At 49.4% G+C, this 62,497-nt stretch overlaps 3 protein-coding genes across 20 annotated transcripts in view; all 3 read right to left on the reverse strand.

The window, feature by feature from the left end:
• Positions 1-2,527, reverse strand: part of LOC309850741 (protein CD300H-like) — a 6,274-nt gene extending 3,747 nt beyond the window's left edge. For 2 of the 3 annotated variants that reach the window (XM_082705073.1, XM_082705074.1), the window contains exons 1-2: positions 2,069-2,527; positions 1,217-1,552 (exon numbers count right to left, since the gene is read on the reverse strand). In XM_082705073.1, coding sequence (XP_082561199.1) covers positions 1,217-1,552; positions 2,069-2,129 — 397 coding nt within the window. In that variant the 5' untranslated portion in view covers positions 2,130-2,527. The remainder of the gene's footprint in view (positions 1-1,216; positions 1,553-2,068) is intronic. The other variant, XM_082705072.1, reaches the window with a different exon arrangement.
• Positions 2,528-8,934: 6,407 nt separating this feature from the next.
• LOC309850740 (CMRF35-like molecule 6) lies at positions 8,935-46,554 on the reverse strand. Of its 11 annotated transcripts, XR_014304425.1 has the most exons (7): positions 28,149-28,617; positions 27,100-27,435; positions 25,348-25,471; positions 24,789-24,842; positions 22,512-22,766; positions 17,501-18,919; positions 16,723-17,201 (listed from the first exon to the last, which is right to left on the reverse strand). XR_014304425.1 is itself a non-coding variant. In XM_082705065.1 (6 exons), coding segments are annotated over exons 1-6 (831 nt in total). In that variant the 5' UTR covers positions 28,210-28,617; the 3' UTR covers positions 17,237-18,918. The 11 variants fall into 11 exon arrangements, 10 of the variants coding, with proteins under 10 accessions (XP_082561193.1, XP_082561192.1, XP_082561197.1 ...); XM_082705065.1 differs by lacking the exon at positions 16,723-17,201 and having other exon boundaries at positions 17,237-18,919; XM_082705064.1 differs by lacking the exon at positions 16,723-17,201 and having other exon boundaries at positions 17,237-18,919; positions 27,100-27,219; positions 28,149-28,570.
• Positions 40,721-60,703, reverse strand: LOC309850734 (uncharacterized protein). Of its 6 annotated transcripts, none has more exons than XM_082705043.1 (9): positions 59,101-60,703; positions 58,248-58,583; positions 52,301-52,658; positions 51,015-51,179; positions 50,103-50,361; positions 46,553-47,694; positions 45,272-45,613; positions 43,075-43,153; positions 40,721-41,327 (listed from the first exon to the last, which is right to left on the reverse strand). In XM_082705043.1, exons 1-6 carry the CDS (start codon positions 59,408-59,410, stop codon positions 47,578-47,580), a joined length of 1,545 nt encoding a protein of 514 aa, XP_082561169.1. In that variant the 5' UTR covers positions 59,411-60,703; the 3' UTR covers positions 40,721-41,327; positions 43,075-43,153; positions 45,272-45,613; positions 46,553-47,577. The 6 variants fall into 6 exon arrangements, with proteins under 6 accessions (XP_082561169.1, XP_082561164.1, XP_082561168.1 ...); XM_082705038.1 differs by lacking the exon at positions 46,553-47,694 and adding an exon at positions 56,645-56,791 and having other exon boundaries at positions 51,015-51,272; positions 59,101-59,706; XM_082705042.1 differs by lacking the exons at positions 40,721-41,327; positions 43,075-43,153; positions 45,272-45,613; positions 46,553-47,694 and adding an exon at positions 56,645-56,791 and having other exon boundaries at positions 48,484-50,361; positions 59,101-59,750.
• Between the last annotated feature and the right edge of the window lie 1,794 nt (positions 60,704-62,497).

The raw sequence follows: 62,497 nt of genomic DNA on the forward strand, positions 1-62,497 counted from the left end.
CACACTGAATGATGGGTCAGCCTCCGAACTCTAAGCCAGAACTGTGAACCTGGGTGGCCATCGGACAGAAGGATAGACAGAAAGAAAGACCTAGTGAGACAGACACACACCCAGGGCACCACACAGAAAGTCCCCTGTCCTGGAGCCAGCTGGACAATGGTCTTTCTCTTCCAGGCGGTGGTGTCTGTGGACACTCTACCCTTCGCTGTTAAATAGGAGCCCACAAGGGGCCTGGGAGGGCAGTGCCCTGTGTGACAGAGACGCCCTGCAGGAAGGACGCCGGAGGAGCCAAGGCCAACATCGGAGTAAGAACACAAGACCAAAACCTGAACACTCCGAAGGATGACCTCCATGTGGGTCTCAGGAAACAAAAACAGGGTTCTAGTAAAGAATTCTCTGCAGAACGTGGTAGTATATTTGTGGCCATCGGAGCTGAGAACTCATTTTTCTCATTTTTTTCACCTCCTTTGCCTGAGGGGAGCTTTCAGCAATTTCTCTGGGTTCCCTCCGGTGGGGACAAGATGACAGAGGGAAGGGGGAGGGTCAAGCTGGAGGGGCAGGGTGTTCCCCAAATGTTCACAGAAGCCCCACGTTAGGGTCTGGGGCTCCTTCTTGGGCCCCCGTTGAGGCTGGTGCAGATCCCCAGGATCACAGCTGTGAGGCTGGTGCTCAGGAACCATCCAGGACACGGTGATGCCCTGTTAGAGCCCCAGGGTCCTGGGCAGCCAGTAAGGGAGAGGAGCCTGTACCCTACGGGAAGCCTGTTCCCCATTGGGAAGACAGATAGAGGTCCAGGAAGAGGCTCAAGACACCTTCAGCATGGTCAGGACCCTTGGCAGGACAGGAAGGCAGACCTGTCCCCAGAGTAGGGCCATTCCCACTGCCCACGCTGGGAGAGCTTTAGGTGTGAGAGTGTGTCAGGACGGGGTGCACTGAGGTCAGCCAGAGGTGTGCATGTGCTTGTGTGAGTGTACAGACAACACAACGCCTGCACACAGATCTAGACACACATGGACACAGACACAGACACAACACGCATACACACATCTGTGGACACACACAGGCACACCCCTGGTGTGGGTGTGCTCACCCACTGCATCCTCACCCCGCTCTTCTATCCCACGTCCCCCCTGCTTTCACGCTGGGGCCAGGGTGATCAGACCATGTCTCAGGCAGCCCTGGTGCTGGTGTCGGGGGAGGGGTGTGCACAGCTCACCTGGTTCCACCGACACCAAAACTGGAAAGGTGCGGTCACGAAAATACCCTTGGACAACTGATGTATCAATCCCACACTTGTATGTCCCAGCATCATCCTCTGTGAGGTTCTCCAAGGTCACTGTGAAGGTGAGGTTTGCAGGATGGTCCCTGATGGACACACGGCCCTTCCTCACTTCTCTGTCTGCCCCTTCAGTCTTTAGCGTCCTCCTCACACATGGGCTCTTGCACCAGTACTTGTCATTCTCTCTGAATTCCTCCTCGTACTGACACTGCACTCTCACGGATCCCCCCACGGTGCTCATCACGGAGGTGGGGCCAAGCAGAGACCAACAACCTGGAAAACACAGCCAAGGGTGACCCTTCACCAGAGAGGCCTGGGTCAAGGGGGATCTGAGGTCAAGTTGACTGTTGAGACCCTGAGGGCCCTCAAGGTCTGGAGGAGGCCTTGGCAGGAGTGAGGGCCTCTCCTGAGACCAGAGGGAACAGCAGTAGTTCCCTACTCACGGCGTGGCACAAGGAGAGTGTGTCCCTGTTGTGTGTGTGTGTGTGTGTGTGTGTGTGTGATGCACGGAGACATCATTTCTGACTGTGACACTACAATAATGCTGGTCACTGGCCTCCCTGCTTGTCAGGGTCCCTCTTTCTCGCACACTGGACATGACTCACCCGCTTATGCACTGAATCCTCCTGGTCACTGCTGAGGAGTGCTGGTCCATCTGAGAATCTTCTCTGCTCTCTGTCCTCCCTCCCACATCCTCCTCCTCCCCTTGGGCTGCCTCACACCCCTGTCCCCCTGTCTCCCTCCCCCCCACTCAGGGCAGACTTCCCTGCCCAGCTCAGCCCCGCTCACCTGGGACCTGCAGAAGGAGCAGCACTGCAGGCAGCCACGGCCTCCCATCCCCTGGGGTCATGTCTGCAGCACAGACGTCACCCACAGCAATGCCAGGCTCCTGAAGGGAGATGATTTCAAGGCTCCTCACAGAGGGTCTTCTCTGGAGGGCCCACTTCTGTTTTCTGGGTTCTCTCTGCTTCCTCGTCCTGCCTTTGTTTGTTCTCACAAACTTCTTCCACGCTGACTCAAGCTGGTTGGGGTGCAGGAAGCTGTGGGACAGAAGCAGCACGAGCTGAGGCAGAGTCCTGGACCTGGTGCCCCGGATCCACTCAATCCCGATGACAAGACAGCTCCTAGTTCAGGACTGGACTGGGATGGCCGTCTCCTTCCGCAGCCAACATCTGCTCCTCTCACTGTCCACAGGCGCCCCACACAATGGAGCAAAACTATGAGCATTTCCTCAGGGGAATGTCTCCACCCCATGACATGTCATTTCCTTTTGGTCAGGGGAGATTATGTCCGGGGTGGAGCCCCTAACAGTCCATCCTCTCAGGCATCAGCGGTGACCACAGTGATGTTAGGAACTCCCAGCTTGCAGCTCCGAGCACCCACAATCCCCATGGGACCCCTGCTCTCCTTGGCCACACAAGTTGGAACTGTGACCTCTGATGCCTTCAAAAGTTCCATTTGGGTGCTGGGTTTCTAACCAGGGTACAAATCCACAGACTTTCTTCCTTCCTGTGTGTTTCCCTGTTCTGAAAAATGGACATGGAACCGCCATCACCAACCCCGTGCGCACCTCACTTTGACTCTTTCTTCTTTGCAAAGTCCACTCTACTGTGACTCTCAGAGTAGAGAACTGACAGTGGACAAGAGGGTCCAGAGACTGAAGGAGCTGATGGGACGTTGGGTCTATGTGAAGCTGAGCCTGGGCTTCTCTTCTCCATCCAGTGGCACAAAGGGCCATGGTGTAACGAGAGGGTGGTCTGACAAAGCACTGGCTGCCAGTGTCCCTTTTGGGTTCACATGGTGACCAGGGGCCTCTACAAGGTGCAGAGTTGGGGGACAGTCCTTGCCAGGAGGTGGGGAGGTGGGTCTGTCCTAACTCAGGGTGGCTAATTTTCTTGACATGATGGGATGAATTTACACTGGAAATGGTAGGGAGGCAAGTCATGGTGCAGGACCCAACATCTTGCCTGGGTTATGCCAACTCCTCAAACTTGTCAGAACAACCAGGTCCATCAAATTCCCCCTAAACATGCTCTGCACAGATCTGCTTTTCCTCCACACTATCTTATACTGATCTAAGGCCACAATATTCCCAGAGTTATTGCACTCAGATCCATTACCAAGGATTCGTCTCTATGCCCCTCCCCATTAATATTTCTTCTAGCATCTCCACCTCCCCATATCCTCTCTTCCTCCTAGCATTACAACAATCCTCTCTCCTCTCAGGATGGTGACATCCCTATTCCTCCCAGTCCCCTTGTGCCTTGTCCTCCCTCTGTTCCACTCATCAGCAAGAGAGCACATCAACAAAACTCAAGAGTAACCAGTACAACCTTTGTCCCGACACTACCCTTCCCCCAAGCCTTGCTTGGCTTTCATGGTCTGAGTGGCCCAGCCACTGCTGGGTTCTGCATTTCTATCTTGCTCCCCTTCTCCAATGTACCCAATGCTCTAGCCTCGGAGCCCATCCTTCCCCAGGGCCTTAGCATCTCTTTGTCCCTCTCCTTGGATCCTCTGCCCACCTCTTCTCACTGTTTCTTCCATCTTACTTTGTAGATTTCACCTTGGATGTACTCCCTTAGAAAGGCCTCCCCAATCACTCTTCCTATGGTCACCCTGTTGTCTCCATCACAAACCCATGTTTGATTCCTCCATAGTTCACCAAACCTTATTAGGAAGTTTCCGTGGGTGGTCTCTGTGCATCTCCCCCACTGGCATAGAACTCATATCATAGCAGCATTCTGGGTCTGCTTCATTCATCACAAAACGAGCCAGTGGCCAACTGCACTTGTGACAAATGGTCGGCTTCTGATAACTGTTCACAGGAGTGAATGAGTGATTGAATCAATGAATAAACACAAAATTGGCTACAGACATGGCCCTAGACAACTGTGGTCCAGCAAGACGCAATATCTATGGTGGTACAACAAATTGCCCCAGAACTTGGTGGCTGAAACAATAAATATTTATTATGTCACACTTCCTGAAAGTCACAAATCGAAGAGTGGCTTATCTGGGTGGCTGTGGCTCAGCGTGTCTCTTTCACAACGTTGCAGTCAAGATGTTGACCAGGCTAGACTCATTGGAAGGCTGGACTGGCCTGAAGGATCTACTTCAGGGATGACACATCCACTTGGGGGTTAGCAGGAGTCCTTAGCTCCTCACCCAGTACAACTGGTTGAGTATCTGCATGATGTGCATCCAGCTTCTTCCCCGGAGAGTGATCCAAGAAAGGGCAAGGCACAACATATTTACGATTTATCCTTGAAAATTGTGTACCATTGTTTCTGCCCTATCTGGGGACTACACACCCACCCTGACACAATATAGAGAGCCCCTGCCAAGGGATGTGGAGATCTGATCTGAGTGGAAGCTATGAAAGGATATGATTCCTAAACTATCAGATATCTGTGTATTTATATTTCTGCAATTTCCTGTTCCCCTGTGACACTCCAATAAAAGATTTTAAAAACCAAACATCAAAACATGAAAGTAAAACTCTGAAACTTTACTTGATTTGGGTGGAGGGTGTAGATGTTCATTGGTTTTCTGTCACATAGCAAAGAGTTTCCATAATCTTCCCGCTACTAGTTACCCTGCCTAAAGCTCAGACATTGATAATCTAACCAGAAGCGTATTTTGAGTGATGATATCAGGATGGAATGCAGATTCCTCTGGTTTGACTGCTCAAGTGCCTTTCCTGCAGACCATGATGCTGGCAGGCAGAGAGTGGCCAGCAACCAGCAAGAGGGAGAAGCACCATCTTCAGACCCAGGAGAGGGTCTGCAGAATGAGAGGGTTTGTCAGGCAGCTGCTGGCCATTGTAACACATACTGGGAAACTTGATAAGAACTCACGGTTTCTTCAGTCTTCTCAGCCCACCACCTTCTCTTCCATCTCTCCTTCATTTCCTGGTGCATCTTCCTTTTCTACAAACTTGAGTTTCTGCAGCTTCTGGCTGAGCTGAGAAGTTGGAAGACCCACCAGGTGCACAGAGCAATTACAACAGAAATTTGACTTTAGGTTTGAGTCCGAGGTGTGATGGTTCACGGTATGGGTTAACTGTCCACGGGCGGCTCAGATGGAAGATGATCTTGGGTGTGTCTAGAAGCATGTTTCTGGAGGAGATGAGCCTTTGAATCTGTGGACTCAGTGAGGTGGGTGCCCTCTCAGCAGACTTTTGCTTTGTGAAGTCCTCAGTGTCTGAAGAAAAGAGGGATATCAAAGTAGGGTTACAAACATTCTGAGTTATTTGAGAGTGGGAAGAGGAAAGTGCTTGGCTTGGGTCCCAATGTTAGCTAGGAGGATGAAGAGTTCCATGGCCTGCCTGCACATGGAGCCTCAGTGTCCCCAGTCTCTGACAGTGTCCCCATGGGCACCAGCTTATCTCTAGGACACTGGGATAGGTGCTTGAGCTGTGCCGACTGCCTTTAGACGTGCTCATGAATCAACTTTTGGACATGCAGGTGGTCATTGGGCATAATTAATTGGTCTAGAAAAATGATTCCTGAATCACAAAGTTATTTCACTCGTGGTTGGTTAAATAAGACACATGTAGAAATAGCAGGATGAACCTTTAAGTCAGTGCAACCCTGTGATTGTAGTGATAATTCAATTTAGACATAATGTTAAAGATGAGTTTTGAAGCTGTTAATGGGAGGCCAGCCAGAACCAAAGGGCAGGCTTCTCTCCCTGCACTGCAAGATAGATCCTCCCACCCCGACCTCCTGCCCATTTCTGCCCATCTTCTTGGTCCTGGCACCTCTGTCTCCTTGTTTCCCATCCCCTCAGCCACCTTTCCTTAGACCTCGCTGGCACGGATCCCAGGGAGTCCTTGAAAGAGCTGCTTCCCTCACTTCTGGACAATAAGCGGAAGCATTGCTAGATGTCACCATACCAAGTTCCATGTCAGCTGACCGTGGTCAGGAGGGGGCATTGGGTCTATCGACCTCTTCCAGGGAGTATGGATTCCAGAAGAGCCATGTAGGCACTGCTTCTCAATAAAGCTTGAGGGGCTGGGCTAGAGTCAGAGGTGTTTTCTTTCTTTCTTTCTTTCTTTCTTTCTTTCTTTCTTTCTTTCTTTCTTTCTTTCTTTTTTTTTAAAGATTTTAAGAACCTGAGATCATGATCTGAGCCGAAGACAGAGGCTTTAACCCACTGAGCCACCCTGGCACCCCGGTGTCCTGTCTCTGTGCCTGGTTGTGTACCCTCCCCGGGGCACAGGTGGTGAGGGTCCTGACTTATTTTAGTCTGAACCACCCTTTGGGCTCCAGACCCCTGCTTGCATCGCAAACTCTGACTGTAAATGTCTGGATCCACCTTAGTTGAGGCCAGGGAGACACAGCTCAGGCAGATGCGCAGGATGGGGCTTGGGGAGGGAAGCAGGCTGTGCGGCTGAGCCAGAGGAGGAAAGAAAGGTCATCAGGATACAGTGGGTCTAGTTCTACCCCCTGGGGTGGCCAGGATCAGAGTATTTGAATCATCCCAGGGGACTCAGCACCTGAGAAACAATCCTGTTAGAGGAGAATTATTATTAAGTCTTTGCGGATGGGAAGACCTGAAGTTTTGCAGATGGGAAGACCGGAAGTTCTGCAAATGGTCACTATCGCCCTCTTTTGGTGGCTTGAAGAACTGCCCCAAGTGTGCTCTGGGTGTTACCTTCATCCTTATCCTGGAGGTTGGGAACTAGAAATGCCTTTTGTGCAAAATATAAAAGACTCTTGAGCATAGGAAACAAACTGAGGTTTGCTAGAGGGTGTGGGTTGGGGGGAATGGGGTAACTGGGTGATGGACATTAAGGAGGGCACGTGATGTAGTGAGCGCTGGGTGTGATGGAGGACTAACGCCTACTAATTCTTAACCTTTGAAACTAGGAGTAAAATATATGTTAATTAACTGCATTTAAGTTAAAGAACTAAAGAAAAGAAATGTCTTTTGTACTCGAGTATCAAGGCCTGTCATGATCCCTCCAGATCCCTCCAGACAGAGGACCAGAGTTCACGGAAATTCTGGAGCCCCATGGAAGAAGGATATTTGGTTTTCAGTCAAATAGATGAGAACTCAGGTTTAGGGAGAATTGCTTTCTATATATATAAATTTTCTTTGATTTCAGACAACAGCATTTTGTCATTTTGGACATCCATATCCAGGACATATTTGGTTCTGCTTATACCTAAGGATTTCATTTTCTGTGGAGTAAGTGCACATGGAATGCATTTTCCATATGTTCACTTGTTTCCTTATGTTTCCATATGTTCACTTGTTAGTATATGGACATGTGATTGACTGCTGTGTGTTCATCTTGTATATCATGACCTGCTGAACTCACCTCTTAGTTCTATGAGGTTTTGTGATTGCTCGAGATTTTCTTTTTTTCTTTAAGACTTTATTTATTTATTTGACAGTAAGACAGCCCAAGTCGACGGAGAGGCAGGCAGAGTGAATGGGGAAGCAGACTCCCTGCTGAGCAGAGACCCCCCCCCCCCCATGTAGGGCTCGATCCTAAAACCCAGAGATCATGACCTGAGCTAAACATGGAGGCTTAACCCACTGAGCCACCCAGGCGCCCCTGCTTGAGATTTTCTACATAGACATTTATGTCATCTGCACACAGGGACAGCTTTCTTTTTCTTTTTTTTTTTTTTCATTTATTTATTTTTATTTTTTCACCACACCCAGTGCTCCATGCAATCCGTGCCCTCTATAATACCCACCACCTGGTACCCCGACCTCCCACCCCCCCACTACTTCAAACCCCTCAGATTGTTTTTCAGCTTTATTCTTCTTTTCCATCTTCTATCCCTTCAATTCTTTATCTGACCTACTACAATGGCCAAAATTTCCATGGCTGAGATGACTACATGGCGAGAGAGGGCATCTCTGCCTTGCTCAGGGTTGTACAGGGAAAACACAGTTTTTGATCACTAACTCTAATTCTTTTAGGTGATCTTCATGACGTCAAGAAAATTCCTTCTTTTTCCTTCTTAAAACTAAGAAATTCCTTCTTAAAAATACTTTTATTTTTATGAGTTTCTTTTTGATCATGAGTGGGTATTGGAGGTTGTCATAGGCTTTTCCAGTGTCATTTGATATGATTCTATGACTTTTTTCCTCGTTACTTTGGTATGGTGGAACGCAGTGATTCACTTTTCAACGTTGAACCAGCCTTCTCTACCTGGAACAAACCTCACTCCCTCGCGGTGCATAATTCTTTGCTGGATCCATCTGCTGGCCTTGCCTATCCATCTACCTGACCCCCAGATTCCTGCCCACTGGCCTCTCAGGACCCTCCCTTGCCCGGAACTTTGCCTTTGTTCAGACCTTCGACCTTCCCTCCCTCAACAGCCTGAGGCTCTCACCCAACAGAAGACAAATCCTGAGAGAATATGGACTCTGGGAAACAAAGGGAGGGTTTCAGAGGGGATGTGGGTGGGGGAATGCAGTAGCCCGGTGATGGGAATTAACGAGGGCACGTGTTGTGATGAGCACTGGGTGCTCTATGCAACCAATGAATCACTGAGCACTACATCGAAAACTAATGATGTGCTCTACAGTGGTTAACTGAACATCATCATCATCATCATCATCATAAAGAGTATACTCCTGTCCTCTGTCACCCCATTCATTGAACTCTCATCCATTCCTCTTCATAACACTTCTTCTTATAAACCATTATTCTTTATTTAGTTTTCAAAAACACCCATTTGAATAGAAAGGCCTTGTTTTGTTGACTGCTTTCTTCCCAGCCCCTACAAACAAGCTTGGTGCTACACAGGCTTTTGGTGAATATTTGGTGAGTGATTGTAGGAAGGAAGGAACGTTGAGTTGAGAGCCAGCACTGGGGGTTCTCAGGAGGACAAGGTCATGGAGAAGCAGGCCTTCCCTCACCTCGGGCTCTCTGGTCACCTGGGCTGTGCACCAGCAAGCTACGATCCTAGGGCGTCCCTCCCACATTCTTCCCAGCAAAACACCACACACATGGATTTGTGTGAGTGATGGATCCCATTGCTTCACTCAAGTATTGAATGATTTGTTTGTTACCAGTTTTTGGCAATAAGGGGAGAGGAGACAGGTCTGGGGCCAGAAGTTCTTCCTCTTCTGGTCTGCATGGTGTTGTCTCTGGACAGGATATCGATGGGCAAGGAGGGCTGCAGGTTGTCTTCATCAGGCTGACTCTGGTGCCCACAAATTGCCCACTGAGGCCTGTTGACCCACAGCACGGCACTGAGCATCATCAGAAACAGGGGCACCTTCAGCAGAACGAGGAGCAGGAAGTGGACGCTGCTGAGCAGGGACCTGTAGGAGGGACACGGTGACTGGCAGGAGTTTCTCCTGGACATGAGGCCCAGGCTCTGTCCCCACCTGCCTTTGTGCTCAGGTCATGTGGTTTCAGAAATCAATATCAGCCTCAAAGCTGGAAGGTCCGGCACCAAGGGCCCGTCTTGTGTCCTCCATTCAAGTCTTGACCTTGAGCATCAGGACACAGCAGACACTTGAGGGTGTGGTGGGGAGGAAAGGAGAGAACGGGAGAAGAGGGGACCCAGGAGGCTCTGGCTCCCCAAAACAGCCCTCTGAACCCACAACCCTCAACACTCCCTTGCTCCTGCGGGGGCAGATTTTGAGGGTGAAATGCTCCCTTATAAAAGCTCTCCTCTCTCAACATAGTCTGGACTCGGCTACAGTATGATCGCTGGAGAAGCTCTTCTGCTGAAAAAAGTGACCACCCCAAGCTCAGCTCATGGCCAGTCCCCTCACCTGTGGGTCCCATTAACTGTCCCCACACCAGCTCCTCACAAATGCTGTGTCCCCTCCCCACACGGGACCTTTCTAGAAGCTCTCTGCCTCAGCAGCCCCTCCCCTGGTTCTCAGCCTATGGTTTGGCGGATGTCCTCCCCAAGGTCACACTGGGACCCTCTTGCACACCCGCCTGGCACCCTGGCTCATATCCTCTTTGCCCATGTGAACTCCAGGCCAGCTCTGGACAGTCTTGGACCGGCCAGTGGTTTCCCCCCTCCAGCTCCCTCACCTCTTTGCCTGAGGACTCTCTTTAGCTGTAGGAGAGTTCGGCTTGCTGAGCAGAACAGGCGAGAAACGGCACAGAATCCATGTCCCCAGGAGGGACCCTCTGCCTGCCAGACTCTTTCTCCAGATGAGGGGCCTTCCCTCATCACTCTGTGAGAGTATAAGAAGCCTCTCTGCCTGCACTACTCTCTCTAGATAAGGGGACGTCCCTCATTTTCTGTGAGCAACAGGAAGCACCACCATCTTCCCCACATGAGGACAGATGGATGTTGATCACTGCCTCAGCTTTCAGGGCCAGTGGGACATCTGTGGGGTGCGTCCTACACAGCACATCCGAGGATACCCAGTGACGGAGCCCAGTTGCCCTGTGGTAGCTCCTCCATCAAAGCCCGCTTCATTGGCTTTACCCATCCCCTCGTTCCCTTTTTATGCTTCCCGGGATCACCATTCCATAGACTAATCGCACCTACGTCCTTGTCTCCCCATCTGATTTGAGGAAATCCAAACCCAAACAGGCTCTTTGTCATTTGGTTTCAATGAATCTGGATTCCTTTCGTCATGCCCACCGTCTTCCCGTGCACCCCCTCTTCCTATCCTTTAATGGGTAGTTGGCATTACTGGCTTTATCAGGCTGAAGCCACCTCCCTCTAGATGCCCTCTGAGGCCTGTTCCCATGGAGGACAGCACTGAGCATGCTCAGGACCAGGGGCACCTCCAGCAAGACCAGGAAGGAGAGGAAAGTAGATGCTGATCAGTAGGGACCTGTGGGGGACACGGTGACAGGCAGTGAGCCCCATCATTACAGAAATGCCCTGATGCCCTGCATTGTCCCTCTGTCCCTGTGTCCATGTCCTGAGGCCACAGCAGTCCGGAAGGAAATCAGGTCCAGTGGGTCCATGGCTGGGATCGCCCCATTATCAGACCACTTCTGTGACCCTCAGGCTTACAATTGCCCTTGAGACAAGATGTGGACATGGAGAGGGCCTGGCTATAGGAGTGACATGAGGAGACCCCAGGAAGCAGGCAGGACCTGGCCTGGGAAAAGTGTTCTATCTAATCCCTCCCCATGGGCAGTGACCCTGTGTATGGACTAGAAATCGGTGCTGGGTTCCTTGTCTAATGTCTGCTCTCCCATCCCCGGTACTTCCCACGAGGGAATGGAGTGTTTGCTTTAGTCCCAGGGTCCGTCTGTCACCTGTGTGGTCCCTCCAAACCTTAGCCTTGAGATTCAGTGTTTAGTGATGGAGGGAATGAATGACCCCACTCACCTCTTCTCTCCCTCTGTGGTCTGGTCTTCGATAGGATGACTCTCCAGTGAGGGCCTGGGAGGAGCAGGGAAGAGAGCTCAGGGCCCGCAGAGCTCCTGGCCTGGGCTAGAGCCTGAAGGCCCCCTTTGCACAACCCTGGCACTCGTCTTCCCTGTCCCCGGAGCCCGATTTCTGCAGATACCTGAGTGTCGGCTCCCCCAATCCTACAGGACTCCAGGGAAATGTCCTCTCACCGGCCAGGACTCCCTGATCATTGTGTATTGTGAGCGATCCCACCCCCATCACTCCCCACACATGCTCTCCCTGACCCATCTGTTCTCAGGTTGAGTCGTCCACGGTGTGAATTTCCCAGCTTTTGTCAGAGCAGGACTGTGTCTCGGTGGCCCAGGGCTATATCCGTAGCAGGGCGCCCAGCACTCGGTAGGACTTTCACCGTTAGGTGTGGAATTGGTAAATAAGTCTGGGACCAAGGCTACGACAGTAACACCCACACAACTCTGTCCTCCGTGTTCCCCAGAAATCACCCATGTGTCAAAGGTCTCCAGCTGCTAGTCCCTTACCCAGGGCGCTGGCTGGAACTGGCAGACTCCTGCAGGGGCGTGGTGCTCCATGGGAGGGCGGGCAGGGTCACGTAAAAATCTGGAAAGTTGGTGAGCCACGCAAAGCTGAGGGCTGCAGTGTGGCTGGGGGGATCACAGGTCAGGCCTGCTGTCCTCCCCCGGGCTCTCCCACTCTCTGGCAGCTGTGTGGCTCCGACTCACATAGTCCCGGTCACTCAGGACATCTGGACAGGTGTCTGGGCTCCACATCCGCTCACAGCCACACCCAGGCCTGCCTGGAACTCTGGCCTCCCCGGCCCCCTCTGCAGGTGCACCCTGGCCAGGTGGGCGATTTCAGAGGCAGAGCATCTCCCAGCAGGGCAAGGGACTGTGTGCGGAAGGAGCTCAGGGCTCTGGGCTCAGCCACCCCGCCCCTGGTTTCCCCTGGCAGAGGATGGGCTGAGCTTTCCTCTGTAGAGATTGATCCAGAGCTGGGGGTGGGGGCCGTGTCCTCAGGGAGGGCTGATGTCTGGAGTGAGGACCTTGAAACAGGGGCTCAGCAGAGTCCACACTGAATGATGGGTCCTGCACTCAGTGCACTCAGCCCCGGAACTCTCAGCCAGAACTGTGAACCTGGGTGGCCACGGGATGGAAGGATAGACAGAAAGAAAGATCTAGTGAGACAGACACACACCCAGGGCACCACACAGAAAGTCCCCTGTCCTGAAGCCAGCTGGACAATGGTCTTTCTCTTCCAGGCGGTGGTGTCTGTGGACACTCTGCCCTTCGCTGTTAAATAGGAGCTCACAAGGGGCCTGGGAGGGCAGTGTCCCGTGTGACAGAGACGCCCTGCAGGAAGGATGCCGGAGGAGCCAAGGCCAACATCGGAGTAAGAACACAGGACCAAACCTGAACACTCCGAAGGATGACCTCCATGTGGGTCTCAGGAAACAAAAACAGGGTTCTAGTAAAGAATTCTCTGCAGAACGTGGTAGTATATTTGTGGCCATCGGAGCTGAGAACTCATTTTTCTCATTTTTTTCACCTCCTTTGCCTGAGGGGAGCTTTCAGCAATTTCTCTGGGTTCCCTCCTGTGGGGACAAGATGACAGAGGGAAGGGGGAGGGTCAAGCTGGAGGGGCAGGGTGTTCCCTAAATGTTCACAGAAGCCCCACGTTAGGGTCTGGGGCTCCTTCTTGGGCCCCCGTTGAGGCTGGTGCAGATCCCCAGGATCACAGCTGTGAGGCTGGTGCTCAGGAACCATCCAGGACACGGTGATGCCCTGTTAGAGCCCCAGGGTCCTGGGCAGCCAGTAAGGGAGAGGAGCCTGTACCCTACGGGAAGCCTGTTCCCCATTGGGAAGACAGATAGAGGTCCAGGAAGAGGCTCAAGACACCTTCAGCATGGTCAGGACCCTTGGCAGGACAGGAAGGCACACCTGTCCCCAGAGTAGGGCCATTCCCACTGCCCACGCTGGGAGAGCTTTAGGTGTGAGAGTGTGTCAGGACGGGGTGCACTGAGGTCAGCCAGAGGTGTGCATGTGCTTGTGTGAGTGTACAGACAACACAACGCCTGCACACAGATCTAGACACACATGGACACAGACACAGACACAACACGCATACACACATCCGTGGACACACACAGGCACACCCCTGGTGTGGGTGTGCTCACCCACTGCATCCTCACCCCGCTCTTCTATCCCACGTCCCCCCTGCTTTCCCACTGGGGCCAGGGTGATCAGACCATGTCTCAGGCAGCCCTGGTGCTGGTGTCGGGGGAGGGGTGTGCACAGCTCACCTGGTTCCACCGACACCAAAACTGGAAAGGTGCGGTCACGAAAATACCCTTGGACAACTGATGTATCAATCCCACACTTGTATGTCCCAGCATCATCCTCTGTGAGGTTCTCCAAGGTCACTGTGAAGGTGAGGTTTGCAGGATGGTCCCTGATGGACACACGGCCCTTCCTCACTTCTCTGTCTGCCCCTTCAGTCTTTAGCGTCCTCCTCACACATGGGCTCTTGCACCAGTACTTGTCATTCTCTCTGAATTCCTCCTCGTACTGACACTGCACTCTCACGGATCCCCCCACGGTGCTCATCACGGAGGTGGGGCCAAGCAGAGACCAACAACCTGGAAAACACAGCCAAGGGTGACCCTTCACCAGAGAGGCCTGGGTCAAGGGGGATCTGAGGTCAAGTTGACTGTTGAGACCCTGAGGGCCCTCAAGGTCTGGAGGAGGCCTTGGCAGGAGTGAGGGCCTCTCCTGAGACCAGAGGGAACAGCAGTAGTTCCCTACTCACGGCGTGGCACAAGGAGAGTGTGTCCCTGTTGTGTGTGTGTGTGTGTGTGTGTGTGTGTGATGCACGGAGACATCATTTCTGACTGTGACACTACAATAATGCTGGTCACTGGCCTCCCTGCTTGTCAGGGTCCCTCTTTCTCGCACACTGGACATGACTCACCCGCTTATGCACTGAATCCTCCTGGTCACTGCTGAGGAGTGCTGGTCCATCTGAGAATCTTCTCTGCTCTCTGTCCTCCCTCCCACATCCTCCTCCTCCCCTTGGGCTGCCTCACACCCCTGTCCCCCTGTCTCCCTCCCCCCCACTCAGGGCAGACTTCCCTGCCCAGCTCAGCCCCGCTCACCTGGGACCTGCAGAAGGAGCAGCACTGCAGGCAGCCACGGCCTCCTGTCCCCTGGGGTCATGTCTGCAGCACAGACGTCACTCACAGAAATGCCAGACTCCTGGAGGGAGATGATTTCAAGGCTCCTCACAGAGGGTCTTCTCTGGAGGGCCCACTTCTGTTTTCTGGGTTCTCTCTGCTTCCTCGTCCTGCCTTTGTTTGTTCTCACAAACTTCTTCCACGCTGACTCAAGCTGGTTGGGGTGCAGGAAGCTGTGGGACAGAAGCAGCACGAGCTGAGGCAGAGTCCTGGACCTGGTGCCCCGGATCCACTCAATCCCGATGACAAGACAGCTCCTAGTTCAGGACTGGACTGGGATGGCCGTCTCCTTCCGCAGCCAACATCTGCTCCTCTCACTGTCCACAGGCGCCCCACACAATGGAGCAAAACTATGAGCATTTCCTCAGGGGAATGTCTCCACCCCATGACATGTCATTTCCTTTTGGTCAGGGGAGATTATGTCCGGGGTGGAGCCCCTAACAGTCCATCCTCTCAGGCATCAGCGGTGACCACAGTGATGTTAGGAACTCCCAGCTTGCAGCTCCGAGCACCCACAATCCCCATGGGACCCCTGCTCTCCTTGGCCACACAAGTTGGAACTGTGACCTCTGATGCCTTCAAAAGTTTCATTTGGGTGCTGGGTTTCTAACCAGGGTACAAATCCACAGATTTTCTTCCCTCCTGTGTGTTTCCCTGTTCTGAAAAATGGACATGGAACCACCATCACCAACCCCGTGCGCACCTCACTTTGACTCTTTCTTCTTTGCAAAGTCCACTCTACTGTGACTCTCAGAGTAGAGGACTGACAGTGGACAAGAGGGTCCAGAGACTGAAGGAGCTGATGGGACGTTGGGTCTATGTGAAGCTGAGCCTGGGCTTCTCTTCTCCATCCAGTGGCACAAAGGGCCATGGTGTAACGAGAGGGTGGTCTGACAAAGCACTGGCTGCCAGTGTCCCTTTTGGGTTCACATGGTGACCAGGGGCCTCTACAAGGTGCAGAGTTGGGGGAAAGTCCTTGCCAGGAGGTGGGGAGGTGGGTCTGTCCTAACTCAGGGTGGCTAATTCTCATGACATGATGGGTCTGGGGTGAATTTACGCTGGAAATGGTAGGGAGATGGGTCATGGTGCAGGACCCAACATCTTGCCTGGGTTATGAACTTGTCATGAACAAACTTGTCATGAACAACCAGGTCAATCAACTTTCCCCCTAAACATGCTCTACAGAGATCTGCTCCTCCACTACAGTATCTTATCCCAATCTAAGACCACAGTATTCCCAGAGTTATTGCACTCAGATCCATTACCAAGGATTCATCTCTATGTCCCTCCCCATTAATATTTCCTCTAGCATCTCCACCTGCCCATATCCTCTCTTCCTCCTGGCATTACAGCAATCCTCTCTTCTCTCAGGACAATGGTGACATACCTATTCCTCCCGGTCCCCTGGTGCCTTGTCCTCCCTCTGTTCCACTCATCAGCAAGAGAATACTTCAACAAAACTCAGAAGTAGCCAGTACACCCTTGGTCCCATCCCCTTCAGATGAAACCCCCTCTCCTTGTTTGGCTTACATGGCCTGAGTGGCCCAGCCACTGCTGGGTTCTGCATTTCTATCTTGCTCCCCTTCCCCAATGTGCCCAATGCTCTAGCCTCGGAGCCCATCCTTCCCCAGGGCCTTAGCATCTCTTTGTCCCTCTCCTTGGATCCTCTGCCCACATTTTCTCACTGCATCTTCCATCTTTCTTTATATATTTCACCTTGGATGTACTCCCTTAGAAAGGCCTCCCCGATCACTCTTCCTAGGATCACTCTTTAGTCTCAATCACCATCCCCTGTTTGTTTCCTCCATAGTTCATCAAACCTTGTCCGTAAGTTTCCTTGGGTGTACTCTGTGCATCTCCCCCACTGGGATAGAGAACATATTATAGCAGCATTCTGGGTCTGTTTCATTCATCACACAACGAGCCAGTGGCCAACTGCACTTTGTGACCAATGGTCGGCTTCTGATAACTGTTCAAAGAATGAGTGAATGAGTGATTGAGTGAATGAATAAACACAAAATTGGTTACAGACATGGCCCTAGACAACTGTGCTCCAACAAGATGCAATATCTATGGTGGTACAACAAATTCCCCCAGAACTCAGTGGCTGAAACAATAAATACTCATTATCTCACACTTCCTGAAAGTCACAAATCGAAGAGGGGCTTATCTGGGTGGTTGTGGTTCAGTGTGTCTCTTTCACAACATTGTGGTCAAGATGTTGACCAGGCTAGACTCATTGGAAGGCTGGAAGGGCCTGAAGGATCGGCTTCAGAGATGACACGTCCACTTGGGGGTTAGCAGGAGTTCTTAGCTCCTCCCCCAATACAACTGCTCAAGTGTCTGCATGATCATCCAGCTTCTCCTGCAGAGAGTGATCCAAAAAAGAGCAAGGCAGAATATATTTATGATTATATTTATGATTTATCCTTGGAGGTCATGTCCCATTGTTTCTGCCATATCTGGGGACCACACACCCACACTGACACAATATAGAGGACCCCTGCCAAGGGATGTGGAGATCTGGTCTGAGTGGAGGCTGTGAAAGGATATGATTCCTAAAATATCAGATATCTGTGTGTTTATCTTTGTGCAATTTGCTGTTCCTCTGTGACACTCCCGTAAAAGATTTTAAAAACCAAACATGAAAATACGAAAGTATACCTCTGAAACTTTGCTTCATTTGGGTGGGGAGTGTAGATGTTCATTGGTTTTCTGTCACATAGCAAAGAGTTTCCATAATCTTCCCCGCAACTAGTTACCCTGCCTAAAGCTCAGACACCAATAATCTAGCCAGAAGCACATTTTGAGTGATGATATCAGGATGGAATGCAGATTCCTCTGGTTTGACTGTCAAGTGCCTTTCCCTCAGACCATGATGCTGGCAGGCAGAGAGTGGCCAGCAACCAGCAAGAGGGAGAAGCACCATCTTCAGACCCAGGAGAGGGTCTGTAGAATGAGAAGGTTTGTTAGGCAGCTGGTGGCCATTGTAACACATCTTAAGAAACTTGACAAGGACTCAGGGTTTCTTCAGTCTTCTCAGCCCACCACCTTCTCTTCCATCTCTCCTTCATTTCCTGGTGCATCTCCCTTTTCTACAAACTTGAGTTTCTGCAGCTCCTGGCTGTGCTGAGAAGTTGGAAGACCCACCAGGTGCACAGAGCAATTACAACAGAAATTTGAGTTCAGGTTTGAGTCCGCGGTGTGATGGTTCACGGTATGGGTTAACTGTCCATGGGCTGCTGAGATGGAAGATGATCTTGGGTGTGTCTGGGAGCAGTCTCTGGAGGAGATGAGCATTTGAATCCATGGACTCAGTGAGGTAGGTGCCCTCTCTGGGGTGGGTGGGCCTCATCCCATCCAATCTGTTGAGGGTCTGAGTAGAAGTGGATGACCAGCAGAGAATGGAGGAATGCACCCTTTGCTGCCTGACGGCTTCAGCTGGGATGTCCATCTTTTCCCACCCTCTGTACTCTGGGCTCTCAGGCCCTTGAACTCAGAATGGATTTCACTACCACATCTCTTGGGTACTCCTTAACTCCCATCACAACGGGAGCCTATTCCTTTAAGGAACTCGTCGTAGGCAGGCTTCTCCTACTGGTTCCGTTTGTCCAGAGAACCCTCACTGATACACGTGTGTATTTGACCCTGTGGCAATCGACTTCTTCAACCCCAAGCCTGCACACGAGGACCTCTTTCAGGAAGATCCCTGAATGAGGACTCAACAGGAAGATCCAAAACCTCATCACTTCCTCTCCCTGCAGCGTGACCTGCCAGGACATCTCCTAGAGTTGATGGAATGTAGGTGTTTCAAGGGCTGCTACAGAGAAATACAGAGAAAACACTTAGGATGTCAGCACGCTGAGCATGGAAGAGCATGGGGACCACCCCCCGGTGAACTGGGCCTGCGTTTTGCGAGGGAAATAGTGATGAAGCAAAGGCCAAGTTAGAGGCAAATGTTACTGCCTTTCCTTGGGCTGGAATCAGAAGGATCTGCTTTACTCCTCTTTGGCTTTAGAGTCTCTGTGAGGTTCACAGACGTCTGGGAGACTTTTTTTTTTTTTTTGATGAAGATCTCAGCATCTGAAAAAAAAAGAGGGATGTCAAAGTAAGGTTACAAAAATTCTGGGCTATTTGAGAGTGGGGAGAGGTAAGAGTTTGGCTTGGGTCCCAATGTTAGCCAGGAGGATGAAGAGTTCCCCGGGCAGCCTACACCTGGAGCCTCAGTGTCCCCAGTCTCGGACAGTGTCCCCATGGGCACCAGCTTATGTCCAGAACACCGGGAGAGGTGCCTGCGCTGTGTGCCCACGGCTCATGGGCGTGCTGTGCTCATGGATCAACTTTTGGACATGCAAGTGGTCATAGGGCATAACTGATTGGTCTAGAAAAATGATTCCTGAATCACAAAGTTAGTTCACTCATGGTTGTTTGGAATAAGACACATGTCGAAATAGCAGGATGAACATTTAAGTCAGGGCAGCCCTGTGATTGTATTGATAATTCAATTTAGACATAATCTTAAAGATGACTTTTGAGGTTGCTAACAGGAGGCCAGGCCAGAGCCAAAGGGCAGACTTCTCTCCCTGCACTGCAAGATAGACCCTCCCACCCCAACCTCCTGCCCATTTCTTCCCATCTTCTTGGTCCTGGCACCTCTGTCTCCTTGTTTCCCATCCCCTCAGCCACCTTTTCCTTAGACCTCGCTGGCACGGATCCCAGGGAGTCCTTGAAAGAGCTACTTCCCTCACTCCTGAGCAATAAGAGGAAGCATATCCAGATATCACCATACCAAGGTCCATGTCATCTGACCGTGGTCAGGAGGGGGCACTGGGTCTGTCAACCTCTTCCAGGGAGTATGGATTCCAGAAGCGACATGAGGCACTGCTTCCTTATAAATCTGAAGTGCTGGGCCAGAATCAGAGGTGTCTTGTCTGTCTGTCTTTCTTTCTTTCTTTCAGATTTTAAGACCCTGAGATCATGACCTGAGACGAAGGCAGAGACTTTAACCCACTGAGTCACCCAGGCACCACGGTGTCCTGTCTCTCTGCCTGGTTCTGTACCCTCCCCTGGGCACAGGTGGTGAGGGTCCTGACTTATTCTAGTCTGAACTACCCTTTGGGCTCAAGACCCCTGCTTGCATCTCGAGCTCTGGACTGTGAATGTCTGGATCCACCTCTAGCTGAGCCCAAGGGAGACACAGTGCAGGGTGCTGCGCAGGATGGGGCTTGGGGAGGGAAGCAGGCTGTGCGGCTGAGCCGGAGGAGGAAAGGTCATCAGGATACAGTGGGTCTAGTTCTACCCCCTGGGATGGCTAGAATCAGAGCATTTGAATCATCCGAGGGGACTGAGCAGCTGAGAAACAATCCTGTTAGAGGAGAATTATTTTGAAGTCTTTGCAGATGGGAAGACCGGAAGTTCTGCAAATGGTCACTATCGCCATCTTTTGGTGACTTGAAGAACTGCCCCAAGTGCGCTCTGGGTGTTACCTTCCTCCTCATCCTGGAGGTTGGGAACTAGAAATGCCTTTTGTGCAAAATATAAGAGACTCTTGAGCATAGGAAACAAACTGAGGTTTGCTGAAGGGAGTGGGTTGGGGGGATGGGGTAACTGGGTGATGGACATTAAGGAAGGCACGTGATGTAATGAGCCCTGGGTGTGATGGAAGACTGACACCTACTAACTCTTACCTCTGAAACTAGGAATACAATATATGTTAATTAACTGTATTTAAGTTAAAAAACTAAAAAAAAGAAATGTATTTTGTAGTCGAGTATCAAGGCCTGTCGTGATCCCTCCAGACAGAGGACCAGAGTTCACGGAAATTCTGGAGCCTCATGGAAGAAGGATATTTGGTTTTCAGTCAGAAGGATGAGAACTCGGGTTTAGGGAGAATGGCCTTCTATTTATATAAATTTTCTTTGATTTCAGACAACAGCATTTTGCCATTTTGGACATCCATATCTAGGACATATTTGGTTATGCTTATACCTAAGGATTTCATTTTCTTTGGAGTAAGTGCACATGGAATGCATTTTTAATCTTGGTTTCCATATGTTCACTTGTTAGTTTATGGACATATGATTGACTGATGTGTGTTCATCTTATGTCCCATGACCTGCTGAACCCACCTCTTAGTTCTATGAGGTTTTGTAGATTGCTCGAGATTTTCTTTTTTTCTTTAAGTCTTTATTTATTTATTTGACAGTAAGACAGCCCAAGTACACAGAGAGGCAGGCAGAGTGAGTGGGGAAGCAGACTCCCTGCTGAGCAGAGAGCCTGATGCAGGGCTCAATCCTGGAACCCTGAATCATGACCTGAGCTGAAAGCAGAGGCTTAACCCACTGAGCCACCCTGGTGCCCCTGCTTGAGATTTTCTACATAGACATGTCATCTGCACACAGGGACAGCTTTATTCTTCTTTTCCATTTTCTATCCCCTAATTTCTTTATCTGACCTACTGCAATGGCCAGAATTTCCACGGCTGAGATGACTACATGGCGAGAGAGGGCATCTCTGCTTGCTCAGGGTCGTACAGGGAAAACACAGTTTTTGATCACTAACTCTAATGTTAGCTGTATTTTTCTTTTAGGTGATCTTCATCCCGTCAAGGAAATTCCTTCTTTTTCCTTGTTAAAACTAAGAAATTCCTTCTTGAAAATACTCTTATTTTTATGAGTTTCTTTTGGATCATGAGTGGGTATTGGAGGTTGTCATAGGCTTTTCCAGTGTCATTTGATATGATTCTATGATTTTTTTCCTCGTTACTTTGGTATGGTGGAACGCAGTGATTCAGTTTTCAACGTTGAACCAGCCTTCTCTACTTGGAACAAAACTCACTCCCTCACGGTGCATAATTCTTTGCTGGATTCCTTCTGCTGGCCTTGCCTATCCATCTACCTGACCCCCAGATTCCTGCCCACTGGCCTCTCAGGACCCTCCCTTGCCCGGAGCTTTGCCTTTGTTGAGACCTTCAACCTTCCCTCCCTCAACAGCCTGAGGCTCTCACCCAACAGAAGACAAATCCTGAGAGAATATGGACTCTGGGAAACAAAGGGAGGGTTTCAGAGAGGATGTGGGTGGGGGAATGCAGTAGCCCAGTGATGGGAATTACCGAGGGCACGTGTTGTGATGAGCACTGGGTGCTCCATGCAACCAATGAATCACTGAGCACTACATCGAAACTAATGATGTGCTCTACAGTGGTTAACTGAACATCATCATCATCATCATAAAGAGTCTACTCCTGTCACCCCATTCATTGAACTCTCATCCATTCCTCTTCAAGACACTTCTTCTTATAAACCATTATTCTTTATTTAGTTTTCAAAAACACCCATTCGAATAGAAAGGCCTTGTTTTGTTGACTGCTTTCATCCCAGCACCTAGAAACTAGGCTGGTGCTACACAGGCTTTAGGTGAATATTTGGTGAGTGGTTGTAGGAAGGAAGGAATGTTGAGTTGAGAGCCAGCACTGGGGGTTCTCAGGAGGACAAGGTCATGGAGAAGCAGGCCTTCCCTCACCTCGGGCTCTCTGGTCACCTGGGCTGTGCACCAGCAAGCTACGAGTCCTAGGGCATCCCTCCCCCATTCTTCCCAGCAAAACACCACACACATCGACTTGTGTGAGTGATGGATCTCATTGCTTCACTCAAGTATTGAATGATTTGTTTGTTACCAGTTTTTGGCAATAAGGGGAGAGGAGACAGGTCTGGGGCCAGAAGTTCTTCCTCTTCTGGTCTGCGTGGTGTTGTCTCTGGACAGGATATCGATGGGCAAGGAGGGCTGCAGGTTGTCTTCATCAGGCTGACTCTGGTGCCCACAAATTGCCCACTGAGGCCTGTTGACCCACAGCACGGCACTGAGCATCATCAGAAACAGGGGCACCTTCAGCAGAACGAGGAGCAGGAAGTGGACGCTGCTGAGCAGGGACCTGTAGGAGGGACACGGTGACTGGCAGGAGTTTCTCCTGGACATGAGGCCCAGGCTCTGTCCCCACCTGCCTTTGTGCTCAGGTCATGTGGTCTCAGAAATTAATATCAGCCTCAAAGCTGGAAGGTCCGGCCCGTCTTGTGTCCTCCATTCAAGACTTGACCTTGATCATCAGGACACAGCAGACACTTGAGGGTGTGGTGGGGAGGAATGGAGAGAATGGGAGAAGATGGGACCCAGGAGGCTCTGGCTCCCCAAAACCGCCCTCTAAACCCACAACCCTCAACACTCCCTTGCTCCTGCGGGGGCAGATTTTGAGGGTGAAATGCTACCTTATAAAAGCTCTCCTCTCTCAACATAGTCTGGACTCAGCTTCAGTATGATCGCTGGAGAAGCTCTTCTGCTGAAACTGCTCAACAACCTTCATCAGCCTCCAGATGTGACCACCCCAAGCTCAGCTCATGGCCAGTCCCCTCACCTGTGGGTCCCATTAACTGTCCCCACACCAGCTCCTCACAAATGCTGTGTCCCCTCCCCACACGGGACCTTTCTAGAAGCTCTCCACCTCGCCAGCCCCTCCCCTGGCTCTCAGCCTGTGGTTTGACGGATGTCCTCTCCAAGGTCACACTGGGACCCTCTTGCACACCCACTTGGCACCCTGGCTCATATCCTCTTTGCCCACTTGAACTCCAGGCCAGCTCTGGACAGTCTTGGACCGGCCAGTGGTTTCCCCCCTCCAGCTCCCTCACCTCTTTGCCTGAGGACTCTCTTTAGCTGTAGGAGAGTTCGGCTTGCTGAGCAGAATAGGCCAGAAATGCCACAGAATCCATGTCCCCAGGAGGGACCCTCTGCCTGCCAGACTCTTTCTCCAGATGAGGGGCCTTCCCTCATCACTCTGTGAGAGTATAAGAAGCCTCTCTGCCTGCACTACTCTCTCTAGATAAGGGGACGTCCCTCATTTTCTGTCAGCAACAGGAAGCCCCACCATCTTCCCCACATGAGGACAGATGGATGTTGATCACTGCCTCAGCTTCCTCAGGGCCGGTGGGACATCTGTGGGGTGCGTCCTACACAGCATCTCCGAGGACACCCAGTGACCCAGTGACGGAGCCCAGTTGCCCTGTGGTAGCTCCTCCATCAAAGCCCGCTTCATTGGCTTTACCCATCCCCTCGTTCCCTTTTTATGCTTCCCGGGATCACCATTCCATAGACTAATCGCACCTAAGTCCTTGTCTCCCCATCTGATTTGAGGAAATCCAAACCCAAACAGGCTCTTTGTCATTTGGTTTCAATGAATCTGGATTCCTTTCGTCATGCCCACCGTCTTCCCGTGCACCCCCTCTTCCTATCCTTTAATGGGCAGTTGGCATTACTGGCTTTATCAGGCTGAAGCCACCTCCCCCCAGATGCCCTCTGAGGCCTGTTCCCATGGAGGACCCCACTGAGCATGCTCAGGACCAGGGGCACCTCCAGCAAGACCAGGAAGGAGAGGAAAGTAGATGCTGATCAGTAGGGACCTGTGGGGGACACGGTGACAGGCAGTGAGCCCCATCTTTACAGAAATGCCCTGGTGCCCTGCATTGTCCCTCTGTCCCTGTGTCCATGTCCTGAGGCCACAGCAGTCCGGAAGGAAATCAGGTCCAGTGGGTCCATGGCTGGGATCGCCCCATTATCAGACCACTTCTGTGACCCTCAGGCTTACAATTGCCCTTGAGACAAGATGTGGACATGGAGAGGGCCTGGCTATTGGAGTGACATGAGGAGACCCCAGGAAGCAGGCAGGACCTGGCCTGGGAAAAGTGTTCTATCTAATCCCTCCCCATGGGCAGTGACCCTGTGTTTGGACTAGAAATCGGTACTGGGTTCCTTGTCTAATGTCTGCTCTCCCATCCCCGGTACTTCCCACGAGGGAATGGAGTGTTTGCTTTAGTCCCAGGGTCCGTCTGGCACCTGTGCGGTCCCTCCAAACCTTAGCCTTGAGATTCAGTGTTTAATGATGGAGGGAATGAATGACCCCACTCACCTCTTCTCTCCCTCTGTGGTCTGGTCTTCAATAGGATGACTCTCCAGTGAGGGCCTGGGAGGAGCAGGGAAGAGAGCTCAGGGCCCCCTGAGCTCCTGGCCTGGGCTAGATCCTGAAGGCCCCCTTTGCACAACACTGGCACTTGTCTTCCCTGTCCCCGGAGCCCGATTTCTGCAGATACCTGAGTGTCGGCTCCCCCAACCCTACAGGACTCCAGGGAAATGTCCTCTCACCGGCCAGGACTCCCTGATCATTGTGTATTGTAAGCGATCCCACCCCCATCACTCTCCACACATGCTCTCCCTGACCCATCTGTTCTCAGGTTGAGTCGTCCACGGTGTGAATTTCCCAGCTTTTGTCAGAGCAGGACTGTGTCTCGGTGGCCCGGGGTTGTATCCCTAGAAGGGCGCCCCGCACATGTAGGACTTCCACCGTTAGGTGTGGAATTGGTAAGTAAGTGTGGGACTGAGGCCACGACAGTCACACCTACACAGCTCTGTCCTCTGTGCTCCCCAGAAATCACCCACGTGTCAAAGGTCTCCAGCTGCTAGTCCCTTACCCAGGGCGCTGGCTGGAAGTGGAGGACTCCTGCCGGGTCGCAGTGTCCCATGTGGGGGCTGGCAGTGTCCTGTGAAGACCTGGAGTGCTGGGGGGCCTCACAGAGCTGGGGGTTGCAGTGCTGGCTGGAGGAGAAAGACATGTCAGTCCTGCTGTCCTCCCCCGAGCTCTCCCATTCTCTGGCAGCTGTGTGGCTCCGACTCACATAGCCCTGGACACTCAGGACATCTGGACAGGTGGAACTGCCCGGAAGTCCAGCCTCCCCGGCCCTCTCTGCAGGTGCACCCTGGCCAGGTGGGCGATTTCAGAGGCAGAGCATCTCCCAGCAGGGCATGGGACAGTGTGTGGAAGGAGCTCAGGGCTCTGAGCTCAGCCACCCTGCCCCTGGTTTCTCCTGGCAGAGGATGGCCTGAGCTTTCCTCTGCAGAGATTGATCCAGAGCTGGGAGTGGGGGCCGTGTCCTCAGGGAGGGCTGATGTCTGGAGTGAGGACCATGAAACAGGGTGCTCAGCAGAGTCCACACTGAATGATGGGTCAGCCCGGAACTCTCAGACAGAACTGTGAACCTGGGTGGCCACCGGACAAAAGGATAGACAGAAAGAAAGACCTAGTGAGACAGACACACACCCAGGGCACCACACAGAAAGTCCCCTGCCCTGAAGCCAGCTGGACAATGGTCTTTCTCTTCCAGGCGGTGGTGTCCGAGGACACTCAGCTCCTCGCTGTTAAATAGGAGCCCACAAGGGGCCTGGGAGGGCAGTGCCCCGTGTGACAGAGACGCCCTGCAGGAAGGACGCCGGAGGAGCCAAGGCCAACATCGGAGTAAGAACACAAGACCAAACCTGAACACTCCGAAGGATGACCTCCATGTGGGTCTCAGGAAAGAAAAACAGGGTTCTAGTAAAGAATTCTTTGCAGTACATAGAAGTATATTTGGGGCCATCGGACCTATGAACTCCTTTTTCTCCTTTTTCCCCTCCTTTGTCTGAGCGGAGCTTTCAGCTATTTCTCCGGGTTCCCTCCTATGGAAATGACGGAAGGCATGGGAGCGTCAAGCCAGAGGGAGGGGTGTTCCCCAAATGCTCACAGAAGCTCCAAATCAGGGTACTAGGGCTCCTTCTTTGGCCCCTGTCGAGGCTGGTGCAGAACCCCAGGATCACAGCTGTGAGGCTGGCACTGAGGAACCATCCAGAACATAGTGTTGTCCTGTTAGAGCCCCGGGGTCCTGGGCAGCCAGTAAGGGAGAGGAGTGAATGGCCTAGGGTTCTGTTCCCCATTTGGGAGGACAGAGAGAAGTCCAGGAAGAGACTTGGGTGCACTCCAACACGGACAGGGCTTTGTCAGGGCAGGAAGGCAGCCAGACATCACCAGACCCGGGCCATTCCCGCTGCCATCCCTGGGAGAGTTTTAGGCATGAGAGTGTGTCAGGGCACACAGAGACACCCAGGTCCACCAGAGGTGTGCATGTGCTTCTATGAGTATGCAGACAACACAACCCCTGGACACAGAAATGTACACCCACCTAGACACACACGGACATATACACAAACAGACACACACACTCACACACACACACACACACACACACACACACACACACACAGAGGCTCATCCCAGGTGCCTTGTGTCACCCACCCATCCTCACCCCACTCTCTTCCCACATCCCACTGCTTTCTTGCCAGGGTTGGGGTGATCAGCCCAAGTCTCGGACAACCCTGGTGCTGGTGTGAGCAGAGGGGTGTGCACAGCTCACCTGCGGTCACAGACAACACAACTTGGAAGGTGCGGTCAAAAAAATATCCTGGTTTCCCTGATGTATCGATCCCGCACCAGTATGTCCCGGCATCATCCTCTGTGAGGTTCTCCAAGGTCACTGTGAAGGTGAGGTTTACAGGATGGTCCCTGATGGACACACGATCCTTCCTCCCTTCTCTGTCTGCCCCTTCGGTCTTTAGCGTCCTCCTCACACATGGGGTCTTGCACCAGTATTTGGGAGTCTCTCTGAATTTCTCCTCGTACTGACACTGCACGCTCTGGGATCCCCCAACAGTGCCCGTCACAGAGGGGGGGCCATGCAGAGACCAACAACCTGGAAAACACAGCCGAGTGTGACCCTTCACCAGAGGGGTCCGCCAGAGGTGTGCATGTGCTTCTATGAGTATGCAGACAACACAACCCCTGGACACAGAAATGTACACCCACCTAGACACACACGGACATATACACAAACAGACACACACACTCATACACACACACACACACACACACACACAGAGGCTCATCCCAGGTGCCTTGTGTCACCCACCCATCCTCACCCCACTCTCTTCCCACATCCCACTGGGGCCTGGGTCAACGGGATCTCAGGTCAAGTTGACCGTTGAGTCCCTGAAGGGCCCTTAGGGTCCGGAGGAGGCCTTGACAGGAGAAAGGTCTTCCTGAGATCGGAAAGAGGGAATGTAGGTCCTTTTCTGGAGCGGCACAAGGTGAGTGTGTCCCTGATGTGTCTGTGTGTGTGTGATGCACGGAGATGTCATTTCTGACTGTGACCCTACAGTAATGCTGGTCACAGGCCCCAATCTTGTCAGGGCTGCTCTTTCTGGCACAGTGGTCACGACTCACCTGCTTTATGCACTGAATTCTCCTGGTGGTTGCTGAGACAGTGCTGGTCGATTGGAAAATCTTCTCTGCTCTCCCTCCTCTTTCCCACGTCCTCCTCCCCTCCCCTGCCCCACAGACCCATCCCCCACCCTCCCTCCCTCCCATTCAGGACAGACTCCCCTGCCCAGGCTCAGCCCCGCTCACCTGGGACCTGCAGAAGGAGCAGCGCTGCAGGCAGCCACGGCCTCCCGTCCCCTGGGGTCATGTCTGCTGCACAGATGTCACCCACAGCAATGCCAGGCTCCTGAGGGGGACAATTTCAAGTCTCTCACAGAGGGTCCTCTCTGCAGTGCCCACTTCTGCTTTCTGGGTCCTCTTTGCTTCCTTGTCCTGCCTGTGTTTGTTCTCACAATCTTCTTCCACGCTGACTCAAGCTGGTTGGGGTGCAGGAAGCTTGAGGACAGAAGCAGCACAAGTTGAGTCAGAGTCCTGGACCTGGTGCCCTGGATCCACTCAATCCCGATGACAAGACAGCTCCTGGTCCAGGACTGGATTGGGATTGTGGTCCCCTTCCACAGCCAACATCTGCGCCTCTCACTGTCCACACTTGCCCCACACAATGGAGCAACACTGTGAGCATTTCCTCCTCAGGGGAATGTCCCCACCCTGTGACGTGACACTTCTTGTGGTCAGGATGGATCATGTCCAGCGTGGAGCACCCAGCAGCCCATCATCTCAGGCATCGGTCATGACCTCAGTGGTGTTAGGGATCCCACAGCCTACAGCTCCAAGCACCCACAGTCCCCATGGGTCCCCTGCTCTCCTCTGGCCACACAAGTTGGAACTGTGACCTCTGGTGCTTTCAAAGGCTCCATTTGGGTTCTGGGTTCTGAACCAAGGTACTAATCCCACAGGCTTGCTTCCCTCCTGTGTGTTTGCCTGGTCTCAAGAATGGAAAGGGAACAGCCATCACCAACCCCATGTGCACCTCACTTTGACTCCTTCATGTTTGGAATGTCCACCCTACGTGACTCTCAGGGCAGAAGACTGCCAATGGACAAGAGGGTCCAGAGACTGAAGGAGCTGATGGGATGTTGGGGACATGTGAAGCTGAGACTGGGCTTCTCCTCTCCATCCAATGGCAGAAAGGGCGGTTGTGTAACAAGAGGGTGGTCTGACAAAGCACTGGGGGTCGGTGTCTCTTTTGGGTTCACATGGTGACCAGGGGCCTCTTCAAGGTGCAGAGTTGGGGGATGGTCCTTACCAGGAGGTGGGGAGGTGGGTCTGTCCTAACTCCGAGTGGCTTGTTCTCATGACATGATGGGTTTGGGATGGGTTTATGCTGGAAATGGTAAGGAAGTGGGTCACAGTGCAGAGTCTGACACTTCCCTGGGTTACGCCAACTCCTCAAACTTGTCAGAACAACCAGGTCCATCAATTTCCCCTTAAACACTCTCTGCCCAGATCTGCTCCTCCTCCACACTATCTCTTCCTGATCTAAGGCCACAGTATTCCCAGAGTTGTTGCAACCAGACCCTGTCATCCGGGATTCCTCTCTCTGCTCCTCCCCATTAATATTTCTTCTAGCATCTCCATCTGCCCAAATCCTCTCTTCCTCCTGGCATTACAGCAATCCTCTCTCCTCTCTCCTCTCTCCTCTCAGTACAATGGTGACATCCCTGTCCTTCCCAGTCCCCTCATGCTTTGTCCTCCCTCTGCTCCACTCATCAGCAAGAGAGCACTTCAACAAAACTCAGAAGTAGCCAGTACACCCTTGGTCCCATCCCCTTCAGATGAAACCCCATCTTCTTGCTTGGCTTACATGGTCTGAGTGGCCCAGCCATTGCTGGGTTCTGCATTTCTATCTTGGTCCCCTTCCCCAGTGTGCCTAATGCTCTAGCCATGGAGACCATCCTTCCCCTTTGCATCTCTTTGTCCCTCTCCTTAAATCCTCTGCCCACCTCTTCTCACTGCTTCTTCCTTTTTACTCTTTAGATTTTACCTTGGGTGTACTCCCTTAGAAAGGTCTCCCCGAGACCTGTCTCCCCGAACACTCTTCCTATGGTCACCCTGTTGTCTCAACCACCAATCCCTGTCTGTTTTCTGCATAGTTCACTGAATCTTGTCATGTGTTTACTTTTGGTGGTCTCTATGCATCTCCACCACTGGGATAGAGCTCATATCAAAGCAGCATTCAGGGTCTGCTTCATTCTTCACACAATGACTCAGTGGCCAGTTGCACCTTGTGACCAATGGTCGGCTTCTGATAACTGTTCACAGAATGAGTGAAAGAGTGATTGAGTTAATGAACACAGAATTGGCTGCAGACATGGCCCTAGGCAGCTGTGGTCCAATGAGATGCAATATCTATGGTGGTATAACAAATTCCCTGAGAACTTCGTGGCTGAAAACGTATTTATTATCTCACACTTGCTGAGAGCCACAAATCTGAGAGTGGCTTATCTGGGTGACTGTGGCTCAGCGTGTCTCTTTCACAACATTGTGGTCAAGATGTTGACCAGGCTATACTTATTAGAAGGCTGGACTGGCCTGAAGGATCTGCTTCAGAGATGACATGTCCACTTGGGGGTTAGCAGGAGTCCTTACCTCCTCACCCAATACAACTGCTCGAGTGTCTTCATGAGGTGACATCCAGCTTCTCCCACGGAGAGTGACCCAAGAAGAACAAGGCACAGCATATTTATGATTTATCCTTGGAAGTCGTGTGCCATTGCTTCTGCCATATCTGGAGACCGCACACCCACCCTGACACAATATAGAGGACCCCTGCCAAGGGATGTGGAGATCTGGTCTGAGTGGAGGCTTTGAATGCATATCATTTCCTGAAACGTCAGTAAATTGTGTATATAGGATATGTGCAATTTCCTGTTCTCATGTAACACTGCATAAAAATTTAAAAAACAGAATTCAAACCATGAAAGTAGACCTCTGAAAATTGCTTGATGTCCGAGGGGAGATTTTCTGTTTATTGGTCTTTTTTCACATAACGAAGAGTTTACATAATCTCCCACACCCCAGTTACCTTGCCAACAGCTCAGTAACAAAATGACCAGAAGCTTATCGTAAGTGATGATGGTAGGATTTGAACCCAGATTCCTCTGGTACAACTCCTCAAGTGTCTTTCACTCAGACCATGACTCTGCAGAGACACACAGTGGCCAAGAGCCAGCAAGAGGGAGAAGCAGGAAGCAGAATGAGAGGGTTTGTTAGGCAGTTTGTGGCTTTTTCTTCAGTCTTCTCAACCTGCCACCTTATCTTCCTTCTCTCTTTCACTTCCCGGGGCGTCTTCCTTTTCTAAAAACTTCAGTTTCTGCAGCTCGTGGCTGAGCTGAGAAGTTGGAAGACCCACCAGGTGCACAGAGCAATTATAACAGAAATTTGACTTCAGCTTTGAGTCCGCGGTGTTATGGTTCACAGATGGGTTAACTGTCCACGGGCAGCTCAGATGGAAGATGAACTTGGGTGTGTCTGGGAGCATGTTTCTGGAGGAGATGAACTTTTGAATCCATGGACTCAGTGAGGTAGGTGCCCTCTCTGGGGTGGGTGGGCCTCATCCCATCCAATCTGTTGAGGGTCTGAGTAGAAGTGGATGACCAGCAGAGGAAGGAGAAGGAGGAATTCACCCTTTGCTGCCTGATGGCTTCAGCCGGGACGTCCGTCTTTTCCCACCCTCTGTACTCCGGGCTCTCAGGCCCTTGAACTCAGAATGGATTTCACCACCAGCTCTCTTGGGTACTCCTCCGCTCCCATCACCATGGGAGCCTATTCCTTTAATGAGCTCTTCATAGGCAGGCTTCTCCTACTGGTTCCATTTGTCCAGGGAAGCCTCACTGACACACGTGTGTATTTGACCCTGTGGCAACTGACTTCTTCAATGCCAAGCCTGCACACGAGGACCTCATTCAGGAAGATCCCTGTGAGGACTCAACAGGAAGATCCAAAACCTCACCACTTCCTCTCACCTGCAGCGTGGCCTCCCAGGACATCTCCTAGAGTTGATGGAATGTAGGTGTTTCAAGGGCTGCTACACAGAAACACAGAGAAAACACTCAGGATGTCAGCACGCTGAGCATGGAAGAGCATGGGGACCCCCCCACCCCCACCCCGTGAACTGGGTCTGCGTTTTGCGAGGGAAATAGTGATGAAGCAAAGGCCAAGTTAGAGGCAAATGTTACTGCCTTTCCTTGGGCTGGAATCAGAAGGATCTGCTTTACTCCTCTTTGGCTTTAGGCCTCTGTGAGGCTCAGAGACGTCTGGGAGACTTTTGTTTTGTGAAGCTGTCAGCATCTGAAGAAAAGAGGGATGTCAAAGTTGGGTTACAAACATTCTGGGCTATTTGAGAGTGGGAGGAGTAAAGTGCTTGCCTTGGGTCCCAATGTTAGCCAGGAGGATGAAGATCTCCCCAGCCAGCCTGTACCTGGAACCTCAATGTCCCCAGTCTCTGACGGTGTTCCCATGGGCACCAGCTTATCTCTAGGACACCAGGAGAGGTGTGTGCCTATGGCTCATGGGCATGTGCATGAATCAACTTTTGGACATGCAAGTCCATAATTGATTGGTCTAGAAAAATGATTCCTGAATTACAAAGTTAATTCACTCGTGGTTGGTTGGAATAAGACACATGTCAAAATAGCAGGATGAACATATAAGTCAGGGCAGACCTGTGATTGTATTGATAATTCAACTTAGACATAATGTTAAAGATGACAACTGATGCTGCTAATGGGAGGCCAGCCAGAACCAAAGGGCAGGCTTTTCTCCCTGCACTGCAAGATAGATTCTCCCACCCCGACCTCCTGCCCATTTCTGCCCATCTTCTTGGTCCTGGCACCTCTTTCTCCTTGTTTCCCATCCCCTCAGCCACCTTTCCTTAGACCTCACTGGCACAGACCCTAGGGAGTCCTTGAAAGAGCTGCTTCCCTCACTCCTGGGCAATAAGAGGAAACATTGCCAGATGTCACCATACGAAGTTCCATTTCAGCTGACCGTGGTCAGGAGGGAGCACTGGGTCTATCGACCTCTTCCAGGGATTACGAATTGCAGAAGAGCCACAGGGGCACTGCTTCTCAATAAAGCTGAAGCCTTGGGCTAGAGTCCGAGGTATCCTGTCTTTCTGCCTGGTTCTGTACCCTTCCCTGGCACAGGTGGTGGGGGTCCTGACTTCTCGTCTGAACTACCCTTTGGGCTCCAGGCCCCTGCTTGCATCTCAAGCTCTGGACTGTGAATGTCTGCGTCCACCTCTAGTTGAGCCCAAGGGAGACACAGCTCAGGCTGATGTGCAGGATGGGACGTGGGGAGGGAAGCAGGCTGTGGGACTTAGCTTGAGGAGAAAGGTCATCAGGATACAGTGGGTCTAGTTCTAACCCCTGGGGTGGCCAGGATCAGAGTATTTGAATCATCCCAGGGGACTCAGCAGCTGAGAAACAATCCTCTTAGAGGATTTTTTTTTTTCAATTTCTTTTCAGTGTTCCAGAATTTTCCAGAATTCATTGTTTATGCACCACACCCAGTGCTTCCTGCAATATGTGCCCTCCATAATACCTACCACCAGGCTCACCCAACCTCCCACTTCCCTCTCCTCCAAAACCCTCAGTTCCTCAAAGTCCACAGTCTCTCATGGTTTGTCTTCCCTTCCAATTTCTCCCAACTCCCTTTTCCTTATTTATTTATTTATTCATTCATTCATTCATTCATTTATTTATTTATTAAAATTAAATTTATTTATTTTCAGCATAATAGTATTCATTATTTTTTCACCACACCCAGTGCTCCATGCAATCCCCGCCCTAGAAGAGGGGTTGCCCAGAAATGCAAATGGCCACTATCGCCATCTTTTGGTGGCTTGAAGAACTGCCACAAGTGTGCTCTGGGTGTTACTTCATCCTCATGCTGGAAGTTGGGAACTAGAAATGCCTTGTGTGCAAAACATAGGAGACTCTTAAGCATATGAAATAAACAGGGTTGCTGGAGGTGAGGCAGAGGGATGGGGTAACTGGGTGATGGACATTACGGAGGGCACGTGATGTAATGAGCCCTGGGTGTGATGTAAGGCTGACGACTCACTAACTCCTACCTCTGAAACTACTAATACAATTGCCTTCCATTTATATAAATTTTCTTTGATTCCCAACATCAGCATTTCGTCATTTTGGGCATCCATATCCAGGACATATTTTGTTACACTTATACCTAAGCATTTCATTTTCTTTGGAGTAAGTGTGTAAATGGAATGTATTTTTTTCTAATTTTTTAATTTATTATTATTTTTATAAACATATAATGTATTTTATCCCCAGGGGTACAGGTCTGTGAATTGCACAGGTTTACACACTTTACAGCACTCACGACAACACATACCCTCCCCAATGTCCATAACCCCACCCCCCTCTCCTGACCCCCCTCCCCCCAGCAACCCTCAGTTTGTTTTGTGAGATTAAGAGTCACTTATGGTTTGTCTTCCTCCCAATCCCATCTTGTTTCATTTATTCTTCTCTTACCCCCAAAACCCCCCATGTTGCATCCCCACTTCCTCATATCAGGGAGATCATGTGATAGTTCTTTCTCCAATTGACTTATTTCACTAAGCATGATACCCTCTAGTTCCATCCATGTCGTCACAAATGGCAAGATTTCATTTCTTTTGATGGCTGCATAGTATTTCATTGTGTATATATACCACATCTTCTTGATCCATTCATCTGTTGATGGACACCTAGGTTCTTTCCATAGTTTGGCTATTGTGGACATTGCTGCTATAAACATTCAGGTGCATGTGCCCCTTTGGATCATGACATTTGTATCTTTAGGGTAAATACCCAGTAGTGCAATTGCTGGGTCATAGGGTAGTTCTATTTTCAACATTTTGAGGAATCTCAGTGCTGTTTTCCAGAGTGGTTGCACCAGTTTGCATTCCCACCAACAGTGTAGGAGTTTTCCCCTTTCTCCGCATCCTCGCCAGCATCTGTCATTGCCTGACTTGTTAATTTTAACCATTCTGACTGGGGTGAGGTGCTATCTCATTGTGGTTTTGATTTGTATTTCACTGATGCTGAGTGATGTGGAGCACTTTTTCATGTGTCTGTTGGCCATCTCGATTTCTTTGCAGAAATGTCTGTTCATGTCCTCTGCCCATTTCTTGATTGGATTATTTGTTCTTTGGGTGTTGAGTTTGCTAAGTTCTTTATAGATTTTGGACACTAGCCCTTTATCTGATATGTCGTTTGCAAATATCTTCTCCCATTCTGTCAGTTGTCTTTTGGTTTTGTTAACTGTTTCCTTTGCTGTGCAAAAGCTTTTGATCTTGATGAAATCCCAATAATTTATTTTAGCCCTTGCTTCCCTTGCCTTTGGCGATGTTCCTAGGAAGAAGTTGCTGCGGCTGAGGTTGAAGAGGTTGCTACCTGTGTTCTCCTCAAGGATTTTGATGGATTCCTTTCTCACATTGAGGTCCTTCATCCATTTTGAGTCTAATTTCATGTGTGGTGTAAGGAAATGGTCCAAATTCATTTTTCTTCATGTGACTGTCCAATTTCCCCAATTTATTGGGAAAATTTATTGAAGAGGCTGTCTTTTTTCCATTGGACATTCTTTCCTGCTTTGTCAAAGATTAGTTGACCATAGAGTTGAGGGTCTATTTCTGGGCTTTCTATTCTGTTCCATTGATCTATGTGTCTGTTTTTGTGCCAGTACCATACTGTCTTGATGATGACAGCTTTTTTTTTTTAAAGATTTTATTTATTTATTTGACAGAGAGAGATCACAGGTAGGTAGAGAGGCTGGCAGAGAGAGAGAGAGAAGCAGGCTCCCCGCCGAGCAGAGAGCCCCATGCAGGACTCGATCCCAGGACCCTGAGATCATGATCTGAGCCAAAGGCAGCAGCTTAACCCACTGACCACCCAGGCGCCCCGATGATGACAGCTTTGTAATAGAGCTTGAAGTCCGGAATTGTGATGCCACCAATGTTGGCTTTCTTTTTCAATATTCCTTTGGCTCTTCAAGGTCTTTTCTGGTTCCATATAAATTTTAGGATTATTTGTTCCATTTCTTTGAAAAAAATGGGTGGGATTTTGATAAGGATTGCATTAAATGTGTAGATTGCTTTAGGTAGCATAGACATTTTCACAATATTTGTTCTTCCAATCCATGAGCATGAAACATTTTTCCATTTCTTTGTGTCTTCCTCAATTTCTTTCATGAGTACTTTATAGTTTTCTGAGTATAGATTCTTAGTCTCTTTGGTTAGGTTTATTCCTAGGTATCTTATAGTTTTGGATGCAATTGTAAATGGGATTGACTCCTTGATTTCTCTTTCTTCTGTCTTGTTGGTGTAAAGAAATGCAACTGATTTCTGTGCATTGATTTTATATCCTGACACTTTACTGAATTCCTGTATAAGTTCTAGCAGATTTGGAGTGGAGTCTTTTGTGTTTTCCACATATAGTATCATATCATCTGCAAAGAGTGATAGTTTGACTTCTTCTTTGCCAATTTTGATGCTTTTAATTTCTTTTTGTTTCTGATTTCTGAGGCTAGGACTTCTAGTACTATGTTGAATAGCAGTGGTGATAATGGACATCCCTGCCATGTTCCTGACCTTAGTGGAAAAGCTTTCAGTTTCTGTACATTGAGAATGATATTTGTGGTGGGTTTTTCATAGATGGTTTTGATAATATTGAGGTATGTGCCCTCTATCCCTACACTTTGAAGAGTTTTGATCAGGAAGGGATGCTGTACTTTGTCAAATGATTTTTCAGAATCTATTGAGAGTATCATATTGTTCTTGTTCTTTCTTTTATTAATGTGTTATATCACATTGATTGATTTGTGGATGTCAAACCAATCTTGCAGCCCTGGAATAAATTCCACTTGGTCGTGGTGAATAATCTTTTTTTTTTTTTTTAGATTTTATTTATTTATTTGACAGAGAGAGATCACAAGTAGACAGAGAGGCAGGCAGAAAGAGAGGGGGAAGCAGAGAGAGAGGGGGGAAGCAGACTCCCTGCCAAGCAGAGAGCCCCATGTGGGACTCGATTCCAGGACCCTGAGATCATGACCTGAGCCGAAGGCAGTGGTTTAACCCACTGAGCCACCCAGGCGCCCCGTGAATAATCCTTTTAATGTACTGTTGAATCCTACTGGCTAGTATTTTGGTGAGAATTTTCACATCTGTGTTCATCAAGGATATTGGTCTGTAATTCTCTTTTTTGATGGGATCCTTGTCTGTTTTGGGGATCAAGGTGATGCTGGCCTCATAAAATGAGTTTAGAAGCTTTCCTTCCATTTCTAGTTTTTGGAACAGTTTCAGGAGAATAGGAATTAATTCTCCTTTAAATGTTTGGTAGAATTCCCCTGGGAAGCTGTCTGGCCCTGGGCTTTTGTTTGGAGATTTTTGATGACTGTTTCAATCTCCTTACTGGTTATGGGTCTGTTCAGGTTTTCTATTTCTTCCTGGTTCAGTTGTGGTAGTTTATACGTGTCTAGGAATGCAATGGAATGCATTTTTAAAAAAGATTTTATTTACTTATTTGACAGACAGAGATCACAAGTAGGCAGAGGGGCAGGCAAAGAGAGAGAGGGAAGGAAGCAGGCTCCCTGCTGAGCAGAGAGCCCAATGCAAGACTCCATCCCAGGACCCTGAGATCATGACCTGAGTTGAAGGCAGAGGCTTTAACCCACTGAGCAACCTAGGCACCCAATGGAATGCAGTTTTAATTTTGGTTTCCATATGTTCACTTGTTAGTATATGGACATATGATTGACTGTTTTGTGTTCATCTTGTATCCCATGACCTGATGAACTCAGTTCTGGAGCCCAAAGGGTAATTCAGATGAGAATAAGTCAGGACCCTCACCACCTGTGCCTAGGGGAGGGTATAGAACCAGGCAGAAAGACAGGACACCTCTGACTCTAGCCCACCTCTTAGTTCTCTTAGTTCGCCTCTTAGTTCTAGAAGGTTTTGTAGATTGCTTGAGATTTTCTACATAGACAATTATGTCATCTGCAAACAGGGTCAGCTTTATTCTTCTTCTTCATTCTCTATGCCCTTATTTCTTTGTCTGACTTATCGCAATGGCCAGAATTGCTCTGGCTAAGATGACTATATGGTGACAGTGGGCATCTCTGCCTTGCTCAGGATCATACAGGGAAAGCATTTAGTTTTTGATCACTAACTATAATGTTAGCTGTATTTTTCTTTTAGATGATCTTTATCAAGTTAAGGAAATTCCTTCTACTCTTATTTTTATGAGTTTTTTTTTTCTTTTATCATGAGTGGGTACTACAGTTTGGCATATGCTTTTTTGGTGTCATTTGATATGATCCTATGATTTTTCTTCCTTAGTTTGCTGTGGTGGGTTACAGTGATTCATTTTCAAAGTTGAACCAGTCTTACATACCTGGAACAAACCTCACTCCATCAGGGTGCATAATTCTTTGCTGGATTCTTTTGCCTGCCCTACCTATCCACATCTACCTGACCCCCCAGAATCCTGCCCCACTGACTTCTCAGGACCCTCTCTGCCCTGAGCTTTGCCTTTGTTCAGACTTTCCACCCTCCCTCCCTCACCTGCCTGACGCTCTCTCCCAAGAGGCTGTCCCTGTTGTCCTCTGTCACCCCATCCTCTGAACTCTCATCCATTCTTCATGACATTTCTCATAAACTAATATTTTTAATTTATTTTTTGAAAGTACCCATTAGAATAGATGGCCAGTGTTTTGCTGACAGCTGTATCCCCAGCACCTAGAAAGAAGCCTGGTGCTCCAGAGGCCCTTGGTGAATATTTGGTGAATGAACGGAGAAAGGAAAGATAGTTTAATTGAAAGGCTACAATGGAGGTTCTCATGAGGGCAAGACCACCAAAAAGCACACTCACACCTTGGACTCCCTTGGCCAATCAGGCTGTCCTTGGCGCTCTCTACCTGCAAGTTAGGAATCCTATGGAGTTCTTTCCCCATGCTCCCCAGCAAATCACCACACATATTACGTGTGTGTGTGTGTGTGTGTGTGTGATGGTTCATTGCATCCATTTAAGTAGGTATATATGTATGTATATTTACCAGTTTTGGCAATAAGGTGAGAAGAGACAGGTCTGGGGCCAGAAGTTCTTCCTCCTCTAGTCTGAGCGGCAGTGTGTCTGGACAGGATATCAATGGGCAAGGACGGCTCCAGGTTGTCTTACTCAGGTTGACTCTGTGTCCCACAAATTGCCCACAATTGCCTGTTGATCCCAAGGGACCGTGCTTGCCCTGTAACCATCAAGCCACTGATGCTTCCTATAGCTATGACTTGTGAAGATGCTGCCTTTAATAATCTTAAAAAAATAATAATTATAAAGGGACCTCAGTCTCCTGCCTATGAGCATAAGAGCAAGTAAATGGCTGGACTGATTTACCTCTTTTAGAAGCAGGAGGCTGGCTTAGCTTGAGGTCTCTTCTGGCCCCCCTGCTGGGCTGTAGCAACTTGTCCACAGCATCTCTGTTCCTGTAAGGTCACAGTCTAGAACCCAGACTCATGTGTTTTCCCTTTGTCTGCCATCAGTCTTCCTACTGGGCAACCAGCTCCTGTGCATTTTCAGACTCAGGCTTACAGACCAATTGAATCATAACTCTCCTTAATTACATAAAGTCTTCTCAATATCATTGAGATAAAAAGTAGGACAAGAGAAGCTTGCATTGCTGGAGGCTGCCTTCAAGAATGAGACTTCTTCCCTGAACTCTTCACCGTCCCCATGCCAGAGCAATAAACCAAAAGGATCCTATTCAGTATGACCTAGTTGAGAGTCAGTACAATTTTTTTTTTCATCTAGATGATCCCAACCCTAAAGGGCAGTGGAGCTGTGTCTTTTCATGCCTGAGACTCCAATGTCACTCTGTAGGACACACATGCTTGATGTGGGCCATCTCAGATTTGTCTTAGTAAATGTAACAAATTACTTTTTAGATCCTCAAATTTATAAGAAAATTACTTTACCTTCCCAATCACCAAAACTTGGTGTTTTTAAGGAGCTTTATTTTTAATTTTTTTTTATTTAATCACCTCTTTAAAGCATTACTTTATTATTATTTTGAGAGAGAGTGAGCAGAGGGAGTATCAGAGAGAGAATGAGAGGGAGAATAATTCCCACTAAGCAGGGAGGCTGATGTGGGGATTGGCTGCAGGGCCCTGAGATCATGAGCTGAAGGCAAATTTTCAATGAAATGAGCCATCCAGGAATCACACTAAAGCATTATTATTTAAAAGTCGGTCAAGGTTTAAAGTTCTAAGATGTGTTTTTCTGTTCAGACAGCTTTATCTTCCAGAGTTTCTTTATGTTCTGAGATATAGTGTCCTGTTTTGGGAGTAATATTTTTAAGGGTTTTGGTGGACCTTGATTAATACAGCTAGAAGTGGGGGAAAAAGGGATTAAGGTAATAAAGATTCTTTCCTACTTGGGTTCTGAAGGTTGACTCTGACATCAGATTACTTTGTATTCTAATTGCTGCATTTCATAAACACAGTTTCCCTCTCTCTTTTTTTTTTTTGAACACTGGAAAGAAAATATTTAATTATAAATTTTAAAAAGTAAATGATAAAATTAATAATTTTAAAGAATCAAGACAATTCACCAGTTTTCTCTGATCCTGTCCAAACACAAGTGTAGCACAACAAACCTGTGAGTTGTCTTGATTTTTTTCTCCCATTCTCCCATGCCCAGGCCTGTCAGAGGCATAGGGACCCCATCAACACCTGGAATACATAAACACCATTCACAGGGAGGCTTGTGCAATAAGTGACCATTTTATTATATAAAAAGGGTGATGGCTTGAGAAAGAAGTATTATAAGAAGACCAATCACCTTGGAAATAAAAGTTGTTTTTTTTTTTTTAACTTTGGTGCCTTTTATGAACTGACCTAGAGTAAATAATTTGCAAATATGTGGCAAACCCATAAAGAAAACAAGGAGAACATGACTGTAAAATTCATAGTTGGTTTCCTCAGAGGGACTTCAGAAATATTCACGATATATCCAAGGGTTGAAGAGTATTTGGGCTTCAAGGAGTATGCATTTATTGGGAACAGTCTTTGTGTCTATGATACTTTGCAGGAAAATTTACAAAAAAGTTTACAGAGTATTCGGAATAAAATAAGGACGGCGGCTGGATGTGTTGGTCAGAAGGCCATTCCCATCCATCAGATGGGCTGTGTTCCTGGGCAGGTCATCAATAGGCAATTGGTGTTACCAATAGTCATTATCAGGCAGATATTGCCTCCCACCAGATCCCCTCTGAGGCCTGTTCCATCAGAGGACAGCAGTGAGCATGCTCAGGACCAGGGACACCTCCAGGAAGACCAGGAGCCAGAAGTAGATGCAGCTGAGCAGGGACCTGTGGGGGACATGGTGACAGGCGGTGAGCACGTCATCAAGGAGATGCCCTGGTACCCTCCACTTTCTTTCTGTCCCTGTGTCAATGTTCTGGGGCCACAACAATCCACACAGATATCAGGCCCATGTGGGTCCATGGCTGGGACCGTCCTATCAACAGACCACTTCTGTGACCCTCAGGCTAACAATTTCCCTTGAGACAGGATGTGGACTTGGAGAGAGGCTGGCTATTGGAGTGATGTGAGGGAGACCCCAGGGAGCAGGCAGGACCTGGGCCGGGAAAAGAGTTCTATCTAAACTCTCCCCATTGGGAGTTACCTATCCGTGGACTAGCAAATAATTGGGTTATTTGTCTGATGTCTGCTCTCCCACAAACAGTAGTTCCCATTTGGTATCAGAAATATTTGCTTTAGTTCCAGGGATGATGTGGCAGCTTCTAAATCTTAGCCTTAAACTCAGTAGTTAATGCTGGAGGTAATCAATGACCCCACTCACCTCTCATCTCTCTTAGAGGCCTGGTCTTCAACAGGATGACTCTCCCAACTGTAAGGGCCTATTCAGCCAGAGTGGCCTCACCGAGGTTGAATGGCCTTTTTGTTGTAAAACTTAAATTGACCTTGCCCCCCACCCCCAGGGGAACTTATTTAAAAGCAAGTCCGGGGAAACCAGTCCCAGGTAACAAAGTCCCAAATTCAAGGGTGGGTCAGGCCAGGTGTAGGTATTCAATCAGTGGGGGCGCATACTGTCTCCTAGCTACCGAGGAGTATGGGCCCCACCATTTGGGCACCTTTTGGGCGCCAATTCTGAACTAGGTGATAGGCTGGTTCAAATGTCTAATAGGGTAAATTGTAATTCAGTTGGTCACCTAGCATCACTGTGGAGTTTTCTGTGTGTGTCACAATCTCATTGGCCATCTGTGTGTGGCCAGGCCCAACCACATGGCCTTTGCTCTATAAAAAGTTAGTTTGAAAAGCAGGTAGGGGTCACCCTCTCTGTAAGAGGTGCGGCCCTGGCCGTCCAGTTTGACTCCTGATGCTTGGTGTGAAATAAAGCTTTGCTTGACCTTCGCTTTGTATCAGTCTCACTCCTTTAATCACGGACCCATTATTGGGGTACCCAATTTTGGGGGGACCCAATACAACGAGGGTGTGGTGAGGAGGGGGAAGCAGAGAAGAGAACCAGGGGCCCCCAGAGCACCTGGCCTGGGCCGGGACCTGAAGGCCCCCTTTGCACAACACTGGCACTTGTCTTCCCTGTCCCCAGAGTCCAATTTCTGCAGATACCTGAGTCCCAGCTCCCCCAGTCCTACAGGTCTCTAGGGAAATGTCCTCTCACCGGCCAGGACTCCCTGATCATTGTGTATTGAAGAGCAATTCCCACCCCACCCCCGCACCCTCCACCCCCGCCCCTGCCACCCTGTGGCTCTCCTGCACATGCTCTCCCCCCACCCATCTGTGCTAGTTCCCCCAAGCACTCATTAGGAACTGGCATTTTGTCTATTGATGAACGTGTTGACTTCTTCACTGTGTGAATTTCCCAACTTTTGTCAGAGCCGGACTGTGTCTTGGTGGCCCAGGGCTGTATCCCTAGAAGAGGGCCTGGCGCATGGTAGGACTTCCACGGTGAGGTGTGGAATTGGTAAGTAAGTGTGGGACTGAGGCCATGACAGTCACACCCACACACCTCAGCCCCCCGTGTTCCCCAGAAATCACCCAGGTGTCAAAGGTCTCCCACTGCTAGCCCCTTACCCAGAATATAGGCTGGAGGCATAGTAGTCGTCCGAGGCTTCGGTATTCAATGTGGGGTCTAGCAGGACCGTGTGAAGACCTGGGATTGATGAGGGAAGAGAAGGCAGGCTGAGGATAAGCCAAAGCTGACACCCCACAACCCCACCCCCCATACTCCTGGGTGGGACAAGTGACACTCCTCCAGGAACTTCCCAGCTGTCTTCATGGTAATGCCTTCCTAGAGGGAAAAAGAACCCTAACACTGACAATGGCAAGGCCGCTGGTATCCTGGGAGTCTTCTTTAACACATGAAAAGCCTTTTGAAACCTCCCCTTTTCCTTACCTCCCCAAACTTCCAAGTATACAATCAGCCATCCCTCACAAGCCCGGGTACTGCCCTGGGGTCCTTCCCTGAGCTTTAATGAAACCACCATTTTGCATTGAAGATGTCTCAAGGATTCTTTCTTGGTTGAAAGCTCTGGACCGCACCCCACCAAACCTCACCCATATTCCAAAACCACATCAAAGGTGCTGGAGGGGGGTGGCTCACGGAGCTCGGGGTTGCAGTACTGGCTGGAGGGGAAGCACAGGTCAGGCCTGCTGTCCTCCCCCGGGCTCTCCCACTCTCTGGCAGCTGTGTGGCTCCGACTCACATAGTCCTGGTCACTCAGGACATCTGGACAGGTGTCCAGGCTCCACATCCGCCCACAGCCACACCCAGGCCTGCCTGGAACTATGGCCTCCCCGGCCCCCTCTGCAGGTGCAACCTGCCCAGATGGGCAATTTCAGAGGCAGAGCATCCTCCCAGCAGGGCATGGGACAGTGTGTGGAAGGAGCTCAGGGCTCTGGGCTCAGCCACCCCGCCCCTGGTTTCCCCTGGCAGAGGATGGGCTGAGCTTTCCTCTGTAGAGATTGATCCAGAGCTGGGGGTGGGGGCCGTGTCCTCAGGGAGGGCTGATGTCTGGAGTGAGGACCTTGAAACAGGGGCTCAGCAGAGTCCACACTGAATGATGGGTCCTGCACTCAGTGCACTCAGCCCCGGAACTCTCAGCCAGAACTGTGAACCTGGGTGGCCACGGGATGGAAGGATAGACAGAAAGAAAGATCTAGTGAGACAGACACACACCCAGGGCACCACACAGAAAGTCCCCTGTCCTGGAGCCAGCTGGACAATGGTCTTTGTCTTCCAGGCGGTGGTGTCCGAGGACACTCAGCTCCTCACTGTTAAATAGGAGCTCACAAGGGTCCTGGGAGGGCAGTGCCCCGTGTGACAGAGACGCCCTGCAGGAAGGATGCCGGAGGAGCCAAGGCCAACATCGGAGTAAGAACACAAGACCAAACCTGAACACTCCGAAGGATGACCTCCATGTGGGTCTCAGGAAACAAAAACAGGGTTCTAGTAAAGAATTCTTTGCAGCACATGGAAGTATATTTGGGGCCATAGAGCCTGAGAACTCATTTTTCTCATTTTTTTCCCTTCCTTTGTCTGAGGGGAGCTTTCAGCGGTTTCTCTGGGTTCCCTCCGGTGGGGACAAGATGACGGAAGGAACGGGGAGGGTCAAGCCAGAGGGGCAGGGTGTTCCCTAAATGCTCACAGAAGCCCCCCGTCAGGGTCTGGGGCTCGTTCTTGGGCCCCTGTCAAGGCTGGTGCTGACCCCCAGGATCACAGCTGTGAGGCTGGTGCTCAGGAACCATCCAGGACACAGTGATGTCCTGTTAGAGCCCCTGGGTCCTGGGCAGCCAGTAAGGGAGAGGAGCCTGTACCCTACAGTCGTTCCCCATAGGGAGGACAGAGAGAGATCCAGGAAGAGGCTCAGGTCCCCTGCAACGTGGGCAGGGCCTTGTCAGGACAGAAAGGTAGACAGCCGTCCCCAGACTCAGGGCCGTTCCCACCGCCCATCCTGGGAGAGCTTTAAGCATGAAAGTGCACACTGAGACGCTTAGGTCAGCCAGAGGTGTGCATGTGGTTGTGCGAGTGTGAAGACAACACAACTCACACACACACACTCACACACCTAGACACACACAGACAAATACACAGACACAACACATGTGCACACACACACAGGCACACCCCTGGTGTCCTGTGTCACCCACCCCATCCTCACCCCACTCTTCTGTCCTATGTCCCACCACTTTCCTGCCAGAGTCAGGGTGATCAGCCCCAGTCTCAGGCAGCCCTGGTACTGGTGTCGAGGGAGGGGTGTGCACAGCTCACCTGGGGTCACAGTCACCACAACTGGGTAGGTGAGGTCGAACAAATATCCTGGAACCTCTGATGTATCAATCCCACACCGGTATGTCCCAGCATCCTCCTCTCTGAGGTTCCTCATGGTCACTCTGAAGGAGAGGGTTGCGGAAACATCTCTGATAGACACACGGCCATTCCACGCTTCTACATCTGGGACTGCGGTCTCCACAATCTTCCACAAACATGGGCTTTTACACCAGTATTTGGTATTGTTTTCGTAGATCTTCTCATATGGACATACCACACTCACGGATTGCCCCACGGTGCCCACCAGGGAGACGGGACTACTCAGAATCTGGGAAACAAAGCCTGGAAAACACAGCCAAGGGTGACCCTTCACCAGAGGGGCCTGGATCTGAGGTCAAGGTGACCCCCACGTCCCTCAAGGGCCCTCAGGGTCAGGAGGAGGCATTGGCAGAAGTCAGGGCTTTCCTGAGATCAGAAAGAGGGGATGTAACTCCCTCCTCACAGAGTGGCACAATGAGTGTGTGTCCCTGATGTGTGTGTGTGTGTGTGTGTGTGTGTGTGTGTGTGTGTGTGTGTGTGTGATGCAACAAGATCTTGTTTCTGCCTGTGACACTACAGTAATGGTGGTCACAGGAACCCCTCCACTCAGGGCTGCTCTGTCCACTATAATGGGCATGACTCACCTGCTTTATACACTGAATCCTCCTGGTCACTGCTGAGGCAGTGCTGGCCGATCTGAGGAGAATCTCTGCTCTCTGTCTTCCCTCCCTTGTCCTCCCTCCGTCCCTCCCCTTGGGCTGCCCTGCACCCTCATTCCCCTGTCTCCCTCCCTCCCACTCAGGACAGACTTCCCTGCCCAGGCCCTGCTCACCTGGGACCTGCAGAAGGAGCAGCGCTGCAGGCAGCCACGGCCTCCCATCCCCTAGGGTCATGTCTGCAGCACAGACGTCACCCACAGCAATGCCAGGCTAGTGAGGGGGGATAATTTCAAGCCTCCTCACAGAGGGTCCCCTCTGCAGGGCCCACTTCTGCTTTCTGGGGTCTCTCTGCTTCCTCGTCCTGCCTCTGTTGGGTCTCACAATCTTCTTCCACGCTGACTCAAGGAGGTTGGGGTGCAGGAAGCTTGGGGACAGAAGCAGCACGAGCTGAGGCAGAGTCCTGGGCCTAGTGCACCAGATCTGCTCAATCCCGATGACAAGACAGCTCCAGGGTCCAGATCTAGATTGGGATTGCCATCCCCTTAAACAATCAACATCTGCTCTTCTCACTGTCCACACTCACCCCACACAATGGAGCCACACTAGAGCATTTTCTCCTCCGTGGGACTTCCTCACCCCTGTGACATGTCACTTCCTTGTGGTCAGGATGGATCATGTCCAGCATGGAGCCCCCAGCAGCCCATCCTCTCAGGTATCAGTGGTGACCACAGTGGTGTTAGGACCCCCCAGCCTGCAGCTCCAAGCACCTGCAGTCCCCATGGGACCCCTGCTCTCCTCTGGCCACACAAGTTGGCTCTGTGACCTCAGAGGCTTTCAAAGGTTCCATTTAGTTCCTGGGTTCCAAACCAGGGTACAAATCCCCCAGGCTTCTTCCCTCCTGTGTGTTTGCTTATTTTCAAGACATGGACATGCAACAGCCATCACCAATCCCATGTGCACCTCAGTTTGGATTCTTTCTTCTTTGAAAAGTTCAATCTACTGTGACTCATAGGGCAGAGGATTGACAACAGACAAGAAGGTCCAGAGATTGAAGGGGCTGATGGGACGTTGGTGCCATGTAAAGCTGAGACTGGGATTCTCCTCTCTATCCAGTGGTACAAGGGGTCATTGTGTAACAAGAGGGTGGTCTGCCAAAGCACTGGCTGCTGGTGTGCCTTTTGGGTTTGCATGATGACCAGGGGCCTCTTCAAGGTGCAGAGATATGGGATGGTCCATACCAAGAGATGGGGAGATGGGTCTGTCCTAACTCACAGTGGCTTTTTCTCATGACATGAGAAACATGGGTTGGGGTTGAGTTTATGTTGGAATTGGTAGGGAGCCAGGTCACTAGTCATTAGGAAAATGCAAATTAAATCCACGAGGAGATAACACCGCACACCTGTTAGAATGGCCAAACTCAAAAAGACAAGAGATAACCAATGCTGAAAACGGATGTGGAGAAAAAGGAACCCTACAGTGGTGGTTGGTGGAAATGTAAATTGGTGCAGCCACTACAAAAAAACAGTACAGATGATCCTCAAGAAATCAAAAATAGGAGCACCCTAGTGGCTGAGTCGGTTAAGTAATTGCCTTCAACTCTGGTCATGGTCATGGGGTCCTGAATTGAGCTCCACATTGGGATTCTTGCTCAGCCAAGAGTCTGCTTCTCCCTCTACCTCTGCTCTTTGTCCCACACTGGCCCATGCTCTCTCTCTCTTTCTCTTCCTGAAAAAAAAAAAAGTAAAATCTTAACAAAAAATACAAGTTTTAAAAAATTAAAAATAGAAATACAATATGATCCTGTAATTCCACTTTTAGGAATATACCTAAACAAAATTAAAATAGCTCCAGGGCCTGGAGATTATGACCTGAGCTGAAGGCAGATGCCCAACCACCCGAGCCATCCAGGTGCCCCTGTTCAGAAGCTTTTTGGTTTCATGTAGTCCCACCTATTTCTTTTTTTATTTTGTTGCTTGTGCTCTGTCTGTCCAAAACATCATTACCAAGACCCATTTCAAGGAGCTTTGTTCCTATGTTTTCTTTTTCTTTTTTTTAATTATGTCATGTTAGTCACCATACATTCATTAGTTTTTGATGTAGTGTTCCAAGATTCATTGTTTACATGTAACACCCAGTGCTCCATGCAATACGTGCCCTCCTTAATACCCATCACCGGGCCAACCCATCCCCCCACCCCCCTCCCCTTCTAAAACCCTCAGTTTGTTTCTTGGAGTCCACAGTCTTTCATGGTTTGTCTTCCCCTCTGATTTCCCCCCTTCCTTTTTCCTTTCCTTCTCCTAATGTCCTCCATGCTATTCCTCGTTTTCCACAAGTAAGTGAAACCATATGATAATTCTTCTAGGAGTTTCATGGTTTGGGGTCTTATATTTGTCTTTAATTCTTTGAGTGGTATAAAAAAAAAAAAAGGAGTCCTGTTTCATTCTTTTACATGGGAATATCCAGTTATCTCTGCACAATTTGCTAAAGAGACTGCCTTTTCTCCATTGCATATTCTTTGTTCCCTTGTCAAATATTAGTTGACCATATAGGTTTGGGTTTACTTTTGTTCTATTCCATTGGTCTATTTGTCTGTTTTTATGTCAGTATCATACTGTCTTGATGACTATCACTTTATAATATGGCTTCATATATAATCATATATCGAGTCATATATATATGTATGACTAGATATATAATTGCTATATAATATAGCTTAAAATCAGGAAGTGTGATGCCTCCTGCTTTGTTCTTTTTTCTCAGAACCCTTTTGGCTATCTGGGGTCTCTTACAACTCTACAAAAATTTTAAGAGTTTTTTTTTTGTTTGTTTTGCCACTATAAAAAATGCCATTGGACTCTTGGTAGAGATTGCATTGAATCTATAGATGGCTGGTTCTTGGTAAAGTAAGTGATTTTTCTATTAGATCCTGGACATTTTAGATACTATATTATGAGTCTCCCAGTCCTCTCTTTTTCTTTTTCTTTTTATCTTTCTTCTAGTGTTTTCTAAAAAAAGGTATAATGTGGAGGGGCTTTATATGGCTATCATGGTTAGGAAAAAAAAAACACAGATAGGTAAGGAGCTTGATTAAATAGCATAGAGCCCCCATAAACAGCCCTGTTTTTACATGGGCACTTGATATAACTTGTGTAAATGAGGAAAGAAGGAGAACAATAAATACGCTGGAGGATATGATTATTCATGGGGGAAAAAAGGAAAGTGGCTCCAATCTCACAACATGTAGGGAAAAAAAATTCAATCCCAGATGGATCCAGGACTTTAAGTATTTAGAAAAAACATAGGAAGATATTTTTATAACTTTGGGATAAGAAAGCCTTCTTGAATATGGTACAAAATATACACACCGTAATACTCTGATGAATTCAAATACTCTAAAGTAGTGGTGTATTTGTGAAAAGACTCCAGAATGAAAAGACAAACCCCAAATTCTGTGAGCCCATATTTGAAAGGCATCAGTGATAAAACTTGACCAGTGAGAGTGTGCGTCCTATAATTCAGGAAGGAAAAAGAGAAACCCAAGAAAGATGGGCCAAATCTGAACGGAAGAAGGAACGCAACATAAGTGAAAATGTGCTCAGGATGACAAGTGGAATGCGTTCAGCCACACCGCCCACACTGACCACTGAGGGGATGCACCCGCCATGGGGGAAGGATGTACCACCTGATCCCTCCCTCTCTCCTTCTGCTGTAAGGAAACTCTGCACACCCTGAGCCTGTGTGCATGTTGTCTGTTCTCACCGACTTCAAAACCTGCACTGGCCTCTTTCCTGCTCACACTTAGCTACTTTTGACCGTGGGCTGCACTGCCTGGCCACCCTGTAGATGGTGCAACAAAGAACTATTTCAAACTGGCAAAAGTTAACAATTAAAATGTCTGATATTCTAGGAAGTCACACAGAGAGGCAGGGCAATAGGAGCCCTCAGTCACAGCTGATGGGAGCTAAGTGGGGCCATGAATTTGGGGTTTGGAAAATTACTTGGCATTATCTAGTGTGGTTGAGTGTGCACAAACCCTAAACCCCAGCAATTCCATCCCTAAGTATGTACCCTAGTGAAATCATGTCACATATACATTAGGTGACCTGTACAAGAAAGTTCATGGCAGCACTCACTGTGGAATAGCCCCAGTGGGAGCAACCCAAAGCCATCAACAGAAAAATGGGTAAATCAGATGTGGTGAATCTTCTCTTCTCTCCTCTGAAGAGCTGTGTGTCTGGGCAGCATATCCAAAGGCACGAAGGGCTGAAGCTTCTCTTGGTCGGGGTCCCCACAAGGAGAGAGGACACACCAAGGCCATCAGTGAGCATGGTTAGGAGTAGGGATACCTTCAGGATGACCAGGAGCAAGAAGTGAACCCTGCTAAGCAGGGACCTGGGAGGGAAGGACACGGGGACAGACACCGAGCTGCCACCTCAAGAGGAAGGCCCGGGTCCCTCCTTTCTGCCCCCAGATGTCTCTGATCCAAGACCCTGGACACCTAATAACCACATTTGGGCCAGACTTTGATATCTGGACATATACTCACCCCCAACCCCTCAGCTCAACTGTTGACTTTGGACATTAGATGGTCCAATATTGAGAAGAGAGAGAGGGTTTGCCTGGGCAGGACCGGGCTCCACAAACAGCTGCTTTGTCCTAAGCCCTGCCCCTCCTTCTACCATCCACGCTCCCAAGAACCCAGCTCAGGCTGGGACTGTTTTTTGTGATTTCTCATAGGTCAATGTCTATATAGGCCGGTGCTACATCGGTTCTACATTCGGATGGAGGAAGAAAGGAATGTTGAGTTGGGGGGCTGCCCTGGGGGTTCTCAGGGGGGCAGCATCATTGAAAAGCAGGCCCTCACCTTGGGCTCCTCTGGCCAACCAGGCTGTGCTTGACACTCTCTGCTGGCATTTAGGGGTCCTATGGGATGCTTTCCCCCTTCTCCCAGCCAAGCACTGTGCACTTCTACGTTATACACACAATTGTGTGTATGTGCGTGTGGCATATTTTATTGCGTTTTCACAAGCTTTTCTTAAATTTACCAGTTTTGGGGAACAAGGTGAGAAGAGATAGGAGGCTTGGGGCCAGAAGTCCTTCCTCTTCTAGTGTGAGTGGCAGTGTCTCTGGACAGGATGTCGATGGACAAGTAGGGCTGCATGTTGTCTTCATCAGGCCGACTCTGTGTCCCACAAATTGCCCATTGAGATCTGTTGACCCAGAGGATGACACTGAGCATCATCAGAAACAGGGGCACCTTCAGGAGTATGAGAAGCAGGAAGTGGATGCTGACAACCTGGGACCTATAGGAAGACACAGTGACTGGCAGGAGTTTCCTGCTGAACAGGAGGCCCAGGCTCTGCCTTTCGCCCCTGCCTTTGAGCTCAGATTCTGTGGCCCTAAAAGTCAATATCTGCATCAAATCTGGTTGGTACCAGTGCCAAACAGCTCTGGGCTGAGGGCCCCAGACTCCTGTCCTTCAGCTCAAGACCTGACCTTGAGCATCAGGACACAGCACACACATGAGGATGTGGTGGTGAGGAATGGAGAGAACGGGAGAAGAGGGGACCCAGGAGGCTCTGGCTCCCAGAAACTCTCTGAGAGTTCACAAAGCAGAGGGAACTCAGGGAAGGAGCGGCACAGAGCTTCCGGGGCCATCATCTCCCACTAGCCAGACCAGAGTGTGGTGTAGCCCCATTCAACACCATCCCATCTGCTCAGCAATGGATGTATCATAAACCAGGACCAGAGAATCATCACCTTCCCCATCAAGCATTACAGCGTCCCTCATCTCACTGGAAACCAGAGTGTTTGAAAGTTGGCACTGGAGCAAGACCTCAGGTCCCAGCCCCAGACAGTGCATCCCCCTGCCTTGTCCACCCTGCCAGAAGACTGCAGAGGTCACTTCAGGAAGTTTGTTAATGGGACACACAACCCTGGAGGACAGGAGGGTATACAAGCTGCCTGGGTTCTAATAGAGATGCAGAGCCCAGAACTCCCCTTGTGGACACCACCCTCAGAGTCCCCGAGGCCCAAGGCTCTTGTCAGGAGACTGGACTCATGGCAGGGACCTTGGATGTCACAGTCCTGCCATCCTTCATTCTCAGGGGCTTGCACACATACTCTCTCATGCATACAAGCACACACACATTCTTTCACACTCCTGTACACTCCCACCACTCACATTTCTCTCACACTCACACCCACACAACCCACTTGGTCCCCAGTCTCTGAGGCACAAACACCAGGCCTCGTTCTGCACTCCTCAGATGCTCTGCAGGGATTAGCTAGATCTCTTCCCCTATGGCAACAGAGAAAAGCAGGGTCTTACCTGGGGGAAACAAACACTTGAACCTGGAAGAAGAGGTCAGGCAGGAAACCATGGAGTCCTTCTTCTTGCAGTATCGTTGCAATCCCACACCTGTATTTTCCTGCATCATCTGCAGTGAGGTTCTCCAAGGTCACTGTGAAGGTGAGGTCTTCAGCATGGTCCACAATGGACACACGGCCACTCCTCATCTTTTCCTCAGACCTTCCGGTGGCCACAGTCTGGTTCCAAGGTGGCAAGCATGGTTGCCGGCACCAGTATTTGGTAAATGTCTTATACTTCTCCTCGTACTGACACTGCACACTCAGGGATCCTCCCACGGTGCCCATCACAGTGCTGGGGCCACTCAGAGACAAAGAGCCTGAAAGACACCATCAGTATTTTCTTCACCTGGAGACCTGGGCTGGCGGTGCATTGTGGGGTCGGGCCCCCGGGAAGCCCAGATGTCACCCTGAGGCTGGAGGAGGGAAGGGTTAGGAACCAAGGAGGCATGGGCTGTTAGCTTGAGGTCCTCCGGACACAGGTTTGTGTTTGGGGGGGGGGCATCAATACTCAAACTTCTCTGTGCAATTGCTGCCAATGGGGGCTCAGGCTCTAGGGGTGCCTGGTGGGGGAGAGTGGACCCTTCAGAGCAAGCTTCCCACTTTGCCTCCTCATTCAGTTGCTTAAGGCCCAGACTTGAAGATGTGGGGCTGCTTCTTCGGGGCTGGATGAGAAAACGTTATCAGGGACGCTCTGTTACACCCAGACATGACCCTGAGCCGGCACGGTGTCCCCCTCACCCACACTCCACTCCTCTATCCCCACAGCAGGCTTCCCTGCCCACCAGGGCCTGAGAAAGAAACTCCCAGCTCCCAAGGGCACTATAGGACATTCGACAAAACCCTTTGCGCCTCCACACTACATACCAGTAGCCCCCTTCCCCCAGTGGCAAGAGCCAAAATTGTCAACTGGCATTGCCTAATGTCCCCTGGGAGTAAGTCATCCCTGCTGAGAGCCACCGCTTTAGAAGAAGAGGGTTCATCCAGGAGAACCTGGGGTAGAAATTCCCAGGCAAGAGGATGGACTGTGGGTTCCTGTCCTTGGCATGTCCTCTGTCCTGGTGAGCATGCTGTATTCGCAGCTGTTCTTTCCTGGCATCTCTTCCCCACCAGCTCAGTCCTGAAGGGTCGTGGGTCATAGTGCTCTCTGCCCTGTGTCTCAGCTGTCTCTCAGGGGCTGCTTGCTCCTCTCCTGCCCCAGGTTCTTTCTAAGATCCCAAGGGACCATGTTTGCTCTGTAACCATCCACCCCTGATGTTTCCTACAACTTGTAAAGATGATGCCATCTTTATAATCTTAAAAATAATCTTAAGAGATAATTATAATCTTAATATATAACTTTATAATCTTATAATCTTATAAATATAATCTTAAAAAATAATTATAAAGTTAGAGACCTCGGGTTCTGTGCCTATAAGTGTAAGGACAAATAATTGGCTAGACAGAGAGGTTTATCTCCTTGAGAAGCAGGAGTCTGGCTTAGCTTGAGGTTTCTTCTGGCCCCCCTGCTGGGCTGTGGCAACTTGTCCACAGCATCTCTGTTCCTATAAGGTCACAGTCTAGAACCCGGGCTCGCGTGTTTTCCCTTTGTCTGCCGTCAGTCTTCCTACTGGGCAACCAGCTCCTGTGCATTTTCAGACTCAGGCTTACAGACCAATTGAATCATAACTCTCCTTAATTACAGAAAGTCTTCTCGATAGCATTGAGATAAAAAGTAGGACAAGAGAAGTTTGCGTTGCTGGAGGCTGCCTTCAAGAATGAGACTTCTTCCCTGAACTCTTCACAGTCCCGATGCCAGGACAATAAACCAAAAGGATCATATTCAACACGGACAGGACTGGAGGAGATTATGCGGAGTGAAATAAGTCAAGCAGAGACAGTCAATTATCATATAGTTTCCCTTACTCGTGGAGCATAAGGAATAACATGGAGGACATTAGGAGAAGGAAAGTGAATTGGCGGAAACTGGACAGGGAGACGAACCATGAGAGCCTGTGGCCTCAGAGAAGCAAACTGAGGGTTTTGGAGGGAAGGGAGGTAGGGAGATGGGTAGGCCTGGTGGTGGGTATCATGGACGGCCCGGATTGCAAGGAGCACTGGGTGTGGTGCATAAACAATGAATCTTGGAACAGTGAAAGAATAAAATTAAATTAAAAAAAAAAAAACAACAGATGGGGCACCTGGGTGGCTCAGTGGATTAAGCCTCTGCCTTCGGCACAGGTCATGATCCCAGGGTCCTGGGATCAAGCCCCGCATCGGGCTCTCTGCTCAGCAGAGAGCCTGCTTCCTCCTATCTCTCTTCCTGCCTCTCTGCCTACTTGTGATCTCTCTGTCAAATAAATAAATAAATTCTTAAAAAAAAAAAAAAAAAAAACAGAAAGAACCCAAAAGGGTCCTATTCAGTATGATCTAGTTGAGAGTTTAATTTTTTTTTTTTTAAATTTTTATTTATTTTTATTTATTTTTTAAACTAAAAAGTTTTAGGAGAAAAATAAGTGATCTTGGCTTTGGTGTTGAGTTTTTAGTTACAACACAAAAAGTAGGATCCATAAACAAAGAAAAAGATAAGTTGGACTTCATTAAAGTTAAAAACTTCTACTCTGAGGGACGCCTGGGTGGCTCAGTTGGTTGGATGACTGCCTTCCGCTCAGGTCACAATCCTGGAGTCCCGGGATCGAGTCCCGCAATAGGCTCCCAGCTCCATGGGGAGTCTGCTTCTCCCTCTGACCTTCTCCTCGCTCATGCTCTCTCTCACTGTCTCTCTCTCAAATAAATAAAAATAAAGTCTTAAAAAAAACAACAAAAACTTCTACTCTGAGAAAGATACTGGAAAGATAATGGAAAGCTACATACTAGAAGATTACACACACCTGATAAAAGACTTACATCTAAAATATACAAATAACTCTTAAAACTCAGTATTAAGAAAATAATCCAACTTAAAAATGGGCAAAAGATTTTAACAGATAACCTCAACAATGAAGATAAACAGATGGCAAATGAGGATACAAAAAGATGTTCGACATCAAATGTCATCAGGGAAATGCAAATTAAAACAATGAGATACTGCCACACATATATTAGAATGACTAAAGTCCAAAAAACTTATAATATCAAATGCTGGTGAGGACAAAAGAAAAGGGACTCTCATTCATTGTTGGAGAGAATGCAAAATGGTATAGATAATTGGGGAAATAGGCAGTTTCTTACAAAGCTAAAAAGTTTTATCATGTGAGAGTTTAATTTTTTTTCATCTTGCTGATCCTATTCCTAAAGGGCAGTGGGGCTGTGTCTTTTCATGCCCAGGAAGCCCAGTGTCACTCCGCAGGACACCCCTATTGGCTGTAGGCCAACTCAGATTTATCTTTGTAAGTGTAACAAATTCCTTCTTAGATACTCAAATTTATAATAAATTTATATCGGCTATCCCAGTCACCAAAACGTGGTGTTTTAAAGGCGCTTTATTTTTTTAAATTTATTTTTTAATTTTATCACCTCCCTAAAGTATTATTATTATTGTTGTTGTTGTTGTTAATTTGAGAGGCAGACAGAGAAGAGAGCGTGAGCAGAGGGAGGGGCAGAGGGAGAAGGAGAGGGAGAAGCAGAATCCCCGCTGAGCAGGGAGCCTGATGTGGGGGTCTAGGCCAGGACTCCAGGATCCTGACCTGAGCTGAAGGCAGACATTCAACTGACTGAGCCACCCAGGGGGCCCCCTAAAGCATTATTATTTAAAAGTCAGTCAAAGTTTAAAATTCTATGATGTGTCTGTCGGTCCAGTTAGCTTTATCATGCTGACTTTTTTTTTTTTTAAGATTTTATTTATTTATCAGAGAGAGAGAGGGGGAGAGAGCGAGCACAGGCAGACAGAATGGCAGGCAGAGGCAGAGGGAGAAGCAGGCTCCCCGCTGAGCAAGAAGCCCGATGTGGGACTCGATCCCATGACGCTGGGATCATGACCTGAGCCGAAGGCAGCTGCTTAACCAACTGAGCCACCCAGGCGTCCCTCATGCTGAGTTTCTTTACGTTCTGAGTTTTAGCGTCCTGTTTTGGGAGTGATATTTTTAAGGGTTTTGGTGCACCTTGATTAATACAGCTAGAGGTGGGGGAAATGGGATTAAGGTAATAAAGATTCTTTCCTGCTTGGGTTCTGAAGCTTGGCTCTGACATCGGATTACTTTGTATACTAATTCCTACACTTATGCTTGCAGGATCAGAGCAAACTGGTAGGTTGTCTTAATTTTTTCTCCCATGTATAATAAAATATTCTCCTTCCAGTGTTTAAACACAAGAAAGAAACTATGCTTACAGGAACTCTCAGAACACACCATTGTTGATGGGAACTCAGAGTAGGACTGCGCACAAGTGCCCAACACTTTCACCTTCGAGCAGCTCCTAGTGCAGGGCCCCTGAGGCCAGCCCAGGCCTGTCAGAGGCCCAGGGACAGTATCAGCACCTGGAATACATAACCGCCATTCACAAGGAGGCTTACGCATTAAGTGACCATTGTATTATTTAAAAAGAAAAAAAAAAGTGATAACTTGGGAAAGAAGTATTATAAGAAGAGGGAGGATATTGGAAATAAAAGTATTTTTTTTATCCTTGGTGCCTATTATGAAATGATCTAGAGTAAATAATTTGTAAATATGTGGCAAACCCATGAAGAAAACAAGGAGAACCTGACTGTAAAATTCATAGTTGGTTTCCTCAGAGGGCAGCCTGAAACAATAGTAATGATGTTTATTACTTGAGCTGTGAGGTGGGCACCCAAGGGGTGAAAAGTATTGGGGCTGTAAGGAGTATGCATTTATTGAGAACATTCTTTGTGTCCATGATACTTTGCAGGAAAACTTACAAAATTTACAGAGTATTCGGAATGAGATAAGGACGGTGGCTGGATGTGTTGGTCAGAAGGCCATTCCCATCCATCAGATGGGCTGTGCTCCTGGGTCGATCGTGAATCGGCAATTGGTGTTACTGGTTTTAACTATTGGGCTGATGCCGCCTCCTCACCCCAGATCCCCTCTGAGGCCTGTTCCCTCAGAGGACAGCACTGAGCATGCTCAGGACCAGGAGCAGCTCCAGGAAGACCAGGAGCTGGAAGTAGATGCTGCTGAGCAAGGGACCTGTGGGGGACAGTGACAGGCAGTGAGCCATGTCCTCAGGGAGATGCCCTGGTACCCTCCACTTTCCTTCTGTCCCTGTGCCCATGTCAGATGGGCTGTGTTCCTGGGCTGTGTTCCTGGGCAGGACTAATTGTCAATGGACAATTAGTGTTACTGATTTTCATTATTGGGCCCCTGACAAGGCTGCTGCAGACCCCCAGGATCACAGCTGTGAGGCTGGTGCTCAGGCACCATCCAGGACACAGTGATGTCCTGTTAGAGCCCCAGGGTCCTGGGCAGCCAGTAAGGGAGAGGAGCCAATGCCCTAAGGAGAGGACAAAAAGAGGTCCAGGAAGAGGCTCAGGACACCTTCAGCATGGTCAGGACCCTTGTCAGGACAGAAAGGCAGCCAGCCAGCCAGCCAGTGGGCCATTCCCACTGCCCACGCCGGGAGAGCTTTAGTCGTGAGAGTGTGTCAGGGCTGGACACACAGAGGCGCCTAGGTCAGCTAGAGGTGTGCATGTGCTTGTGTGAGTGTACAGAAAACACAATGCCCGCACACACACTTACACACACATGGACATGTACAGAGACACACATACAGACTTGTAAACAGACACAACTCATACACCCACACACACAAACGGACACATACACACACATCTGCCGTGCCCTGCATCACCCAACCTATCCTCACCCCGCTCTTCTATCCCACGTCCCACCGCTTTCCTGACAGGGTCGGGGTGATCAGCCCCAGTCTCAGGCAGCCATAGTGCTGGTGTCGGGGGAGGGGTGTGCACAGCTCACCTGGGGTCACAGACAGCACAACTCGGAAGGTGAGGTCGAGCAAATATTCTGGGAGCCATGATGTATCGATCCCACACCGGTATGTTCCTCCATCACCTTCTGTGAGGTTCTCCAAGGTCACAGTGAAGGTGAGGTTTGCAGGATGGTCCCTGATGGACACACGGCCACTCCTCACTTCTTTGTCTGCCTCTTCAGTCTTCATAATATCCCCCATACATGGGGTCTTGCACCAGTACTTGACATTCTCTTTGAATTCCTCCTCGTACTGACACTGCACGCTCAGGGATCCCCCCACGGTGCCCGTCACGGAGGTGGGGCCACGCAGAGACCAACAACCTGGAAAACACAGCCACGTGTGACCCCTCACCAGATGGGCCTGGGTCAAGGGGATCTGGGGTCATGGTGATCCTGGTGTCCATGAAGGGCACTTGGGGTCTGGAGGAGACCTTGGCAGGACTGGCTTTTCCTGAAACCAGAGGGAAGGGATGTAGCTCCCTCCTCCCAAAGTGGCACAAGGAGAGTGTGTTCCTGGTTGTGTGTGTGTGTGTGTGTGTGTGTGTGTGTGATGCACTAAGACCTTATTTCTGACTGTGATACTACAATAATGGAAGTCACAGGAGCCCCTCCACTCAGGGCTGTTCTGTCGACTGTAATGGACACGACTCGCCTGCTTTATGCACTGAATCCTCCTGGTCACTGCTGAGGTAGTGCCGGCCGATCCGAGAATCCTCTGCTCTCCGTCATCCTTCTCATGTCCTCCCTCCCTCCCCTTTGGTCTCCCTGTACTCCCATCCCCCTGCCTCCCTCCCCCCCACTCAGGGCAGACTTCCCTGCCCAGCTCAGCCCCGCTCACCTGGGACCTGCAGAAGGAGCAGCGCTGCAGGCAGCCACGGCCTCCCGTCCCCTTGGGTCATGTCTGCAGCACAGACGTCACCCACAGCAATGCCAGGCTCCTGAAGGGAGATGATTTCAAGCCTTCTCATGGAGGGTCCAGTCTCCAGGGCCCATTTCTGCTTTCTGAGACCTCTTTGCTTCCTCGTCCTGCCTGCGTTTGGTCTCACAATCTTCTTCCACGTTGACTCAAGGAGGGTGGGGTGCAGGAAGCTCAGGCACAGCAGCAGCACGGGCTGAGGCAGAGTCCTGGACCTGGTGCTCGAATCCATTCAATCCAGATGACAGGACGCCTACTGGTCCAGGTCTAGATTGGGATTGCCATCCCCTTCCACAGCCAACATCTGCTCCTCTCACTGACCACACTCGCCCCACACAATGGAGCAACACTAGAGCATTTCTTCCTCAGTGAGATTTCCTCACCCCTGTGACATGTCACTTCCTCGTAGTTAGAATGGACCATGTCCGGGGTGGAGCCCCCAGCAGCCCATTCTCTCAGGCATTAGTGGTGACCACAGTGCTGTTAGGGCCCCCACCCCCGGACTACAGTTCAAAGCACCCACAGCCTCCATGGGACCCCTGCTCTCCTCTGGCCACACAAGTTGGAACTGTGACCTCAGATATTTCACAAGTTCCGTTTGGCTCTGGGTTCACGACCAGGATATTAATCCCCCAGGCTTGCTTCCCTCCAGTGTGTTTCCCTGTTCTCAAGACATGGACATGGAACAGCCATCATCAACCCCATGTGCACCTCACTTTGACTCTTTCTTCTTTGGAATGGCCATTCTACTGTGACTCGCAGGGCAGAGGACTGACAACAGACAAGAAGGTCCAGAGATTGAAGGAGCTGATGGGACGTTGGGGACATGTGAAGCTGAGACTGGGCTTCTCCTCTCTATCCAGTGGCAAGAGGAGCCATTGTGTCACAAGAGGGTGGTCTGCAAAGCACTGACTGCTGGTGTCCCTTTTGGGTTCACATGGTGACCGGGAGCCTCTTCGAGGTGCAGAGATGAGGGATGGGCCTTGACAGGTGGTGGGGAGGTGGGTCTGTCCTAACTCAAACTGAGTGAATGGCAAAACACTGCATTGGCTGCAGACATGGCCCTAGGCAACTGTGGTCCAGCAAGATGTAATATCTATGGTGGTACAACAAATTCCCCCAGAACTTCGTGGCTGAAAACACTTAATATTATCTCACACTTGCTGAGAGTCACAAATCTGAGAGTGGCTTATCTAGGTGGTTGTGACTCAGAGTGTCTCTTTCACAAAGTTGTGGTCAAGATATTTACCAGGTTCTACCCATTGGAAGGCTGCACCGGACTGGAAGATGATTTTTGTGTGTTCATCTTGTATCCCATGACGAACTCACCTCTTAGTGCTATGAGGTTTTGTAGATTGCTTGAGATTTTCTACATAGAGAATTGTGCCATCTGCAAACAGGGATAGCTTTCTTCTTCTTTTCCTTTATCCACGCCTGTATTTCTTTTTCTGGCCTAGTGTAAGGGCCATAATTTTCAGTGCTGAGGTGAATAACAGTAGTGAGAGTGGACATCTCTACCTTGCTCAGGACCTTAGAGGGAAAGCATTGAATTCTTCATTGTTATGTATGTTAGCTGTATGTCATTTTTAGATGATCTTCATCAAGTTGAAATTCCTTCTATGCTGCTTTTTATGAGTTTATTTTTTATCATGAGTGGGTGTTGGAGTTTGTCCTATGATTTTTCAGTGTCATTGGATATGACCCTATGATTTTTCTTCTTTAGTTTGGTATTGGGGGTTGCAACGATTGATTTTTCCATGTTGAGCCAACCTTGCACATCTGGAATTAACCTCACGCCATCATGATGTATAATTCCTTGCTGAATTATATTGGATAATATTTTGTGGAGGATTTTTGTGTCTATGTTTATGAAACATAACTGGCATTTTCATCTTGATTTGGTTTTTTTTTTCCCCACTCTTCCCCTATGATCCTCTGTTTTTCTTTAAAGATTTTGCTTATTTATTTGACAGAGAGAGAGAGAGAGAGGTCACAAGTAGTCAGAGAGGCAGGCGGGGGGGGGGGAAGCAGGCTCCCCATTGAGCAGAGAGCCCTGATGGCTCAATCCCAGGACCAGGAGATCATGACCTGAGCCAAAAGCAGAACCCACTGAGCCACCCAGGCGCCCCTTCTGTTTTGATTCTTAAATCCACCTGTCATGAGATCATATGATAGTTGTCACTCTCTGATTGACTAAATTCACGTAGCATAATACCCTCTAGTTCCATCCCCATTGTTGCAAATGACAAGATTTTTTTTTTTTTTTTTTATGGCTGGGTAATGTACCACATCTTCTTTATCTGTTTGTCTGCTGATTGATCTGGGCTTCTTCCACAGTTTGGCTATTGTGGACGTTGCTACTACAAACACGGGGTTGCAGGTGTCCCTTCAGATCACTACATTTGTATCTTTGGGGTAGATACTTAGTAGTGCAATTGCTGGGTCATAGGGTAGCTCTATTTCAACTTTTTAGAAACCACCATACTACTTCCCAGCTTGGATTCCCACCAATGGTATAAAAGTGTTACCCTTCCTCCACATCCTCATCAACATCTGTCATTTCCTGCCTTGCTAATTTTAGCCATTCTGACTGGTGTAAGGTGATCTTATTGTGGTTTTGATTGTATTTCCCTGATGCCACGTGATGTGGAGCATTTTTTCCTGTGTCTGTTGGCCATTTAGATGTCTTCTTGGAGAAATATCTGTTCATGTCTTCTGCCTATTTCTTGACTGGTTGATTTGCTCTTTGGGTGTTGAGTTTGGTAAGTTCTTTATAGATTTTATTACCCTTTTATCTCATAAGACATTTGCAAATGTCTTCTCCCATTCTGTCAGAAATCTTTTGGTTTTGTCAACTCTTTCCTTTGCCATGCAAAAGCTTTTTATCTTGATGATGTCTCAATAGTTCATTTTTTTGCCTTTGGAGATGTGTATATCAAGAAGTCACTGGAGCCGAGGTTGAAGAGGTTGCTGCCTGTGTTCTTCTCAAGGATTTTGTTGGGTCCCTGTCTCACATTGAAGTCTTTCATCCATTTTGAGTCTATTTTTGTGTGTGGTGTAAGGAAATGGCCCAGTTTCATTCTTCTGTATGTCGCTGTCCAATTTTCCCAACACCATTTGTTGAAGAGACTGTCTTTTTTCCATTGGCTATTCTTTCCTGCCCTGTCAAAGACAGTTGACCATGGAGCTGCGGGTCCATTTCTGGGTTCTCTATTCTGTTCCATAGATTTGTGTGTCTGTTTTTCGTGCAGATACCAGGCTGTCTTTATGACGACAGCTTTGTAATAGAGCCTAAAGTCTGGAACTGTGGTGCTGCCAG

Source organism: Mustela nivalis (assembly GCF_964662115.1).
Source record: "Mustela nivalis genome assembly, chromosome: 17".
Classification (NCBI taxonomy): Eukaryota; Metazoa; Chordata; class Mammalia; order Carnivora; family Mustelidae; genus Mustela; species Mustela nivalis.

What these genes read in the sequence shown, in the direction of transcription:
- LOC309850740 (XM_082705062.1), bottom strand. Translation starts at nt 28,209, where the DNA reads ATGACCCCAGGGGACGGGAGGCCGTGGCTGCCTGCAGCGCTGCTCCTT. An exon ending in ACTTCCAGCCAGCGCCCTGG is followed by an intron (nt 24,843 to 25,347) that starts GTAAGGGACTAG and finishes TGCTCCTCCCAG; the next exon opens with GCCCTCACTGGAGAGTCATC. An exon ending in ACCACAGAGGGAGAGAAGAG is followed by an intron (nt 22,767 to 24,788) that starts GTGAGTGGGGTC and finishes TCCCTCCTACAG; the next exon opens with GTCCCTGCTCAGCAGCGTCC.
- LOC309850734 (XM_082705041.1), bottom strand. Translation starts at nt 59,410, where the DNA reads ATGGATTCGAGCACCAGGTCCAGGACTCTGCCTCAGCCCGTGCTGCTG. An exon ending in TGTGCTGTCTGTGACCCCAG is followed by an intron (nt 56,792 to 58,247) that starts GTGAGCTGTGCA and finishes TATGTATTCCAG; the next exon opens with GTGCTGATACTGTCCCTGGG. An exon ending in CACCTTGTTCCCCAAAACTG is followed by an intron (nt 50,362 to 51,014) that starts GTAAATTTAAGA and finishes CTTCCCTCCCAG; the next exon opens with GTCCCTGCTTAGCAGGGTTC.